The following is a 72,089-nucleotide window of genomic DNA, read 5'->3' as shown; positions in this document are numbered from 1 at the left end:
ATACGAGGAGGTTAGGGCCTCCATTCCCGCTGCAATCTTTGGTTCTTACACAAATTCTCCAATTTGTGGACCTCTCTCACAAGAAAACCTAAGAGGAGGGGGGGGGAAACCTAGAGAAGGATGAAGCAAAAATAAAAGAGGTGAAGGAGATGGGAGCTCCCCCATCCTATTTAATAGGGCTATTACACAATCCCAGTTTTGCCCCTAGATATTTTGAGTTGAACCATTTAACCCGAGGACGTTATGGTTCAACCCGAGGTAATCTTCATCCGACGGCCACCGCGTCCTTTACAAGATAGCTTCGCCTCGACGTGAACTCCTCGATGCCATCACGTGCCGTCCGTTCCTCCTCGGAACCTCCGCCCGGGTTTTGAGGCCCAAACCCGTGAAACCGGCCACCGATGGTTTTGAGGCCCAAACCACCAAACCGCCCGTGAGTAGCGTACTCTATACACGTCTGAAAGGACCTAGGATGTCGTCTAGAGGGGGGGTGAATAGGTGTTTCTGAAAATTAACACCTTTAAATGCAGAAACGATTAGTAAAGAGAGTTTCCAAAATGGAAGCTCCAAATTAAGTGTAGTACCACCCCTCACAAGTTTGCCACAGAGTAAACAAAGTATAAAGAATATATATAGAAGTTACAACCCTGCAATACAAAGTTAGAACAGAGAATAAATATTTTCAGTATTGAGCTCTAATACCGGACATGTCCGGTATGCACGATTTCTACAGATCAGCCCCAAACTTGCTCCTTTTGATTTCTATCTTCAAACCAAACTGCAGGCACCTACTAGAGATGACAATATACATAGAGAGCCTGCACAAGAGCTAGAGCAACACAAATATCAAATGAAATGTGAATTGAGACACGATATTTGTTTTACCGAAGTTCGGACTCGTTCGAGTTCTACTCTCCGTTGAGGGGGCTACGGGCAACCCAGTGAAGGTCAGCCCTAGAGGATACCACGAAGGTCACTCTAGTCAGAGTCTTTTCCAACTCCTTTTCCTCCTTCCACTAGTTGATTCTGAGGCGGCGGAATCGACCGTTACAAACTTTCCATGGCACACCACAATCTCTTGGGTGCTCTCCGACGACGCCTAACCATCTAGGACCAAAGAGTCCAGGAGTAACAAATGCGAATCATGAGATTGACAATATACACAAGTGCTCAAGTGGTTGGATTGCTCTTTTTTTGAATTTCACTCAACCCACAATTTGATTTGGAAAATTTGATCAATCACACACTAAGAGAGGGTTGGGAGAGTTGGAAAGGCTAAAAAACATGTGTGTATATCAACAGTATCAGCAGCCTCCAAAGGTGGAGGCTTGGGGGTATTTATAACCCCCTTGGAAAAACTAGCCGTTTTATAGCCGTTGCCATACCGCATACCAGACACGTCCGGTATGACTTACACTGCGTCAACAGTAACTAAGTTACAGTGATGTTGTGAGGCGTCGAAACTCCCGATGAATGCCGGAACTCCCGACCATCGGAACTCCCGACTCACGTCGGAGCTCCCAACCCTCAGCATATTTGAAAACCATGTAACTGAGTTAAGGTATGTGAGGTGTCGGAACTCCTGACACATGCCAGAACTTCCGACCGTCGGAACTCCTGACTCTCAAGGCATTTGAAAACTAGCCGTTGGCCTCTGGTCGTCCATTCCGGACACGTCCAGTATGACCACCACAGTGAACTCTCCAAGTTAGTTAAAGCGTGAGACGTCGGAACTCACGACCATTGCCGAAACTCTCGACTTATGTCGGAACTCCCGACGAACCAATCCAAGAACAATAATTTTACCATTGCTGGGCAAATACCGGACATGTCCGGTATGAATACCGGACATGTCCGGTATTACCGTACCAGCAAGGAATCAGTTAGCTCTTTTGTCTCTCAAATACTCAAAACTCATATGGGTTGGCTTGAGCACTTATGAAACATTATCTATCAACATGATGCATCCCTCTTAATAGTATGGCATACCTATTAAACTCAAGATTAAAGGAAAAATGAATTTATACCGCCTGAGTTGACCTCTTTTGAATTAATGCCATCTCTTTCAATCTTCATTAAGTAAGGGTGCCAACATGTTGATATTGATCTTGTCACTTGAGCATAGCCATCTTGAGCACGTGACTTGATTCCATTCATCAAATATGAATAACTCCAAATGCATCAAGTCACTTCAAACACTTTGTCCAATATAGATTTGATCCTCCACATCAATATGACCATCGTAGCTTGATTAGTACCTCAACTAAATGCAAGTACTTCCTTCTTCACCCTAGCTAGGTTCTTTGGCCGCCAAGCCGTCGCTTGCCCTTCACCCTTGCTTAGTACCTCGAAGCCTTTCCTTGCTATCTTCACCATCTCAAGCCATCAAGTCACATCTTGTGTTGAATCAATCATTCATTTGTATTATTATCTTTTTCATTTCAATTTAGCAAGCTTCGAATATGAGACCATTCCATATGCAATCCCTCATGTCTCATTAGTTAATTCTTACGAGCTTGCTTTCACATAAAATATGGAAATCCCACAATAAATAAGCCTTTGCATGAATTCTATTTGCATTGTTGTCTTGTGCTTGAACTAGATTGTTTTATACAACAATGCATCATTTTGGCCTTCATTAAGTACCTATGAGATAACCTATTACCTGTCCACACTTAGCAAACAGGTTAGACCTTTAATCAAGTTGTCATTCAACCATCCAAACCCCACTAAAGGGCTAGATGCACTTTCAATCTCCCCCTTTTTGGTGATTGATGACAACTTGATTAAAGCTTACAAAAGAATATAAACATTTAAACTTTTGGCTTCAATGATTTATGAGAGGCTCCCCCTTAATATGTGCTTGTGATTAGAATTCATGAAATAACCTCAAATGTCAATTACACATACTAAAACATATAGGAGACTCCCCCTAAATTATTGCATCCGTGGGGTGCATGTGTGTGTGACAAAGTAAAACCGTGATGCATATGACAAGATATATCATACAAAAATAAATATAAAGGCATCACATCAAATATTTTCATTCTAGCATGCATGGTCCTTATGAAAATAAATACAACACATGTATGTCAACCATAGCACTCATTACACATTTTTCCAAGTCCACAAGCCACTAATATATAAATAAAGATCATGTCTCAAGAGATACATAGATAAAGCATAAATGAGTCTCATCTCTCATAGGATACAATCTATCTCAAATCCAAGATACGTCAATGAAGCTAAAAAACAAAAACTACAGCCTGCAGTACATATCTTCAAGTACAAAGATAAGCAAATGAAACAAATATCCTGAAGCTTTAATCAGTCTCTCTCCCCCTTTGTCATCTATCACCACAAAGGTCTAACAATGACGTACTGAGGACAAAGGGGCTGCAAGTTGAAATCACTCATCATCGTCTTCATCTCTACCAGCATCCTCATCATCTGAGCATGTAGCACCAGTTGGACGAGAACCACCCGCACCAGACGAGTCATAGAAACTACCCGTGAGGTCACTCCACCAGTCTAAAGCATACTCGTCTGCAGCACTGGGACATGGCTGAGAGTAAGTAGGCACCCAAGCCTATAGTGGTAAAGTGTCAGGGTGCTCTGGTGCCTGCTGCTACTGCTGTTGTCGCTGAAGGAACTCAGCAAACTCTGTGTCGTACCTACCCTGCTGCTGCTCCTCAGTCTCAGGCTCACTAGCTGCCTCATCTAATAGTGGAGATCTAGGAGGATCAAGCTCAAGTCTAGAAGCAATCTGCTTCAAAGTCTGAGTATCCTTCCTCCTAGCCTCCCTCTCCTTCTGCTGATAGGTCCGTATGTCCTTGCACATCCCAAAGATAGCACTGAACATCTTGCGAATAGGAGGAGGACTGCGGCAACATGGAGAAGAACGTGAAGGAGCATGTGGTAGAGGAGAAGCGCGTCCTACTGCTGCACCACCTGTAGGTGCATCTGCCTCTGGTGCTGCTGCTCCTCCTCTTGGTCCTGTTGGAGGTACCCCAACCTTAGGCAAGTCTGCAATAATCTTCAGGGCCTTATGTACCTTGTCATACTCAAAGGTATGTCCTGTGACCTGCTCAATCATGTGCATGATGTAGGGAGCAAAACCATAGCCCTTGAGGGGCCTCTCACCGACACTCCTGATCTTGCACCAAATGAAGTCAAATACACTGAAGGGTCATGCATCAGGTACCATCCTGTGGAGTAGGTTCCTAGAGTAATCTGTAATGTTTCTCTTATCTCCACCCTTGCAATCAATGGCCTTCCTGAACATCCTGTCCAGGTATCTGTAAGTAGGGTGAAGACCTAGAACCTTCCTTACTGCTCCTCTCTCACCCCCTGGTGGGTACATATAGGCAAGCTGCTCTAGAGGCAACACCTGCTCTATGTGGATCCTATCTTTCTGAAGATCATCATCTGAGAAGCCAAGTAGAGCTGCAAAAGCATCATAATCAACATTGTACCACTAACCCTCAAGCATCCAGTGCATACGCCTCTCATCCTCCTCAACATATAGGGTGGCGTAGAACTGAGCTACCACCTCTGTGTTCCAGTCATACTGGAACTCCATAATCTCATAAACCCCTGTATGCTCACAAATGGCAATAGCGTGATCAATGGAGGCCTTCTGCAAATCTCTGGCGTACTGCCAGTCAATCCACTAAGACCTGGCAATCACTAGGTTCCTGGTGAGGATCACACTGGTGTAGAAGTCCATATGAAAGGCTGTCTGAAATCGATGGTCAAACTGAATCCTTGACAAGCCCCTTGGATCAATTCTTCTTTCATCTCTGGCCCTTCTGGTCATGCCTTTCCCTCGATAGTCAACTCTAGCAACATAAGAGGGCACACTAGGTGGATGTGGCTCAAGTAAACCATAGTGCATACCCTGACCTGGCTGGTGCTAAGCTAGAGGTACTGTCTGCTCCTCCTCGATCTCTTGCTCATCATCTGAGCTACCACCATCTGAATCTCTATTAGTGCTTTTCCTCTTCCTGGTACTGGGCTCCACTCTATACTCTTCTGTATCTGTGTCAGAGGAAGAACTATTGTCTCCCTCTTTATACTGTGGAGCACCCCTAGTAGCTCTGGAGAGTCCCCTGCTGCTACCCTGCTCCTGCTGACTAAATCTAGGATGCATTTCCTGTCTTGCCTTTTTGTGTTTCTCCAAAGCTGTATCATGCCTATGCTTGGACCTAGGCTCCTATCTTTTGCTCATGGCTGTTGTCCTATATCCAAAGATATGCAAGGAATTTTAGATAAATGCCCAAACAATAGCTTATTTTAGTTGATATATAGAAATAAGAATAATTGTTCTATGCTTTGTAATCACCTCAACCAAACTAGGTCAAAAGGTTCACAAAACACAATAGACAATTAAACTTAGTCCTAAGAATCAACCACTGAGAAGATTGAAACAAGGGAGCAAAATCTGCTTTGCTGTCCCATACCGGACACGTCCGGTAGTATGAGCGGACAACAACCCTAACTGGGGTCCTTAGCCCAATCTTCAACCAATCCAATCCAAACTCTAGGCATTGCTTCTAGACAAGTAATGTAGCATCTCTACCGAAGGAATTCCAAAATCATGCCCTAACCGCTTAGATCGGATGAGGTTCGGGATTAGGGTACCTTGTGAGAGTGAATGAAGATACGATTGGAAATCCAACTCCCGGAGTCTTCGATCTTGATGCAAATCTCCTCCGATCCAATCTCCCTCTCTTCCTTTTCATGGTGGAATCACTTGATTGCCAATATGGTGGAACAGAGGAGGCGGCGTCGGCTTGGAGGAGAGAAAAGAGAGATAGAGGATCAGGGCCGAAGGGGTACCGGCCGTTATTATAGCCCCGCTCATACCAAACACGTCCGGTATTTATGGGCTGGCTGATCTTTTTTCAAATTTTATTCACTTAATTCCAATCCCCTTCTCTATCATTTCTTGATCCAAAAACATGTATGTCCTTGATCCAAATAAGATGTAATTACTTTTCTTATGCAAATGCCATGAGTAGCACTTATTTTTTCCAAATATTTGGCATACAGATTTTGATCACTTGAGAGAGATTGTGAGACATAGTAGATTGTGGACTTAAGAAAGCCATGTCATGTGTAATTAGCCAATCAAACAATCAAGGAGAGCTATAATTATCACATGACAAGGCTAGGTCACAAAGACCAAGATTCAAATAGTTTTTCAAATTCACACCACCTACACATGCTAGTAATGAGTTTTTAAAAAAACATCTTTTCTATGTCACACAAATGCATGTTCTAACATATAAAGGGCCTTAGATGCACTTACAATGCATGTATGTAAAGACTTACCTTTGCCTTGAGCCCACAAGAATACCACTAAGAAGATACATAGCATGATAATCTTTATGTTGACCTTAATTGCCAAATAATCATGCTAGATACATTTTCATTCAAAGGACTACAAATAATGCTAGATAAATGTGTTAGTCCACAAGAGTGCAAAATAGAAACTGAGCCCCCCCTAAATAAGTGCTTTAAGTAATTTGAATGACTTTCAACTAGCACTTTATTCTATTAAGAATATGGGAGACAATTTTCTATTTTGAACCATAAATAAATAATTTGCCATATTTAAATTTGAGTTCAAGAGATGCTCATAATCCACTTAGATTTGGTAAACCACAAGCTTCTGAGTAAATTGAGAATATATGAAAATATATGGATCAAAGACTCAGTTGTAATCCTATTAGTGTTCTGATTCCTGTAATACCGGACACGTTCGGTAGGTATATCGGACACGTCTGAAATACACAAAATAGAAACACTTTCTTTCAGTCCTTGGCCATATCAGACACGTCCGATGGTAATATCGGACACGTCTGATAGGTGCAGGATAGAAAGAATTAATTCACTACTTGTGATTCTTTGTTTAGCTCTATTATTTATTATATACCTGCAACTCAACAAATGAATTGCTCTACTAGAGAGCTATTAAAAGCATCATATGGCAAACATGATCATTATTAAGTAAAACTAATTAGCCACTTTCAATTTTTCACAAATATGCCTATTTGTGAGTTATTGCGCACAAAACAAATAAAGTGGCTATTCTATAAGGTTTAGGTACTTGTTACCAATGGTGAAGATGAAGTAAATGATATATTCATTAAATTATCTTTGGGTCAACCATATAAGAGATTATGATAAGAATTGGTTAATAGATTGAGTGAATATTATCAAATTGCTTACTCAACCACCCCAAAGCCTTCATCTCATCACTAAGTACCTACATCATTAACCTAAGCATACTTTGGTACCCAACTCTTGTTGGGTCCTTTTCGGTTAGTCAACAAGTGCTTAGGCACCCAAATGGCTTTAGCACTAGTTTGTGGTGAATACATCGCCTTGCTAGTGCTAACTCCATTTGTGGTCTTCCTATGCTTATCATTATAAACAAATGTGTTCGGCTTAGGAGTGTTACCATTTTGGCATTCGTAGCTTAGATGCCCCTTTCTTCTACAAGCATAGCATATGCGACCTTTGTTTGCTCTATGCTTGCTTTGCTTGTATGGACATCTATCAACCTTGTGGCCCATCTCATTGCATCCATAACATCTTCTTTTTGCAACTTGGGCTTCCTTTCTTGCCTCTTTGTACATTGGGCATTTCTTGGTAGGATGCCCCAATTTCTTGCTCATGAGACAAGTGCTTTGTTTATCACTTTTCTTTTGGTTGGCCAACTTGTTTGAGGCCTTTTGTTCGGCCACTTCACACTTGTCGGCCCAACTCTTATGTGGACACATTGCCCACTCATGTCCATATAATCCACAACCATAGCATAACCTTTTTTCATGTTTCTTGCTCTTGGTTGTGTTGGCCTTACATGAAATGTGATTCTTTTGTTGGGCTTTGGAGGAAGCAAGGTTTGAACCCTTCTCAAGCTTCTTCACCATGTTATCACGGTTATCTTGAGAAGGTTGTGCTTTCTCCTTACCTTTCAACCGAATCACATCTTTCTTTAATCTTTTCACCTCTTCTTTGAGCTCTATGTTTTCTATGAGATTTAGCTCAATCGAAGATTGGCTTGCTTGAGGAGCACACTCATTAGTACAAGAAATATTTAATTGAGATGGTGTACTATTGAGTGAATGTGTGAGAGGTTGAGAAAATTTTACCAATGTCATCACAACCTCATGAGCTACCTCAAGCATGATGCTTGATTCTACTACTTCCTCATGAGAGCACTTTAGATGAACATAGTTTGCTTGCAGCACATTATACTTGCTTGATAGTTCATCTAGCCTTGCCTTGAGCTCAAAGTTTTCCTTCTCTAGTTGAGAAACACTAGAAGAGGAGTTAGTAACTAAAGCATGCTCAATTGACAATTTTTCATACCTTGCACTTAGAGCCTTTAGTTGTTCCATCTTGGAGATGAGAAACAATTCTTGCTTTTGAAGTGATTGCTCTTGCTTCTCAATCTCTTCTTCAAGCTTATCATTCTTTTCAACCATCTTCATGATGATGAACTTGTCTTTGCGGTTGAGATGATCAAGGTTGTAGTTGTCTTCAACTTCAACATCACTCTCATCTTGATCATCTACTTGTGCTTTCTCCTTTTCTTGATCTTTCTTGTTACTCTTTTTCTTGCTTTTCTTGGCCATGAGACACAAGTGATGAGTATCATAAGATACTGAGGTTGACTCATCACTTGGTCGCCACCGGGCTTGAGCATCATTGCAAACAGCTGCTTGATGGTCTGCTGCCTCGGCCATACCAGACACGTCCGGTATGAATACCGGACATGTATGGTATGTGCAGGCAGACAACAAGTCATGCGCTGCTTGCACTTCTTCCTCTGGCTCGGCGCTCTTGAGGTTTTGTGAGGCTTCTTCGCTGCATGAAGACACAATGGACATACTTTCCATTAACACGATCTCAAGTGCATCATCACATTTGGATTTTCCATATAAATCAAAAAGTCTAGTCCAAATGAGATGAGCACTCTCCGGAGGTGGTTGTCCATTGAAGATTGCCTCATCTTGAACCTCTACACTCAATGTACTCAACATGACATTAATAGCTTGAGCATTGAGTTGCACGCATATCTCTTCCTCTTTTGACAAATTTTTGTAGGTGCTCCAATCAACTATAGGAAGAGGTATGCTTGCATCCATAATATGCTCAACAAGAGGACTAATATCCTTAAAAGCATTGATTACATGAATTGACCAAGGTAGAAAGTTTGAACCATCATTTTGGAGAAGCACCGGCTCCAACTCAATAGGCGTCGACATCTTTTTCTCATGGCGGTGAAGCTTTAGGTGAGAACCTCTCTCCGATACCAATTGAAAGAACCTAGGATGTCGCCTAGAGGGGGTGAATAGGCGTTTCTGAAAATTGACACCTTTAAATGCGGAAACGATTAGTAAAGAGAGTTTCCAAAATGGAAACTCCAAATTAAGTGTAGTACCACCCCTCACAAGTTTGCCACAGAGTAAACAAGGTATAAAGAATATATATATAGAAGTTACAACCCTACAATACAAAGTTAGAACAGAGAATAAATATTTTCAGTACTAAGCTCTACTACCGGACATGTCCGATATGACTACCGGACGTGTCTGGTATGCACAATTTCTACAGATCAGCCCCAAACTTGCTCATTTTGATTTCTATCTTCAAATTAAACTATATGCACCTACTAGAGATGACAATATACACAGAGAGCCTACACAAGAGCTAGAGCAACACAAATATCAAATGAAATGCGAATTAAGACACGATATTTGTTTTACCAAAGTTTGGACTCGTTCGAGTCCTACTCTCTGTTGAGGGGGTTGTGGGCAACCCAGTGAAGGTCAGCCCTAGAGGATACTACAAAGGTCACTCTAGCCGGAGTCTTTTCCAACTCCTTTTCCTCCTTCCACTAGTTGATTCCGAGGCAGCGGAATCAATCGTTACAAACTTTCCGTGGCAAACCACAATCTCTTGGGTGGTCTCCGGCGATGCCTAACTATTTAGGACCGAAGAGTCTAAGAGTAACAAATGAGAGTCACGAGATTGACAATATGCACAAGTGCTCAAGTGGTTAGATTGCTCTCTTTTTGAATTTCACTCAACCCACAATTTAATTTGGCAAATTTGATCAATCACTCACTAAGAGAGGGTTGGAAGAGTTGGCAAGGCTCAAAAACGTGTGTGTATATCAACAGAATCAGCAGCCTCCAAAGGTGGAGGCTTGGGGTATTTATAACCCCCTTAGAAAAACTAGTTGTTTTATAGCTGTTGCCATACCGGATCGGACACGTCCGGTATGACTTACAGTACATCAACGGTAACTAAGTTACAGTGATGTTGTGAGGCGTCGGAACTCCCGATGAATGCCAGAACTCCTGACCCTCAGCATATTTGAAAACCATGTAACTGAGTTAAGGTATGTGAGGTGTCGGAACTCCTGACACATGCCAGAACTTCCGACCGTCAGAACTCCCAACTCTCAAGGTATTTGAAAACTAGTCGTTGGCCTCTGGTCGTCCATACCGGACACGTCCGGTATGACCACCACAGTGAACTCTCCAAGTTAGTTAAAGCGTGAGACATCGGAACTCATGACCATTGCCGGAACTCCTAACCGTCGGAACTCCTAACTTATGTCGGAACTCCCGACGAACCAACCCGAGAACAATAATTTTACCATTGCTGGGCAAATACCGGACATGTCCAGTATGAATACCGGACACGTTCGATATTGCCATACCAGCAAAGAATCAGTTAGCTCTTTTGTCTCTCAAATACTCAAAACTCACATGGGTTGGCTTGAGCACTTATGAAACATTATCTATCAACATGATACATCCCTCTTAATAGTACGGCATACCTATTAAACTCAAGATTAAAGGAAAAACGAATTTATACCGCTTGAGTTGACCTCTTTTGAATTAATGCCGTCTCTTTCAATCTTCATCAAGTAAGGGTGCCAACATGTTGATATTGATCTTGTCACTTGAGCATAGCCATCTTGAGCACGTGACTTGATTCCATTCATCAAATATGAATAACTCCAAATGCATCAAGTCACTTTAAACACTTTGTCTAATATAGATTTGATTCTCCACATCAATATGACCATCATAGCTTGATTAGTACCTCAACTAAATGCAAGTACTTTCTTCTTCACCCTAGCTAGGTTCTTCGGCCACCAAGCCATCGCTTGCCCTTCACCCTTGCTTAGTACCTCGAAGCCTTTCCTTTCTATCTTCACCATCTCAAGCCATCAAGTCATATCTTGTGTTGAATCAACCATTCATTTGTATTGTTATCTTTTTCATTTCAATTTAGCAAGCTTCAAATATGAGACCATTCCATATGCAATCCCTCATGTCTCATTAATTAATTCTTACGAGCTTGCTTTCACATAAAATATGGAAATCCCATAATAAATAAGCCTTTGCATGAATTCCATTTGCATTGTTGTCTTGTGCTTGAACTAGATTGTTTTATACAACAACACATCATTTTGGTTTTCATTAAGTACCTATGAGATAACCTATTACCTGTCCACATTTAGCAAACAGGTTAGACCTTTAATCATGTTGTCATTCAACCATCCAAAACCCACTAAAGGGCTAGATGCACTTTTAGCGTCCCCTACCACTCGACACGTGTCATCGCCGTCCTCGACCGATCAATCGCCAAGTCCTCCTGAGCCCCGCTCAACTCGCACGTCCACCATCTTGACTCGGTCAACACGGTCACTCCCATGTGCACTTGCGTTTGTCGATGTCTTAGATGTCAGCCACCGCAGCTAGTCACCCAACCTCCTGGTCCCTCAGTCCAAGCCTCACATTCGTCCTTCATCGCTCCCGGTCCGTCGGCACAGCACGTCTCTACTTGACCTTCACCTTGTTGTCGACCGCCGCCTTCGAGCTCCACCACAAGCAAAGAGATATGTCGCACAACCCAACTCATGCCATGGTTAGTTCACAAACTCAACCCAAGAGAATCACGTTGACAATCACTCATCACAAATTCGAACCACAAGGACACATATCAACCTTGTGTTCATAAATAGGAACAATTAAATTATACCATCAAAGGTTCCATGGATACTAGATAAAAAATTTAGAATATAACATAAAACATCTTATGAGTGCTATGTGAACAAGGAAAAGACATCGTGGTACACCTATGCACAGTGCACGAATATATCAAAATACAACACAGGATATGTCATGGGTACGAGAACACTAAAAAATATGTAACATGCATGGAACATTACATGAATACATTGGGAAAATTCTAGGATAAACCTTAGAGCATAAAAAAATTGGAAACAATCCATGATACGTTATCGAACATACCATGGATACAAATTGCGATAGTTTAGAATACACATCATAAAATTCAAGAGAACAATCATATTATATTAAAGAATAAATACTTCAAGTGAATCTCACTGAAAGATTATGGATCAACTAAAATACAAAATGAAAAAAAGAAATGAATAACCAAAATTAATAGAAAACAAAAATACAAAAATCACTACGGCCAAAGCTAGGGTAGACTCTACATTATTACACTCATGTACTCCTATTTGATTTGATTCTGAGTCAAATAATTAATGTGTGCAAGTGTAGCATGAGTCAAACATTGTATGACTTTAATTTAATCCGCGTGATAGAAGTTTCAAATCGGAGGTATTAATGTGACTCACCCTCGCGACTCGTAGGGCCACCACCGTGCCCCCGTCTCCACCAACGTTGGTCCCCCTCCCTTCCCCCTCTGGCATCTCGCTAGAGGTCAAAGGAAGTGGGGATCCATCACTTTTAATAAGTTTTTATAGTAGATCAAGTCCTTAGGGCTAGAGTTTTTCTATGCCAAGTTTCTTGGTATTGGGGATTTATTTCCTCCTCCTCCTCTTCAGTGACGGCGAGGGGGCAGTGTGGATTCGTTTTCTCCATGGCGGCTCTGTTCAAGATGAGGACGACAACTACGACGTCAACATCTTTCTCGGCATGATAACATGGAGACTTTTCTTTCTAAACGGCTGCATCAAGACAGAGATGGAGGATTAGGGAGAATATGTTTCATATCAGTCTTCGTCATTCTTCGGTGGCAGAAAGAAGAAGTTTCTCAAGTTCGCCTGCAGGAATGTTAGCCATTGTTCGTTGGGCATCTTGAAAGGTTCTAATGGCTAGAGGGGGGGTGAATAGCCTATAAAAATTTCTACAACAACACTTAACAAGGTGGTTAGACAATTATGAAGCGAAATGAGTATTACGCTAGGCTACTCAAAATGCAAGCCTCCTATCCACAATTCTAGTCACTATGGTCTCTAATCCACACAAGAGGCTATGTCACTACCACTAAGTTAGTGACCTCTCAAAGACTAACTAAAGAGCCTCACTAACCACTAGACCCGACACAAGCTAGCTCTCAAAACTAATTACACTAAAGAGCTTAGCTACACTAAGAATGTAAATACAAGGGTGAGGTAGTGAGATTATACCGATGTGGCAAGCGATGATCAATCAATCAAACATAAGATAATCAATGAAATCCTCGGAATAAGATGACACAAGATTTTTTATTGAGGTTCACTTGCTTGCCGGCAAGCTAGTCCCTATTGTGGCAATACACTCACTTGGAGGTTCACGCGCTAACTGGCATCACACACTAAACCTGCAACTGGGTGCCGCACAACCAACACAAGATGAGGATCACACAAGCCATGAGCAATCTACTATAGTACATTTTGGCTCTCGATGCAATCACCAACACAAGATGAGGATCACACAAAACACAATCACCAAGTGCCTCTAGATGCAATCACTCAAGCAATGCACTTGGATTCACTCCCAATCTCACAAAGATGATGAATCAATGATGGAGATGAGTGGGATGACTTTGCCTAAGCTCACAAGGTTGCTATATTAATGCAAATGGCCAAGAGAGTGAGCTAGAGCTAGTCATGTGGCTTAAATAGAGCCCCCCTCACTGTAGCCCAACTCGGGGCGATCAGACGCGCAGGTTCGCCTGACCGGACGCACAGCCCTAGCGACTGGTCATCGGATGGTTGCCATGTGTCCCCCGCTTCAAACTTGCGTTGCTCGATCTCAACGGTCGTCTTGCCCACGCTTGCACTTAAGTCACGACCGGACGCACCCGAAGGGCGACCAGACGCACCGCCACTATGTCAGATCAAGCAAGCGCCCGAGCACCCAATGTCACGACCGGATGCGCAACTTCCTTCACCTGACGCTGCGCCACTGTGCGTCAGGCCAACTCTAGAGAGGTTCTAGAGCCGTCGAAACACGACCGGATGCGCCCCTACATCCGCTCGCTTCTTCCTCGCCTCCATGCTGATGTCAGCGTACATCACAGATGACCGGACGCACCTCTGTCGTGTCAGGTCACTTCTTGCGCCAGCGTCCAGTCTCAGACCGAGATCGTGCACTTCACCGCACCAACTGACCGGACACACCGGTGCAGAGTCCGGTCCAGCGTCCGGTCGAGGGAAAACAACTCCTTGACTTCACCAACTTCTTCACCCTTGCTCAAATATGCCAACCACCAAGTGTATCACCTTGTGCATATGTGTTAGCAAATTTTCACAAATATTTTCAAGGGTGTTAGCTCTCCACTAGATCTAAATGCATATGCAATAAGTTAGAACATCCAGTGGCACTTTGATAACCGCATTTCGATATGAGTTTCACCTCTCTTAATAGTACGGCTATCTATCCTAAATGTGATCACACTTGCTAAGTGTCTCGATCACCAAACCAATAAGCTCCTATCAAATTTTACTTTTGCCTTGAACTTTTTTCTCTTTAATCTTTTTCAAGTCAAGCACCTGATCATCTCCATGGCCATCACCATCATGATCACTTCCATCTTGCTCCACCACTTGGAATGTGCATAACCTATTTCATATTCACTTTGATAAACTAGGTTAGCACTTAGGGTTTTATCTATTCACCAAAATTAAACTAGAGCTTTCACATCTGTTCTCATACCTTCTGCCGAGTGTTTGCCTGTGCGGTCATCTATACGAAGCGTTATACATGTTTAGATTTGAGTTTTGGAGCTATTCACAGCGTAGGTACAATTTAGATGAAAATAAGTTTCTGGATATATGTAATGTATTCCAGAGTGTTTGTAACGTGATAATGTACCCAGCTATAATATAATATAGTTCTTCTTTCGTCTTAAAAAAATAATCTACGTGACAAGTAGTGGCTAACAATTTGTAAGGCCGGACGCAATTGACGTTTCATGGCATTAAATGAGCTAACATGACATGGAATAGTTGAAGCGAGAGATGATAAAACTTTTGTGGGATGAAATTTATCTACACTATTTTCAATATATTGAGTCTTGAAAACTGAGAGATAAACCCCGTGATACTGGCCTAAACTAACGCCACCTTGTGAGCGGGCGTTAGATGACTATATTGCGATGTATATGTGACTCCTCTTTTGCTTGGTTTTTTCACTGTTGTGTTTTTATTTATTTATACGTTTGGTGGTTGTCTATACACCAGTGATGATCATATGCAGTAACATTAATATCATCATGATTCGATGGATCGACTGTTCCACTTGATAATTGTTAACAACGGCCTTGGCTTACCCCATATTCGGCTTGTTCGGTTTCTTTTTTCAGCCGGAATAGTATTTTTTTTCTTACAACAATTCAGCCAGAACAATATTTTTCAACCAGTTTCAGCCAAGTTTCAGACCAGCGAACGGGGCCAACAGTTGACGCATGCACGATGATACTATTCTCTCTGTTGACAACAGTTGATCCCAATATTTGGCGACCCAATTATTGTCATTATAATACCATGGAATTTGGAAAAAAAATAATTTAATAAAAAATAACAGTGTGTGGGAATTAGAGTATCTAATAATTTATTAAAAAATGGAACTATATTAATAAAAACCATGCATGTGTGTGTGGACTTACTTAAAACCAGGCCCAGGGCCCATTTGTTTCCTCCGGTTTCGTCATCCTTGTTTTCCATTTTAATTCAGGCCCATCTTGTCTTTCCCACGAAACAGGCCCCCTGCCTCCTTCTAATTTCTCTCCTTTTTTTCTCTCTTTTCCTGAAGAACTTTTTTTTTCTTCTTGCCAAGGAAGCAAAAGCAACGGCCTATTAAGTTGAGCATCGTTGGAAGGCTGTCGTGTTGAAACTTGCAAAACATGGTGTATGTGTGTACACCAAACTGTGTACAGTTTTCTTTACATTTTTTTCAGTAAACAAGAAATTTTTGTCATTACGAGATGCTATAATATAATAAAGAAAAGAAAAGAAGGTGGTAACTAACTATGCAAATTGCTTGAGCCATTGCCAAATCCTAGGTAAAACGTGGTGTATGTGTCTTTATAGGTGCTACGAATACCCTTCTCTTCTCCCTCGTGGACGCGCGGTTGCCGGCGTGCGGGTTGCGGTAGGCATCTGTGCGGCCGTGGCTGGCCTATAGCGTGTGGCTTCCTGCGCTGCGCGCCTGCGTTTGCCCGCTGGCCCCTGTCCGCCGGTGCGCTATGTGCGCCTGGTCAGCGCGAGGAGGCAGCAGGTGGACGACAACAACAGGCAGCGGCCGCGTGCGGTGCCTCTGGCCCTGCTGCCTGCAGTCGGCTGGCCTGTTGTCCAGCCCCTACTTTGGGGATTCCTTTGGATTTTTCCCACAATTTTTTTGCCAATTTCTTGGTTGAATCGATGTATCTGAACTATGTGTGCTCATGGACAGCGGCATGGGTCCAGAACATGAAGTTGAAGCCGGGCATGGGTCCAGCAGAGTTGTGGATGGGGAACGAAATGATGCCATGTCAGGTGCTCCTCTTGGTTCTCAATCGTGCCTTGCTTTATTAACTTTACTTTTAGGCCTATTTTTCCTTTTTTTTACTAACTCAATTTTGTTCCATTTAATTTCACGGTAGTTTTTTCTGACATAGGTAAATGCAATGGAAATGCCCCAACAAAAAAAAATATTAGAATATAGAAATGGTCGCTCTAATCGTTTGTTCTCCATTGCAATTTAGTGTACCCATTTTGGCATGCTTTCAATGGTTTGTACAGTTATTTGCTATTAACGTTGCAACATGATCCTTATCTGCTCAGTATAAATATTGCAGTACTACCTGTATTGTTGTCATCAAAACTGCTCGCTGAGATGGAAATTGACGAAACTACAAAGAGGGAGTAACTCTTGACTGGAATAACTAATCTACCGGTGCCTACACAGTTTCAAAAATTAAAGGTGACCAATTTAGTATGAAGAATGAAAACATATAGCATGTGTTGTCAGCTTCATTTCTCAGATATCTATAATTAGAATGAACCTGGCATCATTTCTTCGAGGTTAGAATAGACATGATTAGAAGTGCATGTGAAACTGCTGACAAAATAATTGTTGAATTTCGTAAGAGCTATGGGTTGGGAACCCGTCACGGGTTTGTTCTGTTTGTCATGACATAAATCATCTCCCCATGGTGTTCGTAGGATAGTTATATATCATAGGAAATGGCAGTAACCAAACTCAAATAAATGTTTGGTATTTCTGTCTCAGTTTTTAAATTTGTTGCCTTCATACTACTTGCAGGCATCAGGAGGACAGTTACTTCTTTGTCTATCTTCGTATTTTACCTCTTTAGTCACTCTGCATAATTATGTTCTTTTTTTAGCGAGACAGCTCGACATACCTATCTTCTGAACCAATAATTAATATACATCATTCTGCCCATGACAGACCCTACAGCCTGTCGATATGCACTTACCTTCATGTAATCAGTGTTAATACTATATTTGTTTGTGTGACAGTTATGTTCCGAATTTTCTGTGTTTCTTTTGGTATAAAAAAAGTTTTAGGTAAAGGTTACAACGGCCTTTTTCATTTTCCTTCATCGACTTGATGTGTTTGATACAAATATGACTGTGACAGTTTAACAAATGCCATATCTAAGATTCAATTTTAGAGACCTATGCAGTGCCTTCGTGAAGACGTAAAGGTATAACCACCTAAAGTAGATCTTTCTAGAGTTCAACTATGCAGAGCAAAACCACCATATTAGTTCACTGATTCATACCTATTGTGACATGTCAACTGTCTCAGACATGACCCATCCTACTACACATTATTGCAAACTATCCGTATGTTAATCAGTCAGTTCAAAAAAGGAAGATTGGATTTGAACTCTTGCAGTGTCACCTTTGTTTTCTTATGAACACAACAAAATATCCCAACTTTAGACTTCCAATGTGCTGCTTACCAAAACGCTAGGCTTATTTTCATAAATGACTGCACATTTTGATTTATGTCATGTAATAGATAACATGCCCTAAATCACCAAACTTTCTATCATTCTCTTCACCTATTTATTCAGAATAGTAGCAATAGTCTTTTTGCTAATATAGAGTAGTAATTCTTACATCTATTATTTTTGTCGTCACTTATGCCTGCAACATCTAAATATTTGTTAGTTCGTCAATTCCTGTAGGTTAAGATTTTCAAAGGCAACAATGAATGAACATTCAGACAAGGTCGAAGAACTTGCTGCAATGCTTGCTATTGAAGTGGTATGATTTTTTGTTGTCCTGCTTTATCTCCTTACAGGTCACTCACTACCTAGGTAGCGAAAAAGAGGGTTACCAAACTCTTATGAATATTGGTATGAGTGAGCCCTATTTTGCTAATTCCTTTGTGTTTTTACTTTGTGGCACAATTTATTTGCTAAATTCCTTCCACTGCAAAGCTTCTGCTGCTGAAACAACCAGACAGATTGCAGCTACTCCAGCACCTGTACTTGGCATAAGAGATGGTTAAGATCATTTTGCAAAAAACCAGCCAAATGATTTCTATCAACGATACAATCGATTCTGCTGGAATTTTGGTACAGACTGTCTACAATTTCGTGTTAAGATAGATTGTTAATGATTCGATCTGTGCACAAAAAACTAAATAGCTTCTATTTGGCAACCACATATTGTTAAAGAGAACCACTGATAGTCCCATACATACAACGAATCTATGTGGAATGCCTTCAGAAAGCTAACCATTTAGAAAACCCTGTCTCCTATATTTACAGGAGAGTGCAAATGGTAGTACTTATCATATCTAATAGTGAACAGGTAATCCAATCAACTCCCACACTGATTTTTTTTAAAGTTCAGCACATTTGCTGTCCAACAATAATGTGCCTATATAGATGTGATCGCTTCAGAGTTTTTTTTCTTCTCCTTTTCCGTGTCTTTATATGGTCTGCACTTAATCTAAACATCCTATTTCAACTATGTTGGACAAAGGAAGCGCTGAAGAAACGTATACAACAAAGGCTACCCAAACCGCGCCCCAAAAAAACCATGCCTCCTTCACAGAATCCCCCACGAAGAAGTAAGATCCTCAAACGTTATAATACACAACTGCATACTATTGTACTGGCAAACATATACACAAAGAAACATATTTACTTCTATGTGGTACATATCATTTACAGATCCATAGCCAAAAGGATTTTTTTTACCTATAGATTTCATCGTGTCATACATCATTTGCAGAGCCACGAGCGTAGAACCTAAACACCATATCCAACCAGCAGTAGAAGTAACCAAAGGTCCACTCATATTTCCTACATTATCACTTATTGTTTTTCTTCTTCTTTGACTCTGCTTACACAGTGCCATAGTAAACAGCTTCTTTGCATGTTAACAAGTATGCATATTTGGAACCAATATGAAAATAGCTCTCTTTCTAATGCTTCAAATATGGATAATAATATCAAAATGACCCTGTTCCTAATGCTACAGATATGGATGAACAAAGACGGCTCGTCATTTTGCAACATGAACGAGGCTATATTCAGTGCACCAACGGGACATGGCAACACGTTTGTGGACTTTTAAACGTTGTCACTCCTGTGTACACTACATGTTTATCTCCACGCTTTAAAATAGTTGTGCTCCAAGTCAGATCAGGGTACCAAACAAATCATTTATGTATAAGCATAGTAGCCATATGTGCAATAAGTCAATGACAATAAGTGATGCCCATTATACCTTCAAAAACTTTCTTATGGCTACCACTCATATTGCAGTATATATATCCAAAACATTTTCTCCATCTTTACAATCTTTCCTATGCCTCGCCTATGCGTGCGATGGCGCACGCCCTTCACTAGTATCTCAAATATAAGATGTTGTGTCGCCATGCAAGTAAAGAACAAAAGAAATAATCCTAGCCTACACAGGCTGGGGTGCGGGAACGCCGCACCAGTTTTTCTAGTAACAATGATGATGGGAGAGGGATCGTTGTTTTCCATTTTAATCCAGGCCCTTCTGGTCTTTCCCACGAAACAGGCCATGCAGGCCCTGCCTCCTTCCTATTTCTCTTTTTTTTCTCACCCTCCGATCTCTCTTTTCTGTAGAAGGCTTTTTTTTTTTTGGTTCTTCTCGCCGAGGAAGCAAAAGCAACGGCCTGTTGAGGCTGCCGTGTTTGACGACAGTGACGACTGTTGAAACTTGTATAACGTGGTGTATGTGTGTACGTACGTACGACGACCTGACCTTGTACGATTTTCTTTCCACTTTTTTTTCTGGAAACAAGAATTTTGTCATTACGAGATGCTATAAATAAATTAATAAAAGGGAAAAAAGGGTGATAACTATACCACGGAATTACTTGCGCCATTGCTAAATCATATGCAAAATTAAATCCGCATGGCTTAATCCGCGTGATTCTGCAAAATTTCTTCCTGCAAGTTTGAAGAAATATTGGGAACATGCATGGAGGCGTTCGTGCGCATATATGTATGCTGCAGCTCCACGCCGGAGAACGAGACGCGCGGGAGACCGGCCGGAGCGGGGGCGACGACCGCCACGGAGGATCGGATTGACTCCTCGTCGTCGGAGATAGGGAGACCGCCGCGTTGTCACCGACATGACTCGGCCGGCAACTGCCACCAGTGCTGCGCAAGGATGAAAAGGGTACGGAAATATTCTAAATATCGTTTTCTATATTATGATACCATTTTTGAATTTTGCTAAACATAAAAATTTATTATTTTTAATTAGTTTCACAACCATTTTCGATCATTTCAGTACTCTTTAACTGCTAAAACTGCTTCCGTGACCGTTTTTGACCACCCGCTGCGATTTCTGAGACGAAGAGGCCCAGGTGAAGGGACACCTCGCATCGCACCTTTGCATGGGATCCACCCGTCAAGCATTGGGTCACTTGCTTTTCATGTGGATCTCTAAGATAAGGCCGTGGCGTTAGCATGAGCATTATACTAGTATAACATAAGACATCAAGGAGTTTACTTCTACCTGCAGCAATTGATAAATGAACGAAGTAAATATGGAAAGGACGAAATTGATGACTTATGGGGTGGTTTTGCAACATACCAACAGTGTGTCCCAATAAACCTATAATAATTATTATTTTAGATAGAATATTTATAAGGTTATCCAAGAATATGATATAGCCAACAAGTTTATCTCTGGTTTCACACCTACTTAAAAGAAAGAAACGAATAAGAAAAAGATAAAATCACTCGTTCAAGGGGAAGCCATATCAAACCAAATAAAAGCGAGGTGCCACCCCCGTTTGCCAAGGTGGTGTGTCGTCCTGTGTTATGTTTTGTTTAACCCAAGCAAATAGGCCTAAGGGAGGGGGTACTTGGACAAAACTGATTAAACTCTTGTCTCTGTTACACAGCTCACCTACTTTAAAAAAAAGTTAATAGTTAAAATGAAAAAAGGGAATTCTGCTCAGGAAAGCGGCAAGTGCAATAATCAGCTCATGAATCTAATATCGAGGCTAAAGTGTTTTTTTTTTTTACTCGAGAAGCCATGTCCCATCATTTTAGGCTCTCTTTGGCAGGGCTCCGGCGGCTCCGGCTCCGGCCTGTCGGCCGCCCAGGGGCCGACACCCGGTTACTGTTCATCGGAGCCATTTTTCTCTCTCCTCCTTTCCTCTCTCACAGAAACCGCCGGAGCCGGAGAAGCTCGTTTTTCGGGCTCCGCGGCTCCGGCTCCCCTGGCATCTATCGGCCCCTGAGCGGCCGACAGGTGCGGGAGCCGGAGCCACCGGAGCCCTGTCAAAGAGGCCCTTAGTAGCAGGCAGCGTGAAGCCGTGAATGCTTATGATTTCCTTATTCCAGGGCCATTGAAGGCCATGAGCGAGGTGAGCGACCGCTCAGGCCCCAAAAGGCAGAGGGCCCAAAATTTACATCCCATGGCTGCTAATATCAGTTCAAATTTTGAGTATTTAGCTCAGGCGTCGAGCACTTCTCTATTAGTTTCTTGTTTCTAACACATAACTTATGACGCAATCATGTTTAGCTGCCGACTGTGGCAATTGAAACATAGAGACTCGCAATTGCTTCTACATGACTCCGTATCTCCGTTCGCCCATCGGCCATGCTGTTGTGATCTCGTTTTGTAATTCTGTCGCTGCGCCATTCGCAACATTCCAGCCCCGATGAACATGAGCGCCCCAACTTATATTTCGCTCTCGGACCCCAAATTCCTAGAGACGGTCCTGCCTTATTGGTTATTGATCGTACGTACAATATGCGTTTATCCAGCGTGTTCGGCTGAGCATGTCTTGGATTGTTTCAGTTTATTCTCTCTCACAGAACACTATTGAATCATCCAAAATAAGTCGAACTACAGTGGACAAGGGTACCAGCTGAACACCCCCATCGTCTTTTGCTATGGATGCGAGAAAGAGTACGTGTCCTCCAAGCCAAAATTCTTCTTAGCGACACAATCGCCTAGATGAAAAATTGGTGTCTCCATGATGCTATCAATGATCAAGATGTGTTGCTTGGAAGGATGATGCTCCTAGAAGTTTATAATATTGCTTATTAAAAATAGTTTATAAATTTGTTCGTACAACATAAGATGGCGGACAAGTGGACACTTAGGTGAGAGAAATATAGAATAAATGGACAAAATGCATGGGGAAATAAATGAAGTCACCGACATTTTCTAGAAACAAAGAAAAGGCACCACCGCTGAGTGAGGTAGTGTGTCCCACAACCATAAGCAACGTGCAATTATGAATGCAAGCTACGTGTAACTCATGCGGATGTTACTCTCCATGGCCAAATTAATAATAAGTATCTATTTTTATCATATGGCCTAACAGCCCAACACAACAAAGATACCATCTATGGCTCACTTGCCAAGAGAAATATGTCCCCAAGTCAAAGAAAAGACACCAAAGCTATTTTAGTGAAAATCACCAATATGTGCTAAATAAAAGAAAAGACACCACCGTTTAGTGAGGTAGTGTGTCCCACGACCCATGCACGGCTAACGTGGTGTCGTATGTGTATGACCTGACCATTCACAGTTCTCTTTCCACTTGTTTTCGAGGGAACAAGAATTTTTATCATTACGAGATGCTATAATAAAGTAAAGAAAAAAGGTGGTAACTAACTATGCAAATTACTTGTGCCATTGCTAAATCATAGGCAAAACGTGGTGCATGTGTCTCTATGGGTGGTACTAATACCCAAGATGTACTGGTTGGAAAGGTGGTGTGTCCTATAAGTTTATAAATATATTATTTACTAAAAATAGTTATAGAGTTGTTTGTAGAATATGAGACCACGGACAAGTAGACACTTAAGTGAGAGAAATATAAAAAAAAGAATAAAAGTGTCTGAGACTTAGAATGAAGTCACTGGTATGTTCTAGAAACAAGAAAGGCATTGCCGCTTATTTAGGTCATGTGTCCTACAACCATATACAATGCGAAGGTATGCATACACGCATAGGTAACCTATACAGATTCCACCTGTTCGCTTGATTGTTTATGTGGCTTATAAGTCGGCTGATGCTATTTTGTTGTGAGAGAAAAATACTGTATCATGACCAGTGGCGGATGTGGGATGCGGGATAAGGGGGGGCTAAAACAACAGAGATGTTGATTTGCACGAAGATTTAACGGTGAAATCAAGTTTTTGCTACAGTAATTAGCATTGAAATCAAGAAATTAGGGGGGGCTGGAGCCCCCCCAGCCCCCCCTTTGGATCCGCCACTGATCATGACTGATAAGCCTGACTAATATGATCAGTGGACGTTAAGGGTCCCTGAAACTAATAATAATTAAATATTTGTTTTGTTGTACGGTCTATCTATCAACACACACAAATGCCCCCCCTAACAAGCACGGTTGAGCATCCCTGGAATGCTGTGTTCGACGACAGTGATGAGTGTTCGTCTTTCCTTTTTTTTTTTTTGGAAACAAGAAATTTTATCAGTATATACGAGAAGCTAATAAAGAAAAGGGAAAAAAAACTTGGTAACTACACTACCGAACTACCTTGTGCCACTGCTAAATCGTAGGCAAAATTAAATCCGCATGGTAAAATTTGCGTGATTTTGTGAAACTGAAATTCCTTCCTATGAACAACATGGAGGCGTCCATGCACATACCCTCCTCAGTACTCAACTACCTTACTCTCCTCCCGTCGCGCTCCTATTTCTCTTCTCCGCGCTGCTCTGTCGAACGTCCTCGTGCCTCCGAGCCAACGCCTCCGCCTTCCTCGAGCCTCCCCGTGCCGCCACATCCGTTTCCTCGCGCCTTCCCGCGCCGCCGCCTCCGCTTCCCCATGTCGCGGCCGCGCCTCCCCAGCCGCCGCCTCGCCCCTGCCTTGTCTCTAGATCATCTTCCTCGGGCCCATGCTCTTCTCCGTCTCCGGTGTGCATGCGCTCGCGCCCCCTGCACACAGAGGCGGCCCGCGCCCTGCGCTCGTCACTGGCCCCGTGCCCCCCGCCCGCGACTGTGCCAATGCCAGCGCTTCGACGACGCCTGGTCGAGGAAGGGCATTTTTGGGTGGGCCTGCAAACAGGATGGATGGAGCTAGGCGAAGCTAAAGCGTGTTCGCCTGGTCACGTTCCAGCTTGTTATTCTTTCTCACAGAACACTAATCAACTGAAAATCAGCGCTCCTCTCTCCTACTGCTCTAGAGACCGGGAAATACAGCGCTTCACGCAAGGAGCGGCGCCTTCTCGGCCCGCTTGGTAGGCAGCGGGCAGCCACCCAAAACAGCTTCAAGAATCCCTACCAAACAGCTTGAGGAGCCGGCGACGCAGCAATGAACAATTCAACACCACAAATCACCCTGGGCGCTTTTTCACCGAAAACCGAACACCGAACCGAATAGTCGGTAGTTCGGTTTTTCGGTTTGGTTTCGGTTTCCAGTTCTGTGAAGTTCGGTGTTCAGCTTCGGCTTCGGCTTCTATGCCATACCGAACCGAAGTACCGAGAAACCGAATAGTCGGTAGTCCTGCTGGCTAGAACCTGTTTCTTTCCTGTTGTCTATCAAAACTGATGGAGTACTGTGGTTTATTATCAAGAATGAACTGTAAATTTGTAATATTTGATTTGAGCATTTAATTGTTAAGTTTGTAACGGTCTTGAGTCTTCAAATAATATACTGTGCTGTGCTGTCAGTTCTAAATCATGTCTGATGTTTTCTTGCATCGGTTTATTTGGTTTTAATCGAAAAACCAAACTAAAAAACCGAACCAAAATTGGTCGGTTTTTAAAATTTTAGCAAACCGATTCGGAGTCATTTTTTGGAAACCGAAATTTTGAAAAACCGAACCGTCGGTTAAAACCGAACGCTCAGGCTGCCACAAAGCCAAAAAGCCAAGCATCCGTCGCACTCTGCCGCCTCGCATTCGCTGAAATCACTCCACGTTCCTCCGTTCCCGACCTATGAAAGTTCAGCCCCCAGGCGTGGGCCCCACCGCGTGTACAAGTACAAGTCTCCGAGTCATCGACACTTCGACAGCAGTCGGCAGACTCGGGGAGTCACTCGGTCTCCACTGACTGACCCAGACAAAGCTCCCCACCACCGCTCCCGTCCCGCTTGGCGCTTCGAGGAGGTCCAGGTCCTGGTCCTCGTCGGCGACTGGCCGGAGATGGCCTTCCTCCGCCGCTCCGCCACCACCGCCGTCCTCTTCGCTCTCCACCTCCTCCTCCTCACCGCCTCCGTCGCGTCCTCGCCGTCGTCCTTGCCGGAGCAGCAGGACGACATGCCGGCGCTGCTCCACCTCAAGCGCGGCCTCACCTCCGGCGCCGGCTCCGTCGACGCTCTCCTCCAGTGGTCGCCGGAGTCCGGCGCCCACCACTGTTCCTGGCCGGGGGTCACCTGCGACGACGCGGGGTCCGGGCGCGTCGTGGCCCTCGCGCTCCCGTCCCCACCCGGCGGCCGCCTCGCAGGGGAGCTGTCCCCGGCGGTCGCTCGCCTCACCGAGCTCAAATCGCTCGCCTTTCCCTCGGCGGGGCTCGGCGGCGAGATTCCTCCGCAGCTCTGGCGGCTGCGGCGCCTCCAGGTGCTCAACCTCGCCGGCAACTCCCTCCGTGGCCGCCTGCCGGCCACCTTCCCCGAAGGGCTGAAAAGCTTGGACCTTTCCGGGAACCGGCTGAGCGGGGCAATCCCGCCGGCGCTGGGGAGCTGCGCCGCGCTCCGGCGCCTGTGCCTGTCCTCCAATTCGTTGGCTGGAACCATCCCGCCGCGGATTGGGGAGCTCGCGCGTCTCCGGGTTCTGAACCTGTCCGGGAACAGGCTCACTGGCGGCGTGCCGCCGGCGCTCCTCCATTGCGGAAGCCTCGTCCGGATGGATCTCAGCGGCAACTTGCTCCACGGCCGGCTTCCCTCAGGCCTCGCGGAGCTGAAGAACCTGAAATTTCTCTCGTTGTCCGGCAATAATTTCAGCGGTGAGATACCTTCCAGTTTGGGCCAGCTGGGGTCGCTGGAATTTCTTAATCTGTCCAACAATTCTCTATCAGGGGAGGTTCCTGTTGATCTTGTGGCACTGCAAAATCAAACTGTTTTACTGCTTGACAACAACAAACTATCTGGGGAGGAGGAGATAACTGCTGGTGTTAATGCTGCTGCCGCCGCCTCACCAGTTCATGTATTTACTGTTCATTCGGTTACTAGTGAACTGTTTCCTGTTTCTCCTATGCCAACAATTATCCGTGAGCTGACTGAGACAAGGCCAGGCACTTCTAATGGCAGCCCCAGCAGCAGCAGTAGCAGCAATGGTGATGGTGGCTTGGGTATCAAAGAGATTGTTGCCATAGCTTCAGCATCAGCCATTGTTGTGGTTCTGTTAGTTGCACTCACCCTGTGCATCTGCACAAGGAAATGGCCTCAGAGAGCATCAAAGCGCTCTTTTAGGGGAAGGGAAATCAAGATTTTCGCCGATGTTGAAATTGGAGCCCCCCTGACATATGAGACTGTGGTCCGCGCCACTGGGAATTTCAATGCTAGCAACTGCATTGGCACCGGCGGCTTTGGCGCGACATACAGAGCCGAGGTGGCACCTGGAGTTCTTGTGGCAATAAAGAGGCTTGCTATTGGGAAGCAGCATGGCGACAAGGAGTTCCAAGCAGAAGTGAGGATCCTTGGGCAATGCCGTCATCCTCATCTTGTCACTCTCTTGGGGTACCACATCAGCGAGTCGGAGATGTTTCTGATATACAACTATCTGCCAGGTGGCAACCTGGAAAGGTTCATACAAGAGAGGGGTAAGAGGCCAATCAGCTGGAGAAGGCTTCACAAGATTGCTCTGGATGTTGCTCGTGCGCTTGCGTACATGCATGACGAATGCGTCCCCCGCATTCTGCACCGAGATGTCAAGCCAAACAACATATTGCTCGACAATGAATGCAACGCCTACCTTTCTGATTTTGGATTGGCGAGGCTTCTCCGGAACTCAGAAACGCATGCGACAACGGATGTTGCTGGTACTTTTGGTTATGTGGCTCCTGAGTATGCAATGACATGCCGCGTGTCTGACAAGGCAGATGTCTACAGCTACGGAGTTGTGCTGCTGGAGCTGATTTCAGACAAGAAAACACTGGACCCATCATTTTCTCCATATGGAAATGGTTTCAACATTGTCAGCTGGGCTGTGAAGCTTATCCAAAGAGGCAGGGTTCGTGAGTTCTTCATCGAAGGCTTGTGGGAGAAGGCCCCGCATGATGATCTGGTTGAGTTCCTGAACCTGGCGGTCCGGTGCACGCAGGAGTCTCTTGCTTCTAGGCCCACAATGAAGCATGTTGTTGGACGCCTAAGGGAACTCCGACCACCTTCTTACTAGGAAGGCAAGGCGCTCAACACCTAAATACTTACCTAAGAAGAACTGATGGGCTGATTAGTTAGGTGGTCTCCCTGCCAAGCCAAGGGGGTTAGTAGCTGTGGTAAGGAGGTGCCAACAATTTTATCTCCTCAGCAGCCTCCTTTCCACCAAGTTTTACTGATGCATAACATTCTAGGTAGATGAATGCTTCCTCTAAAAAAATGAAAAATATAGAAAAAGAAAAAAAAAAGGTGAAAAAAAAATAAAACCGAATGCTTCAACAGTTCTGCAACTACATAACATTTGAGCGACATTACTTCTTTTCCTGCATGATTGAGAAAAAAGGGTAGTGATGCTCAAATGGTATGTAGTTTCAAAACTGTTGAAGCATTTGGCCTTCTGAAATCTTGTAAATATTATCAGTAAAGGTTAAAGTTTGACATGTATGGATTGATGATTGTGTTGGTATGTTAACTGTTTCATGGCCTGAATCGTACCTAGAACGAGGTAGGTCACAATCTGTGACCGTGCGAATGCGATAGCAGACGCTAATTACAGACGCTGCTAGTGCTAGCTGCAGCTGCCAATTTGCAGATGCTATTGCTGCACTCTGCCTCGTGCTGTTGCTAGTAGTTGCAGAATGCAGGTTGTATACTTTGCCAACCAAGTGAGCAGCTGGCCTCTGCTTCGCCCTTTGCTGGCGTCTCTGCCATTGGTCTGATCCAGGCTGCATAACTCAGATCGGACGGCTCTCAGGTGCCCAAGTGGTGGACGGCCGGTGTTTCAGAACAATGAAATATTTCCGTCCTGCAGGCATAGTCAATCGAGTAAGAAAAATAGACAGTTCACAACATGCTTCAATCTTTTTGGGTCCTAGTCTATCTATCTATATCTATCTATTCTACACTATAAAGGAGCGAATGAATTGAAAAATACCTGTCACATAAAAACTCCCTACCCACCCAAGTTCTCCACCCTCGGATGTCTTTTAATTTTACATCTAACAGTTGATAGATATTTGACAGGTGGACCCCAAGACGAAAAGGACCATACTTATGTGATGAAACACGCTTTCTCTGTTGTCAATCTCCCCTCCGTGCCATTTTTTGCCAGGTGGCCGGTGATGGTCTGATGGAGCAGGCTGCTGCAGCGGCTCTTGGGGAGATGGAGATCGGCTAAGCATCCTCCATGTTGCGCACGTCATCTTCGAGCGACCTTCAGGTTAACAGCCGTGCGATTCTGCCTCCACATCCAATCTTTAGCCGATGCCCTCTAGATTAGGATTCTGTGCATTCAATTTTTTAGGGTTTGATGCATCGCTGTTTTTCCTGTTTTGATCCGAAATCAGACTGAAACTTCCATCGAGCCATCGAGGGGTTCAAAAAATCATTAATAGTGGCATGCTTAGGGGTTGTGCGAGAGGATGGAGAAGAAATTATGTATGTCTATCTATTTTTCTGACTGATCTTGAGTCTGTCTATTTCCTTGATTGCTTTGAACTATTGGTCTATACTGCTGATTCATGGGTTCCAAATAATACCATCTTGCCAATCAAACTGGATTGCTTTCTCTTCTACTTTCACCTATTGATCTATACTGCTATTATTTAGCCTGCTACTGTCATGAGTTCCAAATAATACCAGCTTGCGAATTAAACGGGATCGAAGCCCCAGTAGTGGCTACGATGACTAATATGTGCAGCTTGCTGTAATCCAACCCTGAGATTAGGGTCCAGCAATTAGTACTTTATGCCGAAAGCTTTTTATATTATGTTTCTGCTTTTTGATCCTCAGTGTCAGTTTACTTACATACAGCTATTCTAGGGCAGTATTTGTGTTAAAAAAAATAACGTGACAAATTTTACTTTGCATAATGCATGGTCTAGAGTTTATTTACTTCCATGTTCGCAAATGTATCATCACTGATTCAACCAAATTGCCTATTGTTGAAGGGATTACTTTTAAATTTTTTTGTATGCTTGTCAATAAAATTTGATACAGATAACTTGTGACATTTTTCTATATACAAAATAACTAAATTGTAATTCTAAAGTGTATTTCTGAATTGGAGCAGTATCTGTCTTCTTTCTATAGCTGCAAACTTTGATGTAGTGATGGTGCATTGTTTCCTCATATGAATTTCAGATGACGATTTGAAGTCGAATGGACTCTCGGGACAGAACCCTGATGAGATTGGTGATTGTTTGTTGCTTGAAACTATGTAAGTAGGTTTCAGTTTTGCTTATGTTATTTTCTTTTTTCAAAAATGGTCTTTTTAGCCTCAGGGCTCCCCCTCTTTTTTTTTCTTTTGCAGGGTTTTTCCTTGTGAAATTGGCATTTCTTGTGCCCTTGATTACCATCCCTATATTTCTATATGAAATACTTCCTAACAGCAATGCTATTTTGATCCAGGGACTTGTCCTCTAACAATCTGGAAAGAGATACACCATTCTCCATACCTAAGTTGAAGCACCTTGAGAGTTGAGAACTTGTAAGTTATATTATTCATTCCAGATATAAGTTAAACAAAATGATCCACAATGCTTGTTTCATCATGTATGGTGTATTGGTGTTGTTTCCTGTTTTTATAGGATTTTGACACATGTATGGTGGTGCATTGAGCTGGCAGGGGTGATTCCATTGACACACTCTCAACTTCCAAATTTGAATATATTGTAAGTCCTAATAAAGTATTATGTGGTATTAATTGGGTTTAATCTAATGTGATATGCACCATAGGGACTTGGCTCAAAAAAGGCTAAGCGGTGAAATTCCGAATCTAATATATACAATACTTGTAAGTAATACTTGTGGAGAAAGGAATTTTGTTTTTGTTTAGTCATTGGTTAGTTGTATTCGGTTCAATCTGGTACTGGTAGTTTAGATGACATTATGCCAGGATGGCCACATTGCATTAGCTAGAATTTACACCAAAAGAATGAAGATCTCTTGAGCTGATCGAGAGAGTACTTGTGGTCTGCTTTATTGAACTGCTTTTGCTCTGCTCATCTACCAGGATTCTCATGACGGCATTCGTCCGAACCGCAATTGCTTTTGGATGCTTCTCTGGCACTGCCATCATCGCCAAGTGCAGGGAGTACCTGTACCTCAGCGGTCTGCTTTCATCTGGCCTCTCCATTCTTCTCTGGCTGCAGTTTGCTACTTCAATCTTTGGTCACACCAGTTCCACCTTCGTTTAAGGTGAATAAACTTGCTTATTATACCCTACAAACTTAAATTCTTCGTCGCATTGTAATAAGAAAGCATGGAGCCAAGCTGACTGACTGCAACATGGTCATGGATGGCCACCTACACTGCTGCAGCTCTACTTGGGCCTCCTGGTTTTCCTGGGATATATGGTGTTTGACACCCAGGAGATCATCGAGACGGAGCACAGTGGGGACATGGACACATCAAGCACGCGCTGACTCTCTTCCCCGACTTTGTCGCTGTTTTTGTTTGAATCCTTGTTATCATGGTGAGTTGGCAGCAGCTGTTGTTGTTGTATGCACGTTTAAAAAAAAAATTCTATTCCTCCCTCAGGTAATGATTGCTATGCTATTGGATGTAGTTGATGGCTGCTGCCTCACACTAAGAAGTTGTTGCTTTGGTTGCTTCCGCAGATGAAGAATGCGCAGGAGAAATCCGAAGACGAGAAGAAGAGGCTGTTGAATGAATTGGAAGACGCCACAACTCCAACTAGCCTATCTTGTTCCTATGAGAGAACTCTTGAAACTATTGTTGGGGTCTCTTGTGCTAATAAACAATTAAATAACTATATCTACTCATTTGTTTGTTTAGTTCCTGTGAAAAAAATCAAAGATGACTGCATATGCATGAAGGATATGATGAGGGAGTGAGAGCATGAAGGGCCAATATTAATTAATTTAATTTAATTTTCTAACTATATTCAAACCCTCTTAAATAATTTATAAAATTACCAAGTGCGCGCCACGCGTGCATTACCACTAGTAAGTAGAAACTAGACAAGCTTTGCTAAAGTCTTGCTCTGATATATGTCAGTGTTCATCAGCCATTCCTCAAAAGAAAGGAGCAAGCATCAGCACATCAACTGCTTCCTGAAGCCTTTGTACTGAGATCAGGTGTTTTGATTTGGTTATTAGAATTTTTTTTTTGGCCTCCCCAGAAATTACCAAATTTTGTAAAATTTCGATGAAATTCCACCTAAATTTTAAATCCCGACTGAGATACGAACCCTGCATCTCCTTCCAATGCAGGAGAGGGGTTTAGTTTATGAAATATGAATTGACTCGTGCTTGGCTGACCTCCCTATATTTTTAATACATGCTAGGTCCTAAGAGACAGGGAACCATTGCTGACTTGCATATAATTGAGAAGAAACTTCACAAATCACAACACATACTATCTATAGACTAGAAGCATTTTTTTTTCGAGATCGTGCGCTGCACGTATTTCATTAAGGAGAAGGTTCGGAAAACAACAAGCGGCTTGCCTCGGCGAGGTGCCAGCCTGCCAGGCGCCAACACAAACACCGACGGATTACAATTGGATGTCTACATTTTGACTAATTGAGCGACTTGACGACACATTGTTGAAGCATCAGTTAGTGACCAAAGCCAGCAAGCACGACAGGGCCCTGTAACCAGCTTGGAGCCGGAGGTTGCCCTCGGAGCGGATAGCAAGGGCCAGGTTCTGGGAGGTCGTCGATCTGCTATCGAAAACTCGGCAATTGCGCTCCTTCCACAACATCCAAGTGATCAGCAGCACTAGCGCATCAAAGCCCTTCCTGGTGGTAGCTGTAAGCTGCAAACGTGAGGACAACCACCAGGAGGCAGGATCGGTATCTGCTGGGGGCAACAGATTCTGCAAACCGAGCGGCTGCAAGCAGTGGTGCCAGGTATCCCGACTGAAGGGGCACTGCCTATCTAGAAGCATCACTTAGTTCCGTTCCTAACCACCCAAGCCAGGCTCTAGTATGCAAACCGGATGCCATGCCGGAAGCTATGTCCAGCAGCTTCCTCCTAACATGCAGATTGCAGCCTGCGCCTTCTTCCTTCCTCTACTCCAGTTGCTGACAGTGACAACACAAGCTTTTGGTCAGTCGATCACATCTAGTACAAATTAAGAGGCTGCAAAACTTAGAAATACTACCAAAATAGTAGCAAAATCTTGGTATCTAACACGCACCAGAAAAGAAACCACATGCTGTCTGTAACATCATTTGTCAGAATCACTAGGGACCCATCTATTTCTTCTACCAATCAGCACTGTGCATATAGTTGGAAGAAGAAAAAGGCATTTTTCAACACACGCCCTGAAGGCATCCTGCGTTCACAAAGGAACCAAAAGGCATTCACATACGAGATTCGGTAATGATGTGATGTGATTGATCGGAAGCAGCTGGCTAATAACATCGTTTTGGAAAATCAGTGGGAATCTGTCTGGCTTTCTTCTCCATCCCAATCATGTGAGTTGAGTGCAGATGCATCCAAAATACGAAAAGGGCGTGACCGAAAATACTGGAGGCACATGATTCAAACTTGAATAAGGGGAAAAAAACAAAATACTAGTCAGGCTGATTTTGACAGTGGATCTCCAGCTGGGAGCTATGTATACCCCTCTTTTTACGGATGCCAGATTCAGAATTTCACCAAACATACATTTCCAAAGTAGAATTTTTTTTGGTGCGCAACTACAATCAGACGAGCGAAAACCGACAACAAATGAATGCGGAGGAGGATCCTGCACCTCTGGCGATGAATGCCATCCTGGCCTCCGCTGGCGCCGGGAGACGGTGGCGAGTCGGTGACGGTCGCTGCGCTGGTCTAGAGAGAGCGTGACGGCCGCCGCCTGGCGCGGACGGAGTAGACCGGCGGCGGTGGCGGCGGGTCGTATGGAGCGGAGAGTTTATGAGAGCTGGGCCGTGGTGTGGTTGCTTTTGCTGCTACTGGGCTGTGAGTCCGCCAGGAAGCTAGGCTACTGGTGCCTGGGCCGGTGTGGGCTTCAGTTGAAGAAACATGAAACGTTTTTTTTTTAGTTTTTTTAAAGGAAGAACATGAAACGATTTTGACCTACTTACTGCTACAAGCAAACATGCAAGTGTAATCGAAAATTGGAGCACCAAGCTCGTTCATAATAACACCCAATTCAGTAAGACAACGTACTGAAAAAAACTGAATGCTGGCATGTCATAATATCCAATACAAAAACACAAACAAACAAGTGACTGCATCTGATCCTGCTAGCAGGGACGACAACAACGTCAGGGAAATTGACCATCGAAATTGCTTGCATTGCAACTCAGCCTTGCTACCTCTTCCACCACCTTCTCTTCAACAGCAGCCTCAGCGATTCCTTCCTTTCTTCTATCTACTCGAGTCGTAGTAGTATTCGCTTGTAGAAGTTCCAGTCCGGGTCACTCTCCGTGATGGGGGGCTGACCAAAAGGGTGCTCCTGACGTAACGCTGAACATCGTCTGCAGTGGCAAGGGTCTCCAGGTACAAGCGAAATTCTCCACCAGGTCCTGCTCATGGGGCATTGTTAACCCATAACATTAGCCACTCTTCAACTATGCATTACTACATTCTAAGCAGAATGTAACTACGCCTTATTTTATTACTAGTCTGAGTGTCTGACGAAGTCGACCGAAGCTTATTATATTATATTACCCGGTGCATCATGCGCGCTGTTCGTTTGTCTTATAATCCATACTTTTCAGCTTGTTTTTCAATTAAAACAGTGTTTTTCTCTCACGATAAATCAGTCGAAACAGTTTGTTTTTTCAGCGAAGCGAACGGGGCCCTTGTCGTTTAGCTTGTTCGTTTCGTCGTAAACGATCGTGAATTATTTACTGCTGGTGATTTGGTGTAAGAGAAAAATACTATTTCAGTTTATAATCCACAATCGTATACGAGCCAGCGAACAGGCTCTCGTAGCTCTTGTAGCTGTAGGGCCGAGGGAAAATGGCGGCGTGCGGCTGCACAGCAGACATGCATCAAACGAAGACAATGCATGTGTCAAGTGTGTAAAGTATATACAGCCTAAGTCCAGAAGCGAGCATTACCAGCTGTGGTAGACGTTACGTATGAAGTAGGAACGAAGGGGAAAAAGGCAGTACCGGATTGCGCAGAGCTTTGTAAGGGGAATCGTCCACGAGGGTGTTTGAGTGCGAGAATCCTCCTTGTCCCACAACTTATTCAGCTCCTTCAGCACCAGCTGTTTGACCTTGTTTTCAAGGGCGTTCAGTCCAGTACAGGTGCATTTAGACAAGTCTGTCACCGATCTCAATCGAATCCAACTCACAAATCGAATACAGTAACACAAATCGAGTCTCTAGAACACACTAGAATATTATGGATACATAAACTGGTAGTTGGGAGGAGGAAGAAGAGAGGAGAAGGGGTAGATCCAGTCCGCAGACTCGCCTCGAGCTCGCCGGTTCAGAGTCCTGGGCCTTTGACAGTTCATCGGCTCTGTAAAGTAATCTGCTGCTCTCTCGCTTGTACGCGCGGTAGAGACATATGCCGAAAGGACTTTCCTATTGCTGTAATGTAGCCGCGGTAGGAGCAGGCGTCGAAAGGCTCTCCTGCCGAACTGTAGCCACAGCAGGGATAGACGTTAAAGTCAGTCCTGTTGTCACATCTAGTCACTGTAGCAGCATGACAGTCTGACATGTCTGTGTACTAGGATTAGATGGGTAGAGTTGTATATATAGCTTCCCACAGCAACTCAGTAAAGCTGAGCGAATTCAGTTTTGTCATCTCCTCTGCAGAGCTCCGGCCAATGCTTGTGCTTGTACTGTATGTGCGCGCTCTGTTCTCCCTCCCTTCTTCTAACTCCAGCTGTAGTGTGTGTGGTCGACAACGACGGTGAGCGGTCGGCTCACCCGTACCGGAGATCTCGGGACCAACAAGTGGTATCAGAGCCATACAAGCGCCATCGCCGGACTAACCGCTGACGATGACGGATGGTTTGAAGATGGGCGACAGCAGCGACGCTGTTGTGGCTGCCCAGCCACGATAGAAGGTCGTCGTGCACACGATGCGGGAGGTCAGCGGCATCAGTTGGCCGACACTGACTCACACCAACTATGGCGAGTGGGCGGTGACCATGAAGGTGAAGCTCAGAGCCCGACTGCTCTAGAATGCCATTGACAATGTCACTGACAACGAAGAAGATGATATGCCAGCGTTGGAGACTATCCTCACTGTTGTGTCAACGGATTACAGGGAGCCGTTGGGGCGAAGAACTCTACTAAGGAGGCGTGAGAGGCCATTGCAACGATGCGCGTCGGCTTCGACCACGCAAAGAAGGCGACGGCCCAGCTGCTAAAGCAGGAGTACGCCACCCTTAAGTTCAAGGATGATGAGTCAGTGGAGAACTTCTCCCTTCGCCTGTAGTCGCTCATTAGCAAGCTGAGGAGCCACGGCGTCACCATCAATGAACAAAAGGCGGTCTCCAATTACTTCCACTCTTTGCTAGTGAAATATATCCATATCGCTCTCTCTATAGAGACGATGCTGGACTTGTCCACCCTCACCATTGGGAGTGTGACAGGCTATCTGTGGGCGGTGGACGAGCGCATGGAGCAGGCCACAGCGACAACGGACAGTGGCAAGGTGCTGCTGACAGAGGAGGAGTGGGCTGCCCGAAAGAAGTCCGGGGAAGCCTCCTGCAGCCGCGGTGGCGATGACAAGCGCGGTGGCAAGGCTTCTTCAAAGAAGAAGAACAAGAAGGCGATCCCAATGCCTGCCGGTGTTGCGGGAAGACAGGCAATTAGGCAAAGGAGTGCCCAAATCGCAAGCAGGAGAAAAAGATTGAGGCTCATTTAGAGCAGGTTGATGAGGATGATGAAGCCACTCTCGTGATAGCGACGTTCTATGCACTGCACGACGTTGAGGCCAAGGAGAAGGGAGAGGTGATGGCGGTGAAAGGGCATGGCAAGGCTCTGAAGGCTGTCAACCTCGACGAACCGCGCACCTAAGTCCACCTCGAACGTGTGGGCGGCGAACAGGAGCAGCGGTGGTACCTAGACTCCGACGCCAGCAACCACATGATGGTCTCCAAGGAAACCTTCTCCTAGCTCAACGGTAACATGACTGCCACGGTGAAGTTCGGTATGACTCAAGGGTGGTGATCCGAGGGTGCGACACCATCATCTTCAGGTGCTAGAATGGTGAGCACCGCGCGCTGACGAATGTGTACTACATCCCACAGCTACGTTCAAGCATCGTTAGCATCGAGTAGCTGGACAAGGGCGGATGCGAGGTACTGATCGAGAGCGAGATCCTAAAGATTCGGTATTGAGAGCGGCGTCTTCTCGTGAAGGTAAAACACTCACGTAATTGATTGTACCTGCTCGACTTGAAGGTGGAGCAGCCAGTGTGCCTGGCAGCACGGCACACCGAGGAGCCATGGCTGTGGCATGCCCAGTTCGGCCATCTCAGCTTCGACGCGCTCGATCGGCTAGAGAAGATGGTCTGAGGGCTACCCCACATCAAGCACGAAGGCAAACTATGTGACAGCTGCCTGGTTGGAAAGCAGAGGAGGTGGCCTAGTATCACGCGGTGGACGCTCTCGAGCTCATCCACGGCGATCTCTATGGACCAATCATGCCAGCCACAAACTATGGTCGGCGGTACTTCCTCCTGCTCATGGATGATTACAGTCACTATATGTGGCTGTAACTCCTAATGAGCAAGGACAAGGTGGCAAAGGCGATCAAGAAGTTCAAGGCGCGCACGGAGGCGGAGAGCGGCAAGAAGCGGCGCGTGCTATGGACTGATCGTGGTAGCAAATTCACTTCGGTGAAGTTCGCTGCGTACTGTGCAGATCAGGGTGTGGTGCGACACCACACCGCACCATACTCGCCATAGAAGAATGCCATGGTGGAGCGGTGGAACCAGACGATGGTCGACATGGCTCAATCCATGATGAAGGCCAAGAGCATGCCAACAAGGTTCTAGGGTGAGACGGTGACCATGGCGGTGTTCATCCTCAACCGTGCACCCACCAAGGCCCTGAAGGGTAAGATGCCATTTGAAGCTTGGTATGGGCACAAGCCAGGCATGTCCTTCCTCTAGACATTCAGCTGCATTGGCCACGTTAGGAAGACCAAGCCGGTCCTCACCAAGCTGGAGGATAGGAGCACACCGATGGTGCTCCTTGGCTATGAGGAAGGTACCAAGGCATTCCGGCTCTATGACCCATGTGGAGACAAGGTGGTTGTCTCACATGACATCATGTTTGACGAGAAGGCAGCTTGGGACTAGGACAGTCCGAGCACGGGGGAAGCTGGCGGCTTCACCAGCACCTTCGTCGTCGAGCACTTGGTCATCCACATTGGTGGAGACGCCAGAGAGAAGGTGCCGACCACTCTAGTATATAGAGCTAAGCACTCCTGGGGCAGTGCCAAGCACTCTAGGAGTGGTACTGAGCGGTTGAAAGGTCCTAATATGGCTAGAGGGGGGTGAATAGCCTATTTAAAAATCTACAAACCGACTAGAGCAATTTGATTAGTATAACAAATAGCGAAATACAAACTTGCTCTAGCTCTACAAGGGTTACTAGACACCTATCCAACAATTCTAGTTGTTATGATCACTAGGCACATAATTTATAAGGTATCACTAAGAGCTCTCACAATTGCTACACTAAAGAGCTCCACTAGATGAACTTAATCCACAAAGCAAGCTCTCAATTCTAGCTACACTAAAGAGCTTGTTATAGCTAGTTTGTGGAAATGTAAATGAGTAAGTGAGGTGATTATACCGCCATGTAGAGGAGTGAACCAATCACAAGATGAATACTTTATCAATCACCAGGAGAATACCAAAGGGCAAGAGACAACCAATTTTCTCCCGAGGTTAACGTGCTTGCCAACATGCTACGTCCCCGTTGTGTCGACCAATACTTGGTGGTTCGGTGGCTAAGAGGTGTTGCATGAACCTCGTCCACATAATTGGACACCACAAGAACCTACCCACAAGTGAGGTAACTCAATGACACAAGCAATCCACTAGAGTTACCTTTTGGCACTCCGCTAGAGAAGGTACAAATCCCCTCACAATCACCGGAGATGGCTACGAACAATCACCAACTCGTGCCAATCCTCCTCCACTGCTCCAAGCCATCTAGGTGGTGGCAACCACCAAGAGAAACAAGTGAATCTCGTAGTGAAACACAAATACCAAGTGCCTCTAGATGCAATCACTCAAGCAATGCACTTAGATTCTCTCCCAATCTTACAATGATGATGGATCAATGATGGAGATGAGTGGGAGGGCTTTTGCTAAGCTCACAAGGTTGCTATGTCAATGTAAAATGGCCAAGAGAGTGAGCTTGAGCCAACCATGGGGCTTAAATAGAAGCCCCCATGAAATAGAGCAGTTGTACTCCTTCACTGGGCATAACATGGGGTGACTGGATGCTCTGGTCAAAGTGACCAGATGCTGGACCCCAGCGTCCGGTCGTGCGATGCACGCCATGTGTCCCCTCTCTTCAAATACTGAGCACCCAATCCCAACGGTCAAGTGATGACCGGACGCGCTACTGTGAAGTGACCGGACGCTGAACCTCAGCGTCCGATCGTTTCCAGTAAGCATCCAGAAGCGAGAAATCACGACCGCACGCATCCGGTCATGCTCGACTGGACTCACCCAGTGTCCGGTCACTCGGTGTCTCCCCTATGCGTTGCCATGTCAATAGGACCAGACTCAACCCTCCAACGTTCGGTCACTAAGTGACCCAGCGTCTGGTCAGAGATTGATGCTAGCGTCTGGTCAGAGACCGACGCTAGTGTCTTAGCAGCTTCTACTGTCCGGACACACCGGTCCAATCAAGGCCAGCGTCCGATCACTTATAGTGACCTCCGTCTTTTCTGTATAGGGCACCATTGGACTGTTCGCACTCTACGGGCGGACACTCCACTGGTGAAGTTCCTAACCCTTTCTCAAATGTGCCAACCACCAAGTGTATCACCTTGTGCACATGTGTTAGCATATTTTCACAAACATTTTCAAGAGTGTTAGCACTCCACTAGATCCTAAATGCATATGCAATGAGTTAGAGCATCTAGTGGCACTTTGATATCCTCATTTCGATACGAGTTTCACCCCTCTTAATAGTACGACTATCGATCCTAAATGTGATCACACTCACTAAGTGTCTCAATCACTAAAACAAAATGGCTCCTACTATTTATACCTTTGCCTTGAGCCTTTTGTTTTTCTCTTTCTTCTTTTCCAAGTTCAAGCATCTGATCATCACTATGCCATCACCCTCATTATGATCTTCACCATTGCTTCATCACTTAGAGTAGTGCTACCTATCTCATAATCACTTTGATAAACTACGTTAGCACTTAGGTTTTTATCAATTAACCAAAACCAAACTAGACCTTTTAGCGGTCCTACGGTGGTGCCGACCACTTTAGGATGGGTGCCGAACGCTCCCATAGCAGAGTCGAGAGGTCTTGTAGTGGTGTCGACCACTCCAAGACTGGTGCCAAGCACTCCTGTAGTGGTGCTAACCACTCCAGGAGTGGTAACGAGCGGTCCAGGAGTAGTGCCGAGCACTATAGATGGGGTGCCGAGCACTCCAGGTGCTGTGCCAACCACTCTGGTGAAATAGGAGACTCCATCGACACCGATCGAGTTCGTCTCACCTCCAAGCGACATCACTGAGTTCGTGGATGCCTTCCACGACGCTGAGGAGGTACGGTTCCGCAGGCTGGATGACATCGTTGATGGCATAGGGTCCTCAGGCCTGATGGGTCGGCTGCTCAATGACCTAGAGCTACTTCTCATCAGTGCAGAGGAACCTCCCATGTTCATGCTGGCTGAGCATGATGCAAATTGGCGATGGGTGATGCTGGAGGAGATGTAGGCGATCGAGGAAAACGAGACTTGGGAGCTCGTCGATCCACCTCTAGGATACCGTCCGATCAGCCTAAAGTGGGTGTACAAGGTCAAGTAGGACAAGCGCAGCACCATTGTCAAGCACAAGGCATGCCTTGTCACCCGAGGCTTTGTCCAGCGTGAGGGCATTGACTTCGAGGAAGTCTTTATGCCGGTAGCGTGCATAGAGTCTATCCGACTGTTGTTGGCTTTGGCCACAGCGAAGGACTAACACGTCCATCACCTGGACATAAAATTAGCCTTCCTTAACGGCGAGCTGGCAGAGACAGTCTTCGTCAGGCAACCTCCAAGTTTCACCATCAAGGGAGCAGAGCACAGGGTGCTCCGACTATGTAAGGCACCCTATGGGCTGCGGTAGGCCTCACGAGCATGGAACGCCAAGCTTGACGCCACGCTGGGCGAGCTTGGGTTCACATGGTGCGCAACCAAGCATGCACTCTACACACGGCGATGGGGAAGAAGGAGCTCATCATTGGCATGTATGTGGATGACTTGATCGTCATCAACGCACGTGCGGAGGACATCGACAGCTTCAAGCACAAGATGGTGGGTCATTTTTTAATGAGCGATCTTGGCACGCTCTCCTATTACCTCAGCATCGAGGTGAGACAGGTGAAGGAGTCACTCATGCTCGGTCAGAGCGGGTACGCCTCAATGCTGTTGGAGCGAAGCGGCATGGCTGAGTGCAAGCCATGCGTGACTACGATGGAGGAGCGACTGAAGCTGATGAAGGCCAGTACCATAGCGAAGGTAGATGCAACACTCTACCGGAGCATCATCGGTGGTCTACGCTACCTAGTCCACACCAGGCCATACATTGCATTCGCCATGGGCTACGTCGGCAGCTTCATGGAGGATTCCTGAGAGGATCACTAGGCCGTGGTGAAGCGGCTGCTACGCTACGTTAAGGGGACGGTGGATCAGGTGATCATCTTCCCCAAGACCGGTGAAAGTGGGCTATAGCTCACCGTGTTCAGCGATGCAGACATGGTGGGAGACATCGACGAATGGTGGAGCACCTCTGGCATGCTCATCTTCCTCGGGTCGGCTCCAATCCCATGGCTGTCGCTGAAACAGAAGGAGGTGGCGTTGTCCACGTGTGAGGTAGAGTACGTGGCGGCATTCATAGCAGCGTGCCAAGCTGTGTGGCTACGCCAGCAGCTGGGTGAGCTGACCGGTGTGGAAGCTTACCCACCAGCACTGATGGTCGACAACCAGCCCATCCTCGCCCTCACAAAGAATCTAGTTCTCCAGGACCAGAGCATGCACATCGACATCAAGTTCCACTTCCTCAGGGACTGTGTCGATGGAGGGCAAATCATCATCGAGTTCATCAAAACTGGTCGGCAACTCGTGAACGTCCTCACCAAGCCACTCGGCCTTCTTCGGTTCATAGAGCTGAAGAAGATAATCAGCATGGTGGAGGTTCTAGTGTTAGCAGTAGGATTAATGGGAAGAATTGTAAAGTAATATGTTGCTCCCTCGCTTATACGTGCAGTAGGGGTAGGCATCGCAAGGGCTCCCCTGCTGTTGCACTATAGCCACAACAGGGGTAGGCACTGAAAGGCTCCCCTGCCGCACTATAGCCACAGCAGGGGCAGGCGCCAAAGTCAGCCCTGTTGTCGGTGTTTTTGGACCACCGACGGGTAAATTTGTTTTTGCGCGTCTGGTTCGGATGGTGTGCTCAAAGGACACAAGGGTTCATACTAGTTCAGGCATAATGCCCCTACGTCTAGTTTGCTGCTACTCGTGTTACTGGCATTTGGTTTATAGTAGGGGTTACAAACAAGCGAAAGAGAGAGAGGATCCCAAGTCTCTGGTGGAAGGAGTAAACGGGTGCTAAGAGCTCGCTTGCCGCTTAGCCGTGTGCTCATGTCATGCTCTTGTCTCTAGATCCCCTATCTAGATCTCCCCTTTCATGGGGTGCCCTGCTTCCCCTTTTATAGGTGAAGGAAAAGCACGGGTTACAGAGGTGGAAAAGGAAAAGAACGAGAGAGAGAAGAAGGCTTCTAGGGTTGTCGGGTCCTTCTTCTCCTTCATGCGGGTACCACCGATCCTTTAGATGTCAATAGGGGTAGCTCAATGTCATGGCCCTATTCGTCACTATCTTGCACAGGCGTCATCTACCGGTCATGGCATTCCACTCCATCCTAGCGGACGTCGTGGTGAACTGACACGCCTATCAGTGTTCGTACGAGGATTAGGTAGAACAGCACCGGCACGCCCGACACTGTTCTTGATGTGAATCCCTAGGTATGGCTTGTCTTGGCCACGGGTTGCATCGAGGCATGCTATCCTCTTCCATGGCATTAGAGTTTTGACCTAGGCCCATACGCTTGGACCTGGAGTGGTTGGCGGCGGTATGGGTCCCCGTCGGATGAGATGGAACCTGCGTCCTCGAGGTCGGATGAGACATAGCCTACGACCTTGGGCGAGATGGAAACTACGTGCTTGGGGTCAGGTGAGATGGAGCCTACACCTAAGGGGTCAGGCGAGACGAAGCCTGCGGCCTCAAGGTCGGGTAAGACGGAGCCCACGACCTCGAGGTTGGGTGAGACAGAGCTCGTGGCCTTGAGCGTGACTGAACCCGCGTCCTTGGAGTCGGGCGAGACAGAGCGCGCACCTAAGGGGTCGGGCGAGACAGATCCTACAGCCTTAGGGTCGGGCAAGACCTTTTAATACATCTCGAGCCATCCGGGAAAGTCAACGCGGGCACTAACTTCCTTGCTTTGGTATCCCTAATATCGATACCCGATAGTATCTCCCGAGCCTACGGAGGAGTAGAATACTCTTTTGAAGACTTTTTCGGATGGGAGGACTCTGAGGTCCTCGGGCTTCTTTTTGTAGCCCACGGCATGTCCTATTAGGATAGTGATTCCCTTTTGTCATGATCAGTCTTCTTGGGGTATGTAACCATAGGATTCGGGAGGTCAGAAAGATTTTTCTTGATTCTGGTCCCCTAGGATCCGATCGGTCTGCCGTCGCACTGCGACCGCGCATTCGGTCTCCTTATGAGTCAAACTTCCCTCAAGCCCCCACGTGCAGCAGGGGTCCAGTCGAGGGTTGGCTCTTCTTTGTGATCGTCATCCCTCAAGCATTTTTTTCAATAAAACAGAGGAGCTAAGCCGTGCCATGTTTTTCCTCGATGGACGAAACATTATGCTCGATGAGCTATTAATAGGCTAGTCTGAGTGGGGCCCTGGCTTCTCATTCATGGGGGTCCGGCATGGGTCAGTTGGTGACCAACTCTAGATTCTCAGTGGCCAATCCATATAGTTCTCGGGTCTGTTCGATCGGTCCTAAGGGCCCATTGCCTTTCTTCAAGGGAAAAACATGGACTGGGAACCGACCAAGACTCAAACGTGGGCTGAGATGCCCTCGGTGCTCGTGCGCCCAGGTACTGGCCGCTAGTGGGCCCATCCCTTTCCACCCCTCATTCTAAGGGCGCCCTAGAGTGGTCGTGAACCCGTCGGAGGGCCAGCCTTCGAACTCCTAGGCCTGAATGGGCCATAGGAGCATTTTTAGCTCCATGTCCCTCTTTACCTGTGATGGTTCTCGCGCCTATCTACATCGATGCCGAGCTGGACGACATCAAGAAGGAGGTGGCCCCTCTAGCACAGGACTTACCTACCGAGATAGAGGATGAGATCATCTCTCCAAGAAATTAATTAGGTAGATAAGCCAGACGACGAACTTGTAATAAGTGGACAAGCTCTTAAATATCATTATGGCCAAACAAATTTTTATCTCTTCTCCCCTTTTTGTATAAAAAGGTTAATGTGTTTTGACCCTTTCTGTTGTTAAGGCTGTAAAGCTCGGGGTGTAGGTGAAAAAACTCTGATCATGCTGGTGAGCAAAAACACCATAGCCGCTAGGGCGTATGTTTCTTGCAGTCCGACCAATTTTACTCAGCGTTCATTTCTGCAACCTTTGCTTGTAGATCTTAACATGAGAAAGGGTCGGGCACAGAGAATGTTTGCCGAGTAGATATACTTTTTAATGCGTTCCAACTCTTTCCATAGTTAAGGCTAAAAAGCTCGAGGTGTAGGTAAAAAACTATGATCACGCTGGTAAGCAAAAATGCCGTAGCCACTAGGCATAGGTTTCTTGTGATCTGACCAGTTTTACTCAGCGTTTGTTTCTGCAACCCTTGCTTCTAGATCTTAACATGAGAAAGGGTAAGGCATAGAGAATATCTACCAGATAGATATACTCTTTAATGCGTTCTGACTATTTCCACAGTGAAGGCTAAAAAGCTCAGGGTGTGGGCAAAAACTCTGATCATGCTGGTGAGCAAAAACGCCATAGTCGCTGGGGCGTAGGTTTCTTGCGGTCCAATCAGTTTTACTCAGCGTTTGTTTCTACAACCCTTGCTTCTAGATCTTGATGTGAGAAAGAGTCAGGCATAGAGAATGTCTACCGGATAGATTTGCTCTTGTCAGCCCCCGAGTGAGGCCTGACCCCTTGCCATTGTTGGGGTCAGGTGTCACTAAAGATTGAGGAGTCGGTAGCGAAACTGATAAGAGAAAGCGTGCATAGATTAAGGGTAAAAGTGACATAGCTGTTCGATGTTCCAGGCGTTGACGAAGACTTCACCGTCGATGGTCTTATGGTTATAGGTGCCTGGCCGAAGCACCTTCACGATGTCATATGGTCCCTCCCACGGCGGAGAGACCTTGTGGTGGTTCTCGCGTCTGTCTACACTGATGTCGAGCTGGACGATATCGAGAAGGAGGTGGCCCCTCTAGCACAGGACTTGCCAGATAGATATGCTCTTATCAACCCCCGGGCGCCCTCTTAAGAGGTATGACCAGATCGAGCCCCCAGACTGCGAATGACCATGTGATAGGGATCGTTTGGAGTGCTTGGAGCGGTAGGTGGGTCTGCTGAGCATAGTATTGACACCCTTCACAGGTGCGCATAATCTATTCAGCGTTGACTACTGCGGTCGGCCAGTAGAAGCCTTGTCGGAACGCGTTTCCGACCAGGGTCCTAGGTGCGGCATGGTCCCCATAGACCCCACCATGGTTATCACTCAGCAACTACTTCCCTTGTTCAATGGGGATGTAGCGCTATAGAATTCCGATGTGGCTTCGCCTGTAGAGCTCGTCCTCAATAACGACAATGGACTTGGCGCGACACGCGAGCGGCCGAGCCTCCATTTTGTCCATCGGCAATGCCCCATGGAGGAGGTAGTCGAGGTAAGGCGTCCTCCAGTCGACCAGAGGGTCGGGCTCTATCGCTGGATCCTCATCAAGCTCCATGACTTTGGGGTCGAATGGAGCCGCCGGTTGGTTAGCCCCCAAGCCTAGGGTAGGTGGCCCATCATCGATCTGTTCTGGCTCCTCGTAGTGGACCGAGGGCTTGTACTGATCACTGGCAAAGATGCTCATCAGCACCGGCTCTTGGTAGGATGCCATTTTTGCTAGCGTGTCGGCTGCCTCATTGAGATGCCTTGGGATGTGATTGAGCTCGAGACCATCGAACTTGTCCACTAGCTGACAGACTTCTCAGCAATACACAACCATCTTGGCATTGTGGCAGCTTGATTCCTTCATGACTTGGTTGATGACTAGCTAGGAGTCGCCCCGGACATCAAGCCATCGGATACCCAACTTGATGGATGCTTGTTCTTCTTCTTGTTGGGGTGGTTGGAGGCGCCTTCACCAGCGTCCTCGTCCTGCTTTGCCTTGCCCTTGGGGCGGTCAAAAATCACCCCGACCGCCTCCTCGCCCGAGGCATGGCTGGTGGTGATGTCAAGGAGCTCCCTGGTGGTTCACGGGCCCTTACGTCCTAGCTTGTGAACCAGAGACTCGCATGTGGTCCTGGATAGGAAAGCTCCTATGACGTCGGCGTCGGTGACATCGGACAGCTCATTGCCCTACCGGGAGAAGCGTCGGATGTACCCACGAAGAGTTTCCCTAGACTTCTGTCGGTAGTTTTTGAGATCTCAAGTGACCTGGAAGTTTCCCACGAAGATCTCTTTTAGGTCCTCCCAACTTTGGATTTGGTTGGGCGAAAGGTGTTCCAACTATGGATGAAAACGGTACGGATATTTATTCGACCGTCCGTTCGACCGAACAAATATGAACACTTATCTGGATAGTTACTCGGATATTCGTATTTTTTCGGATACGGATACTAAAACGGATATCTTAGGCGGATATCAAATACGGATGTAATATCATCGATATCCGGCGGATATCGGATAATCCGGATAAGTATCGGATATATCCGGATATTTAAAAACGGATATTATCCGGATATTTATTCAAACGACCTTGGATGGAGAAATGATCAAAATAAAAATTGTAGATCTCAAAAAGTTATGAAACTTTGTTGTTTACAACTTTTTCGTTTGAAATCATTTAATGCTTCAAAATTTAAACCGTCCAAACTTTCTCAAATGGAAAACTAGTTTATAGACGTCAAAATTTAAAAATCACAAATTTGAACCATCCAAACTATCTCAAATGGAAAGTTGACCAAAACAACAATTGTAGATCTTGATGAGTTGAACAAACTTGGTATTCAAAACTTTTCAATTTGAAGTCATTTAAAGTTCATAATACTAGAGTCAAAGTGTTGTTTTTTCATTTGACCAAATTTGACTTGGTCAAACTTGCTCAAATGAGACACTAAATGACCTCAGATGAAAAAACTCTGAATACCAAGTTTGATCATCTCAGCAAGATCTACAATTGTTACATAGCTCATTTTCCCATTTGAGAAAGTTTTATCAAACACTAGTCATAAATTCTTGAATCTCATATAGACTTTCTGAAACTATGTCACACACTTGTGAAATCTGAACTATATTTTGTTCAAACTTTCTCAAATGAAAAAATGGCCTATATAAGGATTATATATCTTGATGAGATGAACAAATTTGGTATTCAAAACTTTTCAATTTGAGACAATCTAGGGTTCCGAAAACTAGTTTGTAAACGTCGAAATTTAAAAATCACAAATTTGAACCATCCAAACTATCTCAAATGGAAAGTTGACCAAAACAACAATTGTAGATATTGATGAGTTGAACAAACTTGGTATTCAAAACTTTTCAATTTGAAGTCATTTAGAGTTCATAATACTAGAGTCAAAGTGTTGTTTTTTCATTTGACCAAATTTGACTTGGTCAAACTTGCTCAAATGAGACACTAAATGACCTCAGATGAAAAAACTCTGAATACCAAGTTTGATCATCTTATCAAGATATACAATTGTTACATAGCTCATTTTCCTATTTGAGAAAGTTTTATCAAACACTAGTCACAAATTCTTGAATCTCATATAAACTTTCTGAAACTATATCACACACTTGTGAAATTTGAACTACATTTTGTTCAAACTTTCTCAAATGAAAAAATAGCCTATATAAGGATTGTATATCTTGATGATCTGAACAAACTTGGTATTCAAAACTTTTCAATTTGAGACAATCTAGGGTTCCGAAAACTAGTTTGTAAGCATCGAAATTTAAAAATCACAAATTTAAACCATCCAAACTATCTCAAATGGAAAGTTGACCAAAACAAGAATTGTAGATCTTGATGAGTTGAACAAACTTGGTATTCAAAACTTTTCAATTTGAAGTCATTTAGAGTTCATAATACTAGAGTCAAAGTGTTGTTTTTTCATTTGACCAAATTTGACTTGGTCAAACTTGCTCAAATGAGACACTAAATGACCTCAGATGAAAAAACTCTGAATACCAAGTTTGATCATCTCAGCAAGATATACAATTGTTACATAGCTCATTTTCCCATTTGAGAAAGTTTTATCAAACACTAGTCACAAATTCTTAAATCTCATACAGACTTTCTAAAACTATGTCACACACTTGTGAAATTTGAACTACATTTTGTTCAAACTTTCTCAAAATGAAAAAAATGGCCTATATAAGGATTGTAGATCTTGAATCCATGACCATGACTCCATGAGACCCATGAAGCAATGTGCTTGGCTATTTCTACTCATGCCGCGAAGATTGGTGCTTGTATGATGTTTGATGTATGATGTGTCTGTATCTTTATCTTATTTGTTGCTTTACTCTTTAATCTTTCGGCTTAATCTAGATGGATTATGGACTCATAGAGTGGTGTATTGGTTGCGCACGTATGATATATATATATATATATATATATATATATATATATATATATATATATATATATATATATATATATATATATATATATATGCTGCTTTTACTCAATATCCGAATAGATATTTGTATCCGACCTTCTCCGAATCCGATTCATACCGTATTCGATACTCATTATTCGTATCCGTAACCGAGTCAATCCGTATTCGTATATATATCCGAACGCTATCCGTGTCCGAATCCGAATCCGAACAGAAATATGAAAACAAATATAATATGAGTGATATCCGTTCGTATCCGATCCGTTTTCATCCCTAGTTCCAACCACTTTCGTGCCGAATCGGCCAGGAATAATAGAAGGTTGTGGATAATGAAATTGTCACTATCCACTCCACCGACTTGGCAAGCAAGCCGATAATCCTCGAGCCACTGTCCGGGGTTTGTTTCCCCAAAGTATTTTGGGATGTTGGTCCGTGGTCGGTACCGCGATGGGAAGACAACATTGAGGATGTGTCGGCCAAAGGCCTGAGGTCCCGGCAAGTTGGGCTCGGGCTTCAGTCCTCGTCGCTGTCGTAGTGTCCACCATGACGAGGGTGGTAGCCACAGCTAGCCTCCTCTCTCTCATCGCTGCGGGCATCTAGGGTGTTGCGCGTGTCATGGTGGAGGCCGAGACGCTCATGCACCGAGGCCATGGCGCATGGCCTACCGCCTCGTTGCGCCTAGTGGGCTGATACATCCCTGTCGGGTCGCTCTGAGGGCGCACGCTGGTTGGCATCAAGCTCGCGTCATCAGGACAGCGAGCTCTCGATCTGCTATGCCGCCACACGCTCGAGGAGTGTGCAAATCTTGTGATGGGCCCAATGATCCTTGGGTGTCGCAGGCTCTGGAAGCCCCCGGAGCAAGGCCGCCACGACAGCGATGTTCTAGCTTGCCCGTGTGAAGTTTGGGAGGGCTTCATCGTCCTCGATGATCCTCCAGTTCATGTCGCGGGCCATGATGCATGCACGCCCACCGTCTCCATGGCGCTCGATCTCTCGCTCGAGCTCCACGTGTTCTTGCTCGAGCTGGAGTCATGCTTCTTCGAGCTCTTGGTGTCGTGCCCTCAGCTGCTCTACCCACAGGTGAGGTGGGGCCCCTACATCCCCCTCAACCTTATTGTCAAGGTTGTCTGTTGGGGTAGCCCCTCCCTCATGGATGCTTTCGTTGTATCCCTCGAGGGTACCTGCCATGAAACCTTCTCGTGAGGGGTGATGGCTCCCTCTGCTAGAGTCAGAGTCGGAGGGCGACTCCGATTCTCTCACGAGAAGGTCGTGGAAAGATTCCGCAACGTATTCGGTCATCCCCATGAACTCATCGTTCATAGGGGATGGGGGCATGCGCTGCGCCTCAAGGTGGCCAACGTTCTCTGCGGCGTTGTGCAGACCGAAAGGGAGCGCTGTTGGGGCACTCCGAATGAGGTATTCTAGGGAGAGCGGCTCTCCTCTAGCGAGTTGCATTATGACATTGGCGAACGAGAAGGTGAGGCAGCGCAGGTCCTTCCAGAATGGTCAGTGTCCCAGGAAAGCGCCGAGCTAGTGCTCTAGCCTCCCATAATCGGAGCCAAGGAGCTGGTCGCTCCTGAGGGTGTGGGCCTCCGATGCATGTAGCTGTAGCTCCTCAAGCGCTTCGGTGATCGCGTCGAGGCCGGCGGAGTGGAGAGTCTGGACGGCGGTGGGAACCTGCGCCAACTCTCCCTCCATCGTAACGATGAAGTCCAGGCTCCCGAAGTGCACGTGCGCGCCCAGGACTCAGCTGACGCCATGACTAGCCATCTGAGGCCTGATGTGGACATCGAGACACGTAAAAAGCCCCTACCTGGCATGCCAACTGTCGGTGTTTTCGGACCACCGACGAGTAAATTTGTATTTGCACGTCTGTCTCGGATGGTGTGCTCGGAGGACACAAGGGTTTATACAAGTTCGGGCGAAACATCCCTACGTCTAGTTCGCTATTGCTCATGTTACCGGCACTTGGTTTGTAGTAGGGGTTACAAACAAGCGAGAAAGGGAGAGGATCCCAAGTCTCTGGTGGAAGGAGTGAACGGGTACTGAGAGCTCGCTTGTCGCTCAGCCGTGTGCTTGTGTCATGCTCCTATCTCTATATCCCCTGTCCAGATCTCTCCTTTCATGGGCGCCCTGTTTCCCCTTTTATAGGCGAAGGGAAAGCACGGGTTACAGAGGAGGAAAAAGAGAAGAACGAGAGAGAGAAGGCTTTCAGGGTTGCCGGGTCCTTATTCTCCTTCATGCGGGTCCCTCCGATCCTGTAGATGTCAATAGGGACGGCTCTATGTCACGGTCCTGTTTGTCACTGGCGCCATGCATAAGCATCATATGCCGGTCATGGCGTTCCACTCTATCCCGGCGGACGTCGTGGTGAACTGACGCGTCTGTCAACGTCCGTACGAGGATTAGACAGAACAGCACCGGCACGCCCGACACTGTTCTTGATGTGAATCCCTAGGTATGTCCCGTCATGGCCACGGGTTACATCGAGGCGTGCCAGCCTTTTCCCTGGCATCAGAGTTTTACCCAGGTCCATACGCTTGGACTTGGAGTGGTTGGCGGTGGTATGGGTCCCCGTCGGATGAGACGGAACCCGCGTCCTTAAGGTCAACCGAGATGGAGCCCACGACCTTGGACGAGATGGAAACTGTGTCCTTGGGATCGGGCGAGATGGAGCCCACACCCAAGGGGTCGACGAGACAAAGCCTGCGGCCTCGAGGTCGGGCCAGACGGAGCCGTGGCCTCGAGGTCGGGCGAGACGGAACCCACTTCCTTAGGGTCAGGCGAGACGAAGCCCGAACCCAAGAGGTCAGACGAGACGGAGCCCGCGGCCTTGGGGTCGGGCTAGATCTTTTAATACGTCTCGTGCCATCGGGGGAAGTCAGCGTGGGCGATAACTTTCTTACTTTGGGTATCCCTAATATCGATACCCAACACCTGCTGCCACATCTAGTCACTGTAGCAGCATGGTAGCCTGACATGTCTGTGTACTAAGATTAGATGGGTAGATTTATATATATAGCTTCCCACTGCAATTCAGTAAAGTTGAGCGGATTCAGTTTTGCTATCTTCTCTGTAGAGCTCCGACCAACGCTGGTGCTTGTGCTGTGTGTGTGCGCTTTGTTCTTCCTCCCTTCTTCTATCTCCAGCTGTAGTATGTGTGGTCGGCAACGACGGTGAACGGTCGGCTCACCCGTATCGGAAATCTCGGGACCAACAGACTTGGCATGCTTCTATATTTGTATCACGTTGCATCTCGTGTGACTTCCTTCTTGGGCCAAGGTGAATCTAGTGCTGGAGCCCACTTGCTCCTCCAACCTATCAGCTGGCTTAGTCCATAACCCATGGTTCCTGACAAAGTCCTGGCCGAATCGATCAGCACACCCGACAAAATGAGAGAAACAAACGCATATATAGGATAGGCCGAGCCGATCAGTTCATTCTCCATGCATGCAGTACTTACCCAACAAAACAATAGATGATGTTTCAGATCTCTCATCAGGATATTAACAACTGCGTCGACATTAGCTCTGTTGTAAATAAAAGAATATTATATCATAATCAGTAATTCAGCACCATACAGCAGAAATATATATACTGGCCTGCTTAAAGAGATGCAGGGAAAGTACAGACAAACAAATGACTGCATCGAGCAGGGACGACAACAACAACGTCAAGGAAGTTGACCATCGAAATTGCTTGCATTGCAACTCAGGCTTGCTACCTCTTCCACCACCTTCTCTTCAATAGCAGCGTCGGACATTCCTTCCTTTCTTCTACTCGAGTAATATTCGCTTGTAGAAGTTCCAGTCCGGGTCAGTCTCCATGATGGGAGGCTGACCAAAAGGGTGCTCCCTGATGTAAGTTTGTAACGCCGGCACACGCCGCACATCATCTACAGTGGAAAGGCTCTCCAGGTACAAGCGAAGATCTCCACCAGATCGTGCTCATGGGGCATTGTTAAGCAAATATAAATCTAAATCGCTTGTACCTGGTGGAGATCTTCGCTTGGTTGACAGGTTTAAACTTGACTTTGCCTCATCCTCTTAAATAAATATGTTATTATTGCCTCATACGGAGTAGATTTCATTGCTGAAAAGCACTTTGAATCGACTCTTGGTCTCTTGCATCTGGCCATGGCCGAAAGCGTAAGATAAACGGATCCGCCAATGGTACAAGATTACATTTTTCTCTACACGAGGAACCCCATTTCTATTACAGAAAAGCTATATTTTGTGTGTGTGTGATTCTTTGATTTGGCTCACACGAATTTTGTGGCCGTCGGACCTGGCTCTGGCGCGATCTCTGCCCTTCTTCATCCCGCCCGCCCCCCGTCGGCCGTTTGCGTTTTGCTCTCTACCTGGTCTGGCCCACTTGTTAGCTCATTTTTTGGGAAACTCGCGTATTTACTGTTTTGAACTTTTCATTTCCTTTCCCCCCTGAGGCGGAGCGGCCTATCCGTCGGTGATTTGCCGTCGTTGGTGACTTCTTCCTCCATTTCTCGATCAGATGTCGTAGATCCTTTGGCTCTCGAGTTGATTTGGTCTGTGTTTTCTTCTTTTTATCCCTTGGCGTAGTAGGTGACTGAGTTTTGGGCGCTGGCGGAGGCGTAGCCGAGTCGGAACGGTCTTTCCGTCATCGATTCGCCGTTATTGGTGAGTTCTTCCTCCATTTCTCTATCAGAAGTTGTAGATCTTGTGGATCTCGTCTTTTGATTTGCTATGTGTTTTCTTCTCTTATCCCTTTGGCGCAGCAGGGCGACGGTGTGTGGTCGCTTCGCGGAACTTTGATTTGCTGTCGTTGGTGAGTTTCTCCCCTCATGTTTTTGTAGATCTACTTGTTCCAGTTAGTGATTTTTTTATTATGGATTCCGTTTGTTTCGATTTGGCTCAAGCGAAGCGGAGTTCGAGGTCGAGTTTCAGTCCTAGGTTGAGTTGTACTCGGAGTCGCAGGTTGAAGCAGAGCCGGTCTTTGCAGTTGGTGTTGTTACTCTGATCTGAAGGACTTGTTGGATTTACGGTGAGTTGGACTCATAATCTTTTCTCCTGCGTTGTTTTAGTTTGTCTTTGTTGAGTTGTGCATTGTGTTGATAATTAGTAGTTCTAGATCCAGTTTGCTAGTTTTTTTCTTCTTCATACGCAGTTTGTTTTGGTTAGGGTTTCGTTATGTTTGTTAGTTATAAAACTGATTGAATTGGATTGTTTGTCTGTCGGAATTGAGTCATGGTTGTTCTTAGTAGTAATTGGATGTATGCTGTGGATTCTGAATTTGTATTGTAATTTTACTCCTTGTGTTTTGTTGCTCTTTTATTACTCTAATGTGGGCTTTTTTGATGAGCTTTATAATCAGTTTTATTACTCATTTTATTCTGTTTGATAAGCTTTTAGTTTAGTTTGTATTCAATGGTTTGTACAGGGTCTAATAATGCCTTATAATTAGATTGCTGGTGCTTTGTTTTTTTGTTCATTTGATGCAATAACTTGTAGCTTTTCAAGTGAACAAGAAAACTGATTATTAGAGGTTCTCTTTGTCTGCATTCATACTGTAGCTGCAACAGCTAATGGTGCTTGAGTTCTTTTCTTTTTTCAGAGTTTTTTTATGTAACTGTTCTAATTTTAAGTTTACATGCCATTTCAAGTTTACATTCCATTTCAATTTTATTTAGAAAACTGATTATATTTGTTTGCTTGCGGTTAGGTGGTTTAGTTGATTTTTATAGTTGGTCTATTTTGGTTTTAGAATGGATCCTTTAATTCTATGGTTACTGTATACTTCAATTTCACTTATTGTTGTTCATTATGTGTAATTGATATGCAATTTTGTTGTAACTACTTCTAAGTCTAATAGATCTCTTGTCAATTTTTTTTGTTTGGTAATGTCTTTTATTTGTTTTGACTTTTAATTGAATTTATATTTTTTGTTCATTCTTGCATGTGGTCAGTCCATTTTGTCATTGCTTTATTATGTCTGTAATTAGCTCTGTAGTCTGCATTTGTTCATATATAGTCTTTTCAGTTTCATTTGTGGATGTGTTTCTGATTGTTCATCAGAATTTGACTATATATATATTTTTTGTTTAGGCAAATCCTTTTGAATTAGACACTCATATAAAATGTACGTAAATACATACTATATTGGGAATGCTACCTATTAATACTTGTATTTCTTTTTTCATGAGTTTTTTGAACTCATGATTTTTTTATTAGATTGAGTTGTTTTGTTTTGTTTTCATCAGTCCCTAGAACCTCGATTGGTGTATCCTGTCGTTTGAGTTTAGATGGAAGAATTGCGTTATACACGACACAGGAGAGGCCCATATGTGGATAGCCGCATGTGGTTGCGTCAATTCTGCTCCCCACCTCCACCCCCGTCCCGATCCCTACCCGCCCCTCATGAAGCAAATCCTGGTTTCACAGAGGTGTTGCTGACCAAGGATGACGTTTGTGCCATCTGCCTCTAGACGTTAGCTGACAGAAATCAGGAGGACAACGCAGCAAGCTCAGAGGATGTCACGCCGACGCTTCGTGCAATGCCTTGCTCGCATGTCTTTCATCAGCATTGTATTTTTGAGTGGCTCAGTCACAATACCTCCTGTTCTCTTTGTCGTCGCGAGCTTCGTAGCCCAAATCATGATGATGTAGATGAGTAAGATTAGTTTTGAATTTTTTTTTAATGAATACCAGCCATGGTTGTGTTGTAATCATATATGTTGAACGTTGAAATATAAGTATGGTTTTTATATGTATATTAAAGATGTTTGATTTTTAGGTAAGTTCTTTTGTCTCTCTCTTTTTCTTTGTGTATGTGTCTACATCTGTGTCTATGCCATGTTTCATTTTTAGTTTTGTTTTTAGTTTTTTTTAAATTGTTTCTGTGTGTGCCTCTATCTCTCTCTGTGTGTTCTATTTTGTATTTTTGTTTGTCTTAGTCTCAGTTTATTTTTGTTTCAGTTTATGTATTTTGTAGCTTTGTTATCAGCAAAATGCTATGCTTGGTCTAATCATCTACAGGTTCAAATATTGTCTTTGATTATGGTAACATTGCATTTTATTTTGATCAAGCTAAAAGAATGAAGTTAGTTTATATCTTAGCGTCCTAAAATCCTGTTAGTAAGAGGTTCAGAGCACCAGCAGTAAAGTTCCATTTCATTTCATACTCTGAATTGGTTGTATTTGTTCCATTTCATTGATATTTGTTTTTCTAGGATTCATTTTCTCTTGGTCATCAATCTTTCAATGAAGCTTTGTACAAGGAGTATATGAAAGAAGTAAGGCTTTGTGTTTTTATTGTTTGTTTTTGTCATATTATGCCCTGCTCCTCTTATCCCAACTGTTATCCTGTTTTGTTTTTTTATTTGTTGTTCAGTGTTCTAGGCTAAAGTCTTTGAAGAAGAAGTTGTTGATGCCTTTGAGTCATAATGTATGTATTGTTCTTGACTTTCTTTTTCTATTTGAATTTTCCTATCATCTTTTTTATTTTTTTTATTTTATTACTATTTTTACTACTTTAGGTCAAAAAGAAGAAGTCTGATGGTAGACCTAAAGTTGGTTTCTCAAGATCTTCTGTCATAATGTTCTCTAATGTGATAAATTCTCTTTCTAAAGACCGTAAAGATGTGATTCAGAAGCATGGATTTGATTCTCTTCTCTTGTTTGATAACTGTTATGTGCCTAGAAATTTTGTTCATTGGGTTGCTCGCCTTATGAACTATAACTCTGGTGATATAGTTGTTGATGACAAGGTTATTTCTCTCACTAAGGAGGCTGTTCACTTGGTTCATGACCTTCCATTTGGTGGATCTCCTTTTCCTACTGATTATACTGCTGGCAAGCTTTGTTTGCTGTCAAGATTTGGGAAGGATAATGTTCCTCCAATCAGTTTCATTTCTGAGGCTCTTGTTTCTAAGAAAGAAATGTCTGATGATGATATGTTTGTTTGGTTCATTGTCGTTGCGATGAGTGCTTTTCTTTGTCTCAATTCTTCTGTGGTTCCTTGTCATAAATTTTTTGGCATCTTGAAGACCTTGATAAGATTTGATCTTATGACTGGTGTGGATATATCCTATCTTGGTTGCTTGAGTATATCAAGTTATTCAATCAGTTGAAGAGTTGCAAATCTACCCAGCAAACTACTCTTGGTGGTTGCCTGTACTTCCTTGCTGTAAGTTTTTTCCTTTGTTCTTACTTTTTTATTTATGTTCATGTATGTTTTATTTTTTATTTATATTGTTGTTAGGTTCTATATCTTGATCATGTCGATTTTGGATCTCATCAAGTCGCTTCCTCTATTCCTCGAATATCTGTATGGAAAAAAGATATGATTAAGCAGTATGCAAGTTTTGACAAGAGACAAGAAGGTTGTTTTGGGTACCATCATATTATGTATTATTCAAGGACCTGCTATGTTAAGGTAATTTTTTTCTTATCCTTTCTGTATTTTTTTGTTTTTGCATATTTTTCCCATTTTTAAAGTAGTTTGTTGCTTGCCTGTTTCTTTTTTTACTGGGCTAGGATATGTCTGTATGATTGCTTATGTCTATTGCGAATTGCATCTTTGTCAGTTTCTTGTTTGATTTATTTTAGTCAGATTCTTTTCTCTTAGAAATTATTGAATGCGATTTTTAGTTTTTATGATTATTATACTAGGTTTACAGTTACTTGTACTGAAGTTATGGTGATTATTATGGTGTAACACCTAGTTTTGATTAGTGTAAATTAAGATTATATCCTTGATTTATATATGTTTTTGTACCTTTACATGTTCTTTTTTATATGCATCCCAAACTTTATGTATTGAATGTTTTGTATTTTTTCTATTATTTTTCCTTTAGGATATGAGCTTGCTTCCTCAAATCCTCCACCAGACTATTGATGATGAATTTTTAGCAAGATTGATTCTTATGCTCACTGCAAGCTCCCTATAGAATTGAAGGATCTTATTCACAAGCTTATTGAGAAGAATTGCTTGAATTGTGGTGTTTTTGTCAACATTAACGTTAATTCGATTACTGCTTTGTCTGATGAAATGAGATTGACCTTTATCAAACTTTGGAAGCATGTGTATTCTATTTAGTGAGATGTCTCAGGTTTTAGTTTTGGAAGTTATCAGGTTGTTATCTGATTTTGTTGAAAAAGATGAGCACTTCGGGTCCCCTGTTGGTGGTCTTGATGCTTATCCTATTATTCATGAAGTTGATCTTAGGGGCTCTGGTGTTAATTCTAATGGTAGGTTATTTTTTTATTTTTTTGTTTTGTTTTTTCCATTGTTATTTTTTTATTACTTATAGTTTCTCCTTTCACATGAAAGTATGATCCAGATCTTGAAGTTCTTCATCCTTCTCAATATAAACTTCACCAAAACTTGAATGATGTATGTGTTTGTAGCTAATATTTTTTTTCTCTTTGTTTTTTTACTCATGTAATTTACTTTTTTATTTTCTTCTCATCTTTTTTTGCAGCCTTCTAATGTTAATGTTGTTGATGGTGTGTCTAAGCTAAAGAAGAATTATTCGTTTGTTTTGTTCTCTGTTCATTTTCTTTCATGTTTCATGAAATTTTTATTTTCTGATACCTATATACAATTTTTCTTTTTATAGGTTATACTGATGTTGGTCCTAGCTCTCCTAAGCTTGTGTCCAGTTCTAGGAATCCTCTTGGTGATATTTCTAATTCAAAGTCTTTGAGGAAAGGTTGTCTGAAGAAATCAATTTTTATTGGGCTTCCTAATTCTACATATCTTGAAAATAAGTATGCCCCTAATTCTATATCCCCTTCTCCTATGCTTGGGTATTCAAGATATTTTTCTCAGAAGGTTAGATTTTTTTCTTTTTGGATGTTTCATTTGTTATTGTTCTTTGCTTATTTACTTTTTATACTCATTTTTTTATTATGATTTTTTTATGTTTTCAGAGTGCTGGTTCAGTGAAGAATTGTGGCCAGCCAAATTTTACTATAAGTTTTTTATTTGATTTTGTATTTTTTTAAATGATGTTTTTGTATTTGTAATTTTCTATGATTTCTTTTCCTTTTTAGGCTCAATTGGTTATGCAGACCCTAGATTTTAGTCAGTGGTCTCCTTCCTCTCATCAAGCAGAACATCATTTGAATCCTCGCAATTCTGGTGGTTCTTTGCCTTCTGCATCAAATGCTCTAGTTAAGGTATTGTTGTTTCAAATTGTTGTTATTTTTCTAGATTCTTTGCTTTCTAGTCAGTGTTGTTGTAGTTATCTATTCATTCTTCTTTTTTCTTATATAGGTGTCTCCAGAAGTTTTAGTTGTTGGTGCCAAATCTTTCCCTAGATCTGTTGGAGAAATGACTAAGAAGACTAATGACATATATAATTCCAAATTAGATTTGGGTGGGTTTAGTAGGAGTACTCCTAGTCAACATTTGGGCCATTCAACTCATGAGTCTTTGCCTAGTTATGCTCCTTTAAGCCATTCATTTGTACAGAAGTCTCAAGTTGTATCTATAGGTGGAAAGGTTCCTTTACATGGTCCTAGGAAGTTTGTGAATCCTGGCCCTCTATTTCACGATGATTATGAGACATTCAAGTCTAAGCTCTATGAAGTCAGCAAGTTTGAAGTAGAAAACTACAAGATTCTTTGTAAGTTGGCTTCTTCTGAGTTTCAGAGGTTAGTTCTATATCCATTGATTGTATTTTGCTTATTTTGATGTGTTCTATAGCTTTTTTTAATTTGTTTTGCATTGTGCAGTGAAGATGCAATGTCTTTGTCTGGTGTTCGCTGTACTTTTTGGTCTCTTGGTGAATCTTACAGACCTGGAGGTTTTGTCAATATTTTGTTATATCTTGTTTCTGCTATAGCTTGTTTTTGAAGCCGAATGGTCACCCAAATTTCTCAAAAAGGCATTATTTCTTCACAAACATTGGTGTAAGTTTTTCTTCTCTCTTTTTTTTAAATAAAATTTGATGATGTTTTTAATTTGTTTAACTAATGCTCTTTATTTTGCATTATTATTAGGATAATCTGTTATTGGATTATGATGAAGCTGAACAGCAGTTGTTGCTGCGATCTTTTAGAAGGTCTGCTAAGGCTAGACCATTACATCAATCTAACATGGTATTATCAATTTTTTTTGTTTTGCTTCTAACATATGTTTTTTCAGCTTTTCTTCCATATATTGCATAAGAAGTATTGGTTTGTTTTTGTGGTTGACATTAAGGACCATCATTTTGTATTTCTTGATTCATTGTATAGCCACAATTCTGAGTATCGTCAAGATATTGAAGGTAGGCTTGTATGTACTTTCTTTTTTTTCTCCTTCAGTTTGATTGTTTGTTATTTTTTTTAATTTTTGTTCCTGTGTCAATGCAGATAAACTCTTTTCAGTATCATTGGAATAAATTTGTTCAATATTTCAATTTTTATAGAGTTGAGTACCCTATTGTTCCTGAGCAGCCTTTTGATAATTCGTAAGTATCTGTTATGTCATTTTTCTATTTCAGTGCATATTATGTGGAGTTTACATTCTTGTTTTTGGTGGTAATGGTTGGTTGTTTTGTTGTCACTTCTATCTTTTATTTCTATAAGCGTAGATTTTTTTTGCTTCTTCATTTTAATTGTTCTTTATTTTGTGCAGTTCTGATTCTAGAATTTATGCTAGGATGTTCCTTGAGCACTGGACGTCTCCTAAGGTCCTTTTAGGCAATATGTTTAGTCATGAAGATATTCCATCCATCAGAGTTAAGAATGCAAATGAGCTATTTTTTCATCACAAGAACACTGACATGAAACATCGTGTGTATGATTTCAAACTTCAGGATTGTTTTGAAATTATCATTTTTTTAATCTTGTTGTTTCTATGTCAATATTCTAATTCACATCCCCCCTCTATTGACAGGAGTAGAGTCTTTTGGTGATGTAGTATATGATTCAAGGAGTTTGCAATCTGAATGGTTCCTTTTTTCAATTTCTTTGTCTTTTTTGGGTAGTTGCATCTGCCTTAGGAAATCTCAATACAGATTGAGTTCAATACGATGTTTTTGTCCATGTCTAAACTGCTACATATGCTTACATGATAATAGAGGTTACATGATAATAGCTCTTTTGAAATATAAATATGTCCTATTCTATATCCTCATTTGTGCTAATAATCACTTTTTTTATCTTGGTCTTCTGCCTTCATCTGCATTGTCTTCTCTTGACTTCTTTTGCTTTTTCTTGATCTTTGCAGTTGGGCCTGCATATCAAAAAAATTGGTAATAAGTTTGCTTAATTTTTTATGATTTGCTTATTTGTTTTAGAAAAGAATCTTAGTTGTGATCTCTTACTTGAGTTTGCTACCTTCTTCTTCTTTTTAGCTTCTGTTGCAGCTATCTTCTCTTATTTCTTCTACTATTATTTTCAGTCTTTTTGGTTTCTTTGGTCGTCCCTTTCGCTTTATCCTTTCTAGATCTTGTAGTTGTAGACTTTCTTCAATAATCGTTGATGATGTTGCTTGTATGCCATCATTGTGTTGTTCTTTGTCATTTATGGAATCATCATCTTCTTCTTCTAGTGCCTTTGCAATTTGGTCCATCTCTTTATCAATCCTGTCAAATTCTTCATCCAGGTAACTCATCATTTCTTCACTCTTTGATCCTTTAGATGTAAGCACTGCTGCTTTCCTACACAAGACATTAAATCTTAGCAGTTCATTGGTTGCATGTGTGTCTTCTGCTTGTCTCGTCATGATTTTGGATTCCTTCTTCCTCCATCTGTCAATAAAGTACTTTTCAGGTATCTCATCTATTTCTTCTTCAACTATGACTTTTAGTATGTGGCTGCATAGTATTCCATCCTTGCTGAATTTTGCACAAATGCAAGTGAATTCCACTTTCCCTTTGGTAAGATCTGTTAGGACCACATATTTTCTATTTGTTTGTACTTCCTGAACTCTGATTGATTTGTGCCATACTTCGAAACATTTCCCATCTTCTATCTCTTTGTATTTTAGCCTCTCTATCATTTTGAGTTGGTACTAAAACTTTAGGAATATGTTCCTGTTATAATGTTTCCAACTGCTTGCAACTCTATCTTGTATCCAGTCTATAGTTCTTTAGGTCTCTTTTGTTTGCTCTGATTATCTTCAGTACTCTCCATTATCTTGATTCTGTTAATTATTCTTTGGTATTCTTTCATGAAGCTCAGTATGTTGTATGTAGGTCCAACATTGTCCTTGATCCTAGCATTCGTCTACTCACTTCTTCGAGTGGTTTGAAGAAATTGATAGAAATTTTCTTTGAAATATACTAGTATGAACCTGTTCCTTGTTTCCCACATTTTTTGAAGTACTTATTCCTTTCTAGCTTGTAATCTATAATCATTTTCTGCCATTGATGTTTGAATTCTTCTTCTGTCAATGAGTTGTTCACTATGTCTTCAAATGTTTCTGGTAAGCCTTTGTTTACTGCAAAGCACTTCCCATTTTTGTTGTAGCATTTTGATTTTATATGAAAGAAATAATTCCTGTGAATTGTTTGTGGCATTATTGCTTCTGTCTCCTCTCATAGCTTGGTCTTGGTCTGTAATTATGGTCTTTGGATGTTTTCCTCCCATAGATTCTATGAATGCCTCGAATAGCCATTTGAATGTGTCTGTAGTTACATCAGAGATGAATGCACATCCAAATATAAGAGTATGTTCATGCCCTGATATCCCAACTATAAGTGCAAATGGAAGGTTATATCTGTTTGTCATATAGGTTGTATCGAAACTTAGGCAGTCCCCGTACTCTGCATACCATTTGAGTGATATGCCTTCTCTCCAGTAGATGTTCTTTACTTTGTTCTCTTCATCTACATGAAATTAGTAGAAGAATGTTTGATCTTCTACTGCCCTCTTCATAAAGTACTGCATGACTTCGTTCATGTCATTTCCTTTGAGTTCCCTATTTATCTTTGTTCTCTCATTCTGCACGTGCTTTGTTTTATATGGCAGGGTTGTTACATTGCCTTTGAGATATGAGAGTATTGCAATCATCTTTCTAGTTGGTATGTTATTTCCATTCAATGTCCTTATCATTGCCTTCTCCATGTCTGTCATATATTTCCTACCGCTGAATAGTTAATTCATGTTGTCTGGACTGAGCTCATGATTGTGATCTAAGTCTAGCCTTACTACTTTCCATTTTCCATTTTCTTCTTTCACTTCCATTAGCACTGGGTAGTTTGATTTCACTTGGATATTAGTTTTCCTCTTTGGTCCTTTGCCCTTTGCTTCATGTGTCATCATATCATGTTCCTCTTCTTCAGGTGTCTTCTTCTTTGATCCTTTTCCATATCGATGGCATCTCATTTCCTGCTTGTATATCTCATTGTTCCTCTTTTTGCTTGTAGTTCTTGTTGTATGAGTAACAACTACCTCAAAACCTGCTATGAAGCCATAGAAGCTGAAGAAATGATGCACATCATCTCAGGTGTCGAATTCCATGCCAATCTGTGGCGTGTACTTGCTGTCAGTATCTACATTGTTTCTATCTGCTGCTGCTTCTAGTTCTTTTCTAAGGAATTCTTCAATTTCTTCTTCTGTAACTTCCTGGCTTCCATTTCTTTCATGGTTTGGTCTGATTGCTCAACAAATGAACCATCTGATGGATTCCATATATCTGTACTCTCATTTTTAGAGGTAGTTATCCCTAACTGTCGGTGCAGAAAGTGACCAACACGCAAATAATTGTAGTTTTGCCGTACGTTGTGATCGGATGTGGCCTAGCACTCAATGATGTGGGGTTTATACTGGTTCAGGCAACGTGCCCTATGTCCAGTTTGAGTCAGTCGGTGACTTTATTCCCAAACCTAGGTGCTCGAAGTTTGCTGTGGGGTTACAAACTAGAGGGAGTAAGATGGGGGTACAAGAGGTCCGGTCGGACTCTAAACCGAAGGGCCGAGAGAGACGGGAGCTCCTACGTGCGCTAAATATTTGAGCGTGTGCTCTATTGGAGTCGTTCGAATATTGATCGATCCTGGTCGAATCGTCTATTGTTTGATCGATCCATCCCCCTTTTGGAGAGAGCATATCCCCTTTTATAGATGAAGGGGACGACTTTACAAGAGAGAGTGTGAGAGAAAGAGTGTATGTGTGTGCTACCTAGTCTTGTTGCCCACACCATCGGGTATAAGGCGGTTTGTCGGCGCCCATAACACTGTTGATGTCCGGATGCATGTGATAGGCTCCATCGTGATCTTCTGGTATGGCCGATGTCGGCGCCTACCATACTGTAGGATAAATGTTGGCGCCCATAACACTGTTGGTGTTCTGACATGTCTGGAAGGATATAAAGTACCCTTCTAACATGACCTGACAGTACTGTCCTACAGGTGTTCATGGTATGGTCCCTGATGTTGTGGTTGACTGGAGCACCTTGCCTTACTTGCTTTGTCTGTTTCCTAGGTCTTCACCGAGCGGGCATCCTCGGTCGGTCGTTCCCTAGTTGGCTCCGGCCTCCCGGTCAAAGAAGAGCTATAAGCAGAGGTTCGGTGTATTCCCGGTCGGGGAAGCAAGTCGGAGTTAGAGGCGAGCATCGTCCCTTCTTGGCTAGGCCTTCCAGTCGAAGAGGCGGGTCAGAGTCAGAAGTGACGGAAGTGAGCACCGTTCCTCCTTGGCCAGGCCTTCTGATCGGAGAGGTAGGCTAGAGTCAGAAGGGAGCACCGGAGTCAGAGGTGAGCTGGCTAGGCCTTCCAGTCGGAGAGGCGGGCCAGAGTCGGAAGCAAGCGCCGTTCCCTTGGCTAGGCCTTCCAGTCAGAGAGGTGGGTCAGAGTCGGAAGTGAGCGTCGTTCCTCCTTGGCTAGGCCTTTCGATCGAAGAGGTGGGCCAGAGTTGGAAGCGAGCTAGGATCGCCCTTCTGGCCTATCAGTAGGTTTTTTGGGCCGGCCCAGGAGTTGTGCGTCATTCACAACGTTGTCTGTTGGGCCGAGCTTTTGCTAGGAAGCAGGTCCATGAGGGACCTCAGGTTTATGAACCCGACACTGACACTATAGATGTGTTGTTCTCTGTTGTCATATATCTGGAATCAACCAGCATTTTCAAGCTTGAAAGGTTAGTATTGATGTCTTTTTTTGTTGTAGTGTGGTTTTCTTGTGTAATGAGCATACCTGTTGTACTTGTATTGAGTTGAATATGTTTGTTCCATTAATTTCATCTTCTTCAAAGGCTTTAGTTGATATGTTGTCCTGTTGGTCCTCTTGCTTCAAGAAATACAATTTTCTATATTAGTTCAAAGTATTCTTTTTTTGATTGATGGTGTCTTATTTGAACTTACATCATAATCTCTTGAGAAACTAAAAATTGTTTGGTTGGTGTTCTCACTATTTTTTTGTAGTGTTGCTTGGTCTGCCTGCATGTTAACAAACATTTTTGAGTTGATTAGTATCCTACTAGTCATTTTGTTCTTCAAATTGTTTGTCTTCAGGTATCTCACCTCATTTCCATTTGTTGTTGTATTCTGTATTTCATCAGTTGATGTCGTGTTGTATATTTGTATCCCCTAGTGGTCCTAGGTTTCCTGCACATCAAGAAATCAGGTATAACTATCAACAAACATCAAGTAAAGATGTATTGTTGTTCCATTAGGAATATGTGTTACCACCTTACTATGTCCCTGAATATCTGTTCTTCCTGAGAAGAAGACCATGTTTGCTGCATGAGTAGTGTTGTTAGTGGTCCTAGCAAAATAGATTTTTTTAGAATTTTTTATATTTGGAGTTCATTTTTTTGTTTTTCTTTCTTAAGCTCAACCTGGTAGTTTAACAACTGTGCAGTTTGTGAATCGTATTCTTCATTGGCCTCCATTCCTTGGTTCTCTAATTGAGTACTTGGTGTCATTGAATATATCCATGGTCCTGGTACCTGTTTTGCATTATATGCAAATTTTGAAAAATTGTTAATAAGTATGTTCAGTTGTATTTTGTAGAAATAGATAATTTTCATTACAACCTATACCTTTTTAGTTGTTGACCTGTCTTGTGGATTTATGCTGTTTTGCCCATCTCTCTGGTCCTGCATCCAAAATATATTCAATCAGTTAATCCATTTGTCTTGTGTTAGTGTTTAGTTATGTTTTTGTAAGGTTTCTGATTCTTTTTATGCAATAGAGAATCATACATGTATACTGCAAAAATCTTTTAATCTAATCTATTTTGTTCTGATTGAGTTACTTACTTGTTTTGGTTCTCCAGCATTTTCTTTCTATTCTCCTGACATCTTTTTGTATGCTTGATTTCAATCTATTGTCTTCATAGATCTGATCCCCTTTCTCCCACGGATATGGAGCTTCTTCTATTTGTTTTCTATGGTGCTCTTCACATTGGTGCTTTAGATCTGATTGCTTTTTGGATCCAGGTACTTTATTCCATTTCCTTTTTGCATATATCCCCTTGTGTATATTTTCATTCGTGCCCTTCAAGTTGGTTCTAATGGTAACTGGGCTTCTCCTTGTGGGCTTCTTTTATGTGGGCCTATTACTTTATGTTATGGCCCATTTTTTATGTGTTGAATCCTATTTGTATTGGGTGGATTTGTCTATGTGGTTATATTTTTTATGTCATGTGCCTTTATTGCCCTTTCACTTTGGTTGGTGCAGTAAATGTTGGCTTATGTTCTTCCTTTCCCCCTTTACATCTTCGAACCTCTGTGATCCTTGCCTTTAAATATTTTCTTCTCTTGCCTCTTATTCGTGTACTCTATTCTTCTACTTCTTCCTCCTTTTTTGCCATTTCCTGTCCTATTTTTGGATTATACACGGTGAGTTTCCTATACTTTTTTCCCTTGGATCCCTTGTGTTTGAGATGCATGCGTGTGGTTTAGAAACTGCCCAATCAGTTTTAATTGATTTCCACTTTCCATTTTGCAATTTGTTGTGGTCGTAGTCCCCTTCCAATTCAAGAGTTTTCATTTGATGGACGTGATTTCCCAACCTTCCTCTCTTGGTAACTGTTTGCACTTATTACTCAGTCCTCCTTTTGACCTTTTCGTTTCCCATTCTAACGTGTACAGCTGTGTGGCTATTTCGACTTCGCCCTGTCTATTTATTCCTATCTCCTATCTATATCTTTTTGTATTCTATTGTCTCTCTATTCATTCTTCTTGGCTTCTCTGATTCCTTCTAGTCTTCGAAGAAGTGAGTTATCCTTCCTTGTTCTTGTTCCTCTTCTTTGCTATCCATCCTTTTACCTGCTGTGTCATTTTTTTATCAGTTCCTTTTTCTCTCGTCTCCTCCAGTATTTTAGGCACTTAGTTTTCTGCCTTTTTTTCAAGTCCATTTCTATTGTATGTTCTTAGTATCCATTTTTTGTACATGATCTATAAGTGATTATTTCACACTCATTTGATGAGAGGCTGGATTACAATCTATGGTTAACCAATATGTTTAGTGTTTATGTGTTCGTATCTGATTTGTAGGTAGTAGTATTGCAGTTCTCTTTTTATTTACATATGAGATCTGTCCTAGTTACTCTTATTTATGTGGTATAATTATTGTCTATTATGACTGTAATTGTATTATAATTATATGTATTGATACATTTTTGTCTTGTGTATAGATTTCATATATGCATATATATTTTATGAAATTAATTTTATTTTTGCAGGGTGCTATTTGTTGTTAGTTTTGTCCCCTTTGTGGTTGTTTCTTTAGGATCAAGGTTTGTTTCTTTTATTTATTTTTTGTATAATTATTTTCTTATTTTTCTCAGATTTTAAGTAGTTTGTTCCTAGTCTTGCCATTTTTCTGAGTTACTATATGTTTGTGATGATTGGTTATCTCTTTTGGGTATTGGATCTTGTTAGTTTCTTTATTCTTGTATATTAGTCATACTCTTCTCTCCTATAAGTTATTGAATTTGATCTTAAGTTACTATGATTTTTACACAAGATTTACACTTTACTTGTGTACAAGTTATGGTGATTACTATTGTATAACTGCTAGTTCTGATCAGCGTAAATTAAGATTTATATCCCTCATTTATTTATGTTTCCGTATTTTAAAATGTTTCAATATGACTTGATTTTTTATTCATTTTTATATTTGTATGTCCATGCTGTATAAAAATAGTTCCATTAGACACTATCAAATTTTACCTGCATATTGTCTTTTTTTGCTCTTTTTGTATGGAGCCTCTGAGTTTTACATATTTGGGACTGCTCTATATAATTTATTTTTGTTCTTTTTTTAATGTCAGGTAACATGGAAAACATGCCTGTTTCTGCGTATGTGATTGAGGTTTTAGGTTTGACTGTTGTTGAGCAGTCTCGTCTGATTGCAGTTAGGAGGTCGATGCCTAGTGGTGATGCAGTGTCTAGTGTTGCTCGTGGTTTGAAACATATTGAGCACAAGCCACTAACCATGAGAACGATGGTGAATGAGAGCAAATTCTGTGTTGATGATCATAATGGTGTTGTCTATATTTTGGCTAAGTATGATCGTCTTCCTCGAGTACTTAACAAGCGTATGATTCAAGTTGGTGACAGTGCTCTTCATGTGTATCAAGTGAAAAGTATTGTCTAGAGGACTGGCTCTTGCAAAGCTTTCATGGATATTCCAGTAAGGATCAAGGTACTTTTCTTTTAATCTTTATACTTTTTTAAAATATTCTAGAAATTTAGTTGTTTGCTTGTTGGCCTTTCTTATTTTAATTATTTTAGGATTTTTCACTGATTGATTGATAAGTTCATCTTTATTTGGACTTTATCATGTTCATCTTTTTTTTTCTAGGTTGTTTCTCAACAAAATTCAATTGCTCCTGAAGCTGAAGTTCCATTTACTCTGGAAGATGAAGTTGTTTCTTTGTTTGTTGTTGATAATCTAAATCTAGTTGTTGGAGAGCAATCTCAGCTACTTGCTGCTAAGGGTTTGACCAGTGACAATCCAGTTAAATTAGTGTGGCAGAACCGCCCGAAGTAGCATACTTACGGAAGCACTAGTCTTCCACCAGACACTAAGCACTCCGAGAGCAAGCTACAACGAGCGGTGTCCGTCGGGCACACCCCGAGGGAGAACCCGAAAGATCCACATTTTTTTCCCAAGGATCTAATAATGAGAACGAGTTACAACATAAGTACATTTCATACATTAGAGTTTCTTAAAAGGTACATTATTACAATACCAAATACCAGAGTTCGGAATGATAAACAACGGAATTTAAAAATAACATCTAGCGGTAGGGGCAAGGATTCTGTCTGAGCCCACCAGAAGGATCCTCCACACAATGATACTCTTCAAGCATTACCTACAACAGGGGTACTCGCAAGACTTATCCGACTAGTGGGAATACTTTCCCGACTCCAAGGGATATGATAGGCTTTATGGTTTGCTGGTTTTCTTTAGCAGAAAGCAATACTAATAGTGAGTCCTTATTGATGCTTTATTATTATCAGTCGTATTAAGTTTTCATCTAGTCAATCTATATAAGCACCTGTTCTACTTTCAAGCAAGGGTTGAGCAATCGATACTGTTTCTTCTCCTGTTTCACTTTTAGTTCTTACTATGGTGCTAAACCACAGACAAGCCGTATCGGATCGCCCGGCGATTCGCGAATCAATGTGCCTAGCTGGGTGCCCCGAAAACACACGCCCCGCTTGTACCCCAGGCACAAGCAGAACTAACCCACCACTCTCCTATCCTGGGTGTCCAGGTCCCCGTCCAAACTTGGACTCCAAGTCCCCACCCCTGAGTCCCAGACTCAGTGTGGCGCAAGGACCTCCACCACCTCCTCTTCCCATCAGTCGGTCCGGAAAGAGCCGGATCTGCGACAAGAGAGCAGCAAGCCTTCCCTGCGCCCATACCCAAGTATGCGCACAGGACAATAATATGTGACTTGCCTAGAGTCATATGTAATGACCGGTCCTTAATCGACATAGACAGGGAAAAAGTGTAACCGAGCTATGCCCTGTTGGCCGTAGGACACAACCCCTCACACCCACCAGTACCCAATCCACATCCCTACCCGGTCAAAGTTTTCCTTTCCAACATTTATCATGAGTGATCATATTTAATCACCTATTTGCGAGTAACGGCAGGTTACTCACGCTACCGATATCCTGAGCATAGCAGCTACTCGACCTGTATTAGTAGGACTCATGGGTAGATATATTTATGCATGTAGTTTCCAAAAAATGCCTGTAACGTAAATGCACATCATATATATATTCAGTGATCCTTTAAAAATAGGGGTTATGCACCAGGGCTTGCCTTGGGCAGGCGCGGGGTCAGTAGGGTCAGCACCAATAGGCTCCTAAGCGTCCTCCTGTGCAAAGATCTCCTCCTCGTACTCCTCAATCACCTCGTCGTACTCCGGCTCGCCGACGGGTATGAAATCTACTAGTTCGTGATCTATATGAAATGATGATGCAATGTTTAATAATATAACAACAGCAGCTCTTAAAATAGAAGTACATCGATTTAACTACTAAGCTATTGCTATCGACAACCAACATAAAGTATAGCATTTATCCTCATTATAGTCACCACCGGTATTTCTTTACTCCTAACCGTGATTTACGCTATATACAAATAAACAAGGGCAATATATACTCTTATTTAACAACCCATTCTAAGACTACAAAACTTACAGCAAGTACTTAATAGCCTAACAAGTCTACTACAAAGTTTTTGTGTCTATAGCTATCCCCAATTACCCACGAATATTCCTACAAGTATTATTCTACCTAATATCAGTGCTCTAGTTTTGAATTTATGACCCAATACTTGGCATAGCTAACTGCAATCTAACTGTACTATCCAGTAGACGATATTTTTGCGAAACTAACAAAATTAGTTCCACTATTTTAGGATAACTATGCAATTTACTATGATTTATCAAAGTTCACTTCATAACTAAAACAAATAAACTTTTCTTATTTACTGGAAATGATGAAAATTGAATCCTCCTCGTTCGGCCCACTCGCGCTGGCTCGGCCCAGCGTGCCTTCCTGCCCGCGCGCGCCAGCAGAACACCGCATGGCCCATGCGGGGGCACGGCCTAGCCGGCCAATGGCCCACGACGGGAGAAAGGCCCGCACGCGATGGCATCATGCAAAAACGTCCCCGCACTATTCGGTATTTGCTACAAGCTTTACAGTACTATTTCGCTAGTCTACAGTTTTACATCTGCACCCTTGGAAACTCTCATCCTCTCACCAGCGACACCCCTACGGCCAGGCGCGCGCACCGGCATGGCCGCGCTAGCACCAGCGACCTACGCCGGCCACAGCAGGCCTTCCCCGCCCCAATAACCGAGCCGACACGTACCTAGGAGCGAACATGAAGCGATTGACGGAGGAAACACGAACTGGGACACAGCAGGGAGGTTGGACCATGACGGCGGCAAACCTGCAGTCACAGTGGTGCCGTTCCGGGGAACGTCAGCAAGGTCGGGGCAAACCAAGTAACAAATGAGCACCAGCGACTCACCATGAAACCAAACGATGCGACGACTCGACAGGAGATGGCTCGAATCGCGTTGGCCACGTGCACGCGATGTGGAGCGGCGATGCACGGTGATGGCATGGCTGTGCCAGGGGCTGCTCCACGGCGGTAGGGATTAGGCTATGGCGAGCATGGTGATGACCAGCTGGAGGAGGGGCTAGGGGAGCAAGGAATTGGACCGGGATGCTGTGGTTGCGTGGTTAGCCGACGGCACAGGGCACCCTGGACTTAAGGAACCAACGGCGCGGCATTTCTAAATTGAAGCACGGTACGGAGCAACAGGCGGTGCTATGGGGTCGGTAGGGCTGCGGAATACTTAGCAGAGATGAGGACGTGATCAATTTGTAACCATGGATTGCTACTACAGCGAATTTGAAAAGCAACGTCTCGGCGGCCATGGAGACAACAGAGACAAGGAGTCCTGGCCTGGCTTGTCCCGGTCCGTCTACGGCGTCAATGCTACGAGCCAACACACAACACGTCGGGGGAGAGTGGGACATGCGGGACGTGCCCTAGACGGCT

At 43.5% G+C, this 72,089-nt stretch overlaps 2 protein-coding genes, 1 non-coding gene and 2 pseudogenes across 8 annotated transcripts; 4 read left to right on the top strand and 1 right to left on the bottom strand.

Moving 5' to 3' along the window:
* Positions 1-25,819: 25,819 nt before the first annotated feature.
* LOC136457252 (probable LRR receptor-like serine/threonine-protein kinase RPK1) lies at positions 25,820-31,886 on the top strand. 6 transcript variants are annotated; one of them, XM_066457318.1, is made up of 9 exons: positions 25,820-28,926; positions 29,125-29,320; positions 29,448-29,538; positions 30,244-30,319; positions 30,511-30,589; positions 30,690-30,773; positions 31,115-31,299; positions 31,422-31,576; positions 31,722-31,886. In XM_066457318.1, the coding sequence occupies exon 1, from the start codon at positions 25,931-25,933 to the stop codon at positions 28,118-28,120; it is 2,190 nt and encodes a 729-aa protein (XP_066313415.1). In that variant the 5' UTR covers positions 25,820-25,930; the 3' UTR covers positions 28,121-28,926; positions 29,125-29,320; positions 29,448-29,538; positions 30,244-30,319; positions 30,511-30,589; positions 30,690-30,773; positions 31,115-31,299; positions 31,422-31,576; positions 31,722-31,886. The 6 variants fall into 6 exon arrangements, with proteins under 6 accessions (XP_066313415.1, XP_066313416.1, XP_066313418.1 ...); XM_066457319.1 differs by having other exon boundaries at positions 29,114-29,320; XM_066457321.1 differs by adding an exon at positions 30,838-30,895 and having other exon boundaries at positions 25,820-29,320.
* A 1,579-nt stretch (positions 31,887-33,465) lies between these two features.
* On the bottom strand, positions 33,466-33,544 carry LOC136462074 (small nucleolar RNA R12). Its single transcript, XR_010760596.1, has one exon. It is a non-coding gene; the product is annotated as a small nucleolar RNA R12 (small nucleolar RNA).
* A 7,903-nt stretch (positions 33,545-41,447) lies between these two features.
* LOC136461430 (uncharacterized mitochondrial protein AtMg00810-like) lies at positions 41,448-41,861 on the top strand. The gene has a single exon (XM_066460724.1). It carries the CDS (start codon positions 41,448-41,450, stop codon positions 41,859-41,861), a length of 414 nt encoding a protein of 137 aa, XP_066316821.1.
* An 8,103-nt stretch (positions 41,862-49,964) lies between these two features.
* Positions 49,965-57,717, top strand: LOC136461429 (uncharacterized; annotated as a pseudogene).
* A 504-nt stretch (positions 57,718-58,221) lies between these two features.
* LOC136461428 (uncharacterized) lies at positions 58,222-69,044 on the top strand (annotated as a pseudogene).
* The last annotated feature ends 3,045 nt before the right edge of the window (positions 69,045-72,089 follow it).

This window comes from Miscanthus floridulus, chromosome 6 (genome assembly GCF_019320115.1).
Source record: "Miscanthus floridulus cultivar M001 chromosome 6, ASM1932011v1, whole genome shotgun sequence".
Taxonomy (NCBI): domain Eukaryota; kingdom Viridiplantae; phylum Streptophyta; class Magnoliopsida; order Poales; family Poaceae; genus Miscanthus; species Miscanthus floridulus.
Note: the sequence above shows the minus strand (reverse complement) of the source record. Positions and strands in the feature narration are given on the sequence as shown.

Bases quoted from the DNA above. Each gene is read 5' to 3' on its own strand.
- LOC136461430 (XM_066460724.1), top strand. From the start codon at position 41,448: ATGGGGAAGAAGGAGCTCATCATTGGCATGTATGTGGATGACTTGATC.
- LOC136457252 (XM_066457318.1), top strand. From the start codon at position 25,931: ATGGCCTTCCTCCGCCGCTCCGCCACCACCGCCGTCCTCTTCGCTCTC.